Source organism: Aquarana catesbeiana, linkage group LG01 (assembly GCF_042186555.1).
Source record: "Aquarana catesbeiana isolate 2022-GZ linkage group LG01, ASM4218655v1, whole genome shotgun sequence".
Lineage (NCBI taxonomy): Eukaryota > Metazoa > Chordata > Amphibia > Anura > Ranidae > Aquarana > Aquarana catesbeiana.
Genome location: NC_133324.1, coordinates 92,017,163 through 92,089,251, shown reverse-complemented (window position 1 = coordinate 92,089,251; position 72,089 = coordinate 92,017,163). Strand labels below are relative to the sequence as shown.

Here is a 72,089-nt window from a genome sequence, read left to right as displayed (position 1 = left end):
CCAACCTCTGTTCCAGAACAATCTTCCTGAAAGCAGGGGAGGCGCCTCTGAGTCAAAGCACAGGTGGTCACATCCACTACTACACTAAACACTCCCAATCTCAAATCAAAACAAACAGGCCCAACCTAAAGCACAGGCCTGTCTAAATGTGCCTACATTGATATCTTAAACCCAGAAAAATCCTATTCTAGCACCTACCTAAAGGTAGAGGGTGCTACATGTGATATTGGATATGTAGTGGTACCCTCATAGGGGCTGCTGGTAGTTGTAGTCCGTCTTTCACCCTGCACAGCCAGGCACACAATCTTCAGACACTCAGAAGTCAAGAAGCAGTCCTTGTACATTGTTTTATGTTTTATTGAGGGGAATTTGGATGGGGTAAAGGGTAAGTATGAGATGCCCACTTGTTTGAGTAAATAAAGGATTGGGACTTCAACTATATAAACTCATTGCATATACACCTCCTCACTTCAAGCTCCAGCACATCACTTGTGTAGCACCCTCCTAGGTAGGTGCTAGAAGAGAGTATAGTTTTTGGTCTTTCTGCTTACCAGGAAGATTGTCAGGTAAAACTTATGCTGCGTACAGACGATCGGACATTCCGACAACAAAATCCTGGATTTTTTCCGCCAAGAACGCGCTGACGTAAGACACGTACGACGGCACTATAAAAGGGGAGTTCAGTACCAAGTGCGCCACCCTTTGGGCTCCTTCTGTTAATCTTGTATTTATCTTGTATTAGTAGAAGTTTGGTAAGAGACGATTCGCGCTTTTCAGCCTCGTGCTTTTCAGTCCGTTACTTCTCTTCAGTTTTTGCTTGTGGGTTCGTATCTGTTTTTCAGTGCAGTTCGTATCTGGTTCCCAGTGCGTTTTTGTCTGCTCGTTTCTGATTTTCAGCTCGCTCTTCTCAATCCTTTCTGTTTTTCAGTGCGTCCTATTAGTACATTCTGACCAGCCGACCATTTTCTAGCCATGTTGCGGGTACGTACTCATCGTAGAGTTCGTGCTGTGCAGGGGCTTGGTGTTGGGGTTCTTACTATGACCCAAGCCCAGTCCATGAACAGGGCGGGGAGGAGTTCATGGACGAAGAATTGGTTACTCCAGTGTGACCAATTCTCTCATATGCCTTTGTTGCGGGAGATCCGTGAGAATAATCCTGATGATTTCAAGAATTATCTCCGGATGACGGACCCTGTTTTTCACCGTTTGTTGGCTTTGCTGTCCCCTATATTATGAAGCAGGACACCTGCATGCGGCAAGCCATCACTCCTGAATAGAGGCTAGTCACCACATTGCGGTACTTGGCGACGGGGAGAAGTCTGCAGGACATCAAGTTCTCGACAGGCATCTCCCCCCAGGCTCTGGGGATCATTATTCCAGAGACCTGTTCTGCCATTATACAGGTCCTGCAGAAGGACTATATTAAGGTAAGTTTTCTCCTTTAACATCACATTCTATTTTTTAATGTTTGCTAATGTATTGTATTTCTTTCATCATTCCCTAATTACCATGATTGTAATATGCTGTGAATGTTCCCTTTGTCTTCATGCATGCTGGAAGTTTTTAAATTTCCTTTTTTGTCCTTATGCATATTTGCCTTTACTAACCTCCCCAGCATGCTATCCTGGGCCCATACACACCTATCCTAGTCACTTAACAATGAATTTTGTCAACCCCATTGTACCGCTTTACCTTAAACACCCCCTAAAATGTGTACAAATGTTATTTTTGTCCTTAAATTCAGGCAGAGTGCCAGAGGCTTTTTTTGGGGTCCCAAACTCATTTGGAACCCTCCCTCCCCCCAACCGCTAAGTCAACCGATACCAATCCTCTATCTGCTGACTTTGCCAAACCCATACACACTATACCTTCCTCTTTTGTGGTCATATTTATGGATGAATTCACCAAAGCATGTAGTGAAAGGGCCTGCCTGAATACTTTCAAATGGTACTGTTTAAAGTTTTGTTCTCTAATTATGTTGATAGGTAATTGCAGAATGTAAAAATGTGCTTCAGTTTGGACAGTATGTATTTATATTTTTGTATTATGAGACTTCTTACCTGTCTAGTGGTCTGCCAATAGTGTAAGTAAGGAGGGGCTGGCCAAAGTAACATGCATTATGTATGCATTCAGCTCTCAATGAAGTGGAGAGGGTTACTTGTCCAAAACATCCCCCCCCCCCCTAAATTTTTTACAATGGGCCATCAGAGGGGGTGAGGAATCTGAGAAGTGTACCTTATATTTTTGTCTTTAAATACTCCTTAAAATAAATGTTATACTGATTTTGGCCAAGAATGTTTGTGTCTAATCTGCTTGCAATGTTATGTGCAAAAGTACTAATTCGTTTTTTTCTTGTTTGACTCCACAGTTTCCTTCAACGCCACTGGAACGGTAGACTGTGGCTTCCCAATTTGCCCAGCAGTGGGACTTTCCCAACTGTGGAGGGGCAATCAATGGGAAACACGTCCACATCGTCCCGCCCCCCAACTCGGGGTCATACTATTACAACAAGGCGTTTAATAGTATAGTGATGTTGGCGGTGGTCGGCGACATACAAGTTTTTGTATGTGGACGTTTGGAAGAATGGCCGGATGCCGGATGGTGGAGTCATCGCCCAGACCGAGTTCTACTGACGGCTCCAGAGTTGTGGCTTGGGATTGCCACCTGCAGCAGACAATGGTGCTGGTCTACCGTTCGTCTTCGTCACTGATGAAGCGTTTGGGCTTGGTGAACACCTGATGCAGCCATTCCCCATGTGGACCCTCACCCCAGAGCAGAGGGTTTTTAACAACCGGCTGGCCAGAGCCAGAAGTGTGGTGGAGAATGCTTTCAGCATAATGGCCAGCCGGTTCCGCCTATTCCTGACGCCAATTCACATAGCAGTGTATAAACTAAACCATATAGTACTTGCATGCTGCATTATGCACAACTTTTTGAGGAGAAATGCTTCGAACTATGTGGCCTCAGTTGGGCCTGAGGTCGGATTTCCAGATCAGTTAACCCTGACGGCACTTGAAGCTGGCCGTCCTGGCTTGCCCCCCCAAAGCGCCCGCGAAGTCCGTCAAAAATATCTGGAATACTTTACGGGTAGGGGGGCCATTGATATGCCAGCAACTGTTTGAGAAACATTTTTAAAATAATTTTTTATTTTAAACTGAAATAATATTTTATTTGATTTACTGCTTGTGTTTCTTTTAGCTGTCTCTTAGGTTCTCCAATTGGCTTTTCTTTTTGGCCATTTTCTTTAATAGTGCAAACATAATTTATTTGATACATGAGGTGACAATCTCTTCTTCAGCTAACTATTATGTTGTGGGTCTGCTACACACACACATTGTTTTTGTTGTTAATGTATGTAATGCATTAATGATAAAAAACATCCTTTTCAGCACCATGAATTAATTGTTTTGAGTCCCGAAAATGGCCTGATTGGGGCAAATTTTAGAGCACTGTGGAGGTTATTTACAAAAGGCAAACCCACTTTGCACTACAAGTGGATTTGCCTTTTGTAAATAACCCCCATTGTCACTGTAAACACCAACTTGCTCCAACAACTGGTATTGAGCATTGAAAGAAGAAGCCACACATTGTTGAGTATAAAACAGTTTACTCTGTGCTCATTCACATGTGTGTTAGAAAAGGGTTTTTGAACAAACCAGCATATTTGTTGTATAACATTTTTAGGTTTGACAGTAGAAATAGCCTTTTTTGGGTTAAACAGTCATGTTTAAAACCAAAAAACATACACAACTCGGGAACTTACAAAGTTCAACTTTGACAAAGTGAAGGCAATATGAGACATCAGTATGTCCAAACTGTGTTGATCTTGCCTTTATCAGATGGGGTGATGTCACCCCTGTAAAAGCCAAATTTTGAAGATGCACACAAATTGGGAGTCAAAATGGGGATACCATACCTAATGTCAAGATGTGCTATCATGGGGGATCAATGGACATGTTTCGCGGGTGAAACCCCTTCCTCTCATCTACTTTAGTTGCGAGGAAGGGGTTGCACCCACAAAACGCATACATTGATATCCTGTGAAGGCAGATAGCACATGTTGACACACGGGGGGGTTATTTACAAAAGGCAAATGCACTTTGCACTGCAAGTGCACTTGAAAGTGCACTAAAAGTGCACTTGGAAGTGCAGTTGCTCTAAATCTGGGGGGTAGATCTGAAATGAGTGGAAGCTCTGCTGATTTTATTATCCAATCATGTGTGAGCTAAAATGCTGTTTTTTATTTTCCTTGCACGTCCCCCTCGGATCTACAGCGACTTTACTTCCAAGTGCACTTTCAGCGCACTTTCAAGGGCACTTGCAGTGCAAAGTGGATTTTCCTTTAGTAAATAACCCCCACTGTGTGCATCTTCAAAATTTGGCTTTAAAATTACTTTAAAATTGTTTGAAAAATAACAAATATAATGACAAACGTGAATACTTTTGGGGTGTTTTAGATTCTACCTAAAACATCAATGATGTTTTTGAGTCTTTTTTCAACATCATTGATGTCTTCCTTGATCTTCTCTAATTCACGATTGCACACCATTATCTCCCCAATGAGGACTTGTGCACTTGCACTGTTGAAATGAGATTATGAAGAAGGGAAGGCCAAGTTAGCTGGGGACGTCTTACCCCAGCAGGGGACTCCACCAATTTGATGCCCTCTGAGGGTGAGGTGCTTCTTTGCTGTACCACTTCCTGCCCCTGCCCCCCCAATTTTTCTTTCTCTTCCTTTTCCTGTCTTCCCCTTTATTCCCCACTACCACAACTATAACCTCCTCTTCATAATAATTAAAAACAAACACTCAGGGCTTGTACAGTGTCGGATCTGTTATGAATCTTGCTTATCTCACGGATGAATAAAGAGGTTTTTCCCCTTACCTACAGCATGTTGTGACCCTTACGTCTCTTGTGAAATTAAGTTTTTCGATTTTTTTAAATCCTATACTGTGCCTTATCTTTGTAAATGTGACCTTCTCTACTTGTATGTACATGCTCTTGTGTAATTATAAATAAAGAAATAACAAAAAATAAATAAAAACAATCAAATTGTGAAGTACTTTCGAACAACATTAGTCAAGCCATTGAATATACTAAAAATGTTTGCACGGAAGTTCACAAAAACATTTGAAAATTTGCTAGTGTATGGCCAGCTTTTGTCACTACTCTTTGCTTGCTATGACCAATGTTGACCAACATTTTTGGAACTCAGTGACTTTTAAAAAATTGAATAAAAGATTTCCTTAAAAAATTAATTTTCCTATGCAGATTGATCAGCCTTTTGTTATACGTTACCTCCAAAAACATGCTGCATAGTTACATGCAAAAATAAACAGCATAGAACAGCCAACAATAACAAGAAAAAAAAGCCTGAAATGCTCATATAAAATTGAAATAATGTTGTATACCATCCAGTGCTGGTAACCGGATTTAATCAGACAGCAGAAAAGAACATAAATATATGATTTTCGATGTCTGGAGAATGGGCCTTCAAAGTCAACACACATTTTCAAATGCTCACAGCTGTCAAATCACATTTAGACAATTGTTATTTGTGTGTCTTGCTGCATAATTATTAGCAACTTTACAATTAACAAACATGTATAACTGTAATCTTCCACAAGTACAATACCGCCATCTAGTGGCTGCTGATCTGTACTGAGGCACTCTGGAATTTCCACATCCATAGTTGCAAGAGGACTCTATACCAGCAGCATATTGTTATTAGGGACTGCATTTTGTGTATATTTTTTAGCCAGTACTAAAAGCCAGGAGAATAATAAATAATGCATGTTGGTATAACACATGTATTTTTGTGCTTGAGAGACAGGGACCTTTTCAAATATTTACCTGTATGGTTCAAATATGCATTGCTCACCTCTCCTTATGCTATATGTCTGCTTGTTATGCTGATATGGTTACTTTAGTATGTTTCTTCTGCTCTGGCTTTTGACCTGGTTCTGACTTTACTTGCTGCATACTCGCTTCTAGACAAGTGACAAGTTCACTGTTTTTTTTTTTTCTAAATTCCAGCTCCCCTTTGTACAAATAAAGCAGGGGTCTCCAAACATTGTAAACAAAGGAAGAAGGGGTAGCCCCTAGAAGTCGCACATCTATGGTGTCCTGGAGAGGTGAATGGAGTGGCAACTTCAGCCTGGCTTCCGACCAGGCAACGCCCCCAACGTGTTTCACTCCGCCCCCCCCGGAGCTTGTTAATGGCCATGACTAAGCTCTGGGGGGCGGAGTGAAACACGTTGGGGGTGTGGCCTGGTCAGAGTCCAGGCGGAGGTTGTGTCAGGGCTGGACTCAGCCCTTCCTTCTCAAAGCTGGCCGCTCAGCTGTCGGCTAATTGCCAGCTCCTATCTCTCCACAGTTACTCAGCTGTTGATTTCCTGCTCGTCAGTCCTGCCTTCTTAAGCCGTCCAGTCCAGAGGATCTCTGCATTCGCCTTGGAATCAGATTCGATCTCCTGCGTTCCTGTTTAAAGACTTACTTTGCTGACATCCCTTCTGGCTCCAGATCCTGCTTGATGTTTCACTACATTGATCCCTGACTTCTGGCTTGGCTGACTATCCGTTTCTGTTACTGAACTTTGGCTATGTTTTGACTACATTTATTCTTTTTACTTTTATTATTAAACGAATGTGAGTTAACTGTACTTCTGTCTCGGTCTGATTTAATGGTTTCTGACAGGTTGCCACCCTATTCACCTCTCAAGGACACCAAAGATGTGCGACTTCTAGGGGCTACCCCTTCTTCCCTTGAACCTTCGCAGGAGCCAGGATGGGTTCCATCCCTTGTTAGCACTCTAGCAGCAGTTGCGGATGCATTGTCTATATACCCCCTCCCTACCGAGCCTGAGCGGCACACATACACTTCCCAGGTCACATTGTAAACAAAGGGCCAGTTTATTGTCCTTCAGATGTTAGGTGGGCCGGACTGTGGCTAGTGTGAGTGGAAATTGTCCTGGCATAAGTGGGAGTAAACATTGCTACATTTGGTATTAGGAGGAGAAATAGTGCCCCATTGTTGGCAGGGGAATAGTGGCCCATTATTGGTTTCAATGGGAGAAATGGTGCAGCATTGTTGGTGTCAAATGGCAGAACAGTGTCTCGTATCAGTGGGAGGAATAGTGCCCTGGGGCCAGATAAAGGCAAGCAAAGGGCCACATTCGGCCCCAGGGCCGCAGTTTGGGCATCACTGAAATATAGCATTATTGTACTTCTTTTGCAGAAAATAAAAAGCTTTCTTTTAATCCAACACAAAAAAACTTCTCCATTACTTCCTGGACAGACCTTGGGACAACAAAACTATTAAGTGCAAGAAATATTAAAGTGCAAAAGAATTGAATTATGATAATACAGTATGACATTCCACACCACTTTAAATCACCACAGCTAACGTGATGTGATAAAAGTCCATGAATGTCTATAGCTAAAATGTTAGTCTAATCAAGTCCCACAGTGAATGATCCACAATTTTTCCTTTTTCACTTTGTGAATAAAAAATTCCAATGTGTCTCCACTCTCGTGCAAGTGGGATCCCACCCACCACCTTCACTCCAAGGTGGTGGGTGGGATCTTACCTTAGGACATGGACCTAAGAACTTACGTTCTTAGGTCAAATGCCCTTGAACCCCTCAAGGGTAAGAATAATTAGGTATTCCTTCAATGTAGATGTCCTATAGGAGTTGCGATAATATGGTGGTAGTAACAGGCTAGTACCTCTTTAAGAGGCTTTCCGTCCCTTTTTCTTTGCTCACGGTTATTCAAAGAAACACAGATGGGTGCCCATGGTTTAGTATGTAACTCAAACTGGAATTTATTTAAAAGAAATGCACTTACATAAAAAATGAGTAAATGTCTTTAAATTCAATGTAACAGCTGCATTCCTGCACTCTGCAGCATCGGCGTCACCCAGCTCCTCCCATGCGTTACATCACCGTCCACTTGACTTGCTTAGGGAGATGTAGTAAGCGAAAGCCAGACTATAAGGGGTCAAGAAGGTTGTTGTCAGTGATGTAGACTAAGCATTCTAAAAGTTTAGAGGTCAACAGGAGCAAGGAGAGTGGTGTTCCACCCAAAAAAAAAAAAAATGAATGTGCCTAAAAAAAAAAAATAAAAAAAAAATTTGGAAATTTTTTTTTTTTACTCACCTCTAAATGCCTGTTGCTAGGGGGTCCCTCGTAGTCTGCCTCTTTCAGTGCCTGGGCTGGTGACATCACTTCCCCTCGGCACAGGAAGGGCTCAGCTCTGCTCCCTCCCTCTTGTCAATCATCTGGGACCCATTACAGGTCCCAGATGACTGAGCGGCCAATCATGGCGCGCGGCGCTGCTCGCGCATGCACAGTGGATGCCCAGCTGTGAAGCCACAGCCCGGCGCCCACAGTTTCAATGCCGGCTCCGCCGAACAGAGGGGGAGACGAACGGGGCTTCGATCCTCTGCATCTCTGGACCCTGGGACAGGTAAGTGTCCAATTCAAAGTCAACAGCTGCAGTATTTGTAGCTGCTGACTTTTAATTTTTTTTTTTAATTGGGAACTCCTCTTTAAGTTGTTCATGCTGGTGGGGTCCAGTGAGAAATTTTTAAGTATGGGGCTGATCAGCGCATGTTTTAGAGGGGAGAGGAAGGTGCCAATAGAGACGGAGAGATTAAAGATGTGACTGAGGGTGGCTAGACCCTGATGGAACGAACTGCTCTATGGCGCTAGAGGCAGTAGTGGTTGGATCATTAGAGGCGCTTAAATTCCTTCTCTACAGGGGACCTTGTACCCCATATTCTCTGACTCCCTCTATGCACACCACCCTGTGGGCTTGGCAAGCGGGCCTAATAATAGAGAAATACAGAAAGAACAAAGTTTCCCCGAATGCCCCTATTTGGCTAAACCCTAACCTCCCCCATTTATACAAACTGCCAGACCCATATGCCTGGAAAAAATATGGCGTTAAAGTCACATCACAGATAGTGTCACAGAATGCCTTGGTCCCCTTAACGCATTTCACCTCAATAAACAAAATTCCACAACACTATATATTTCGCTATCTACAACTATCTCATGCCTTTGCAGCGCAATTCCCACTTTCCTCCTGCATTGTGGTCCAGTCAGGGTTGGAGAAGACACTCAAATCTAGATGTGCTGAGAAGCCTACCTCACGCTTATATGAACACCTGCTATATGTGTCTCTCCCACTCTTGGAAAAGCTCTGGTCCTGCTGGCTAGGAGACATGCCTACACTGGACAGCGATGATTGGGACGATATCTGGGACTTTCCATTTAGCTCCCTGGTTCTGAGACAGGCTTGTGCAGTTTAAAATGGTACATAGAGCCTACTACACGCCATATAGACTTCACAAGGTGAAACCCGAGCATTCCGCAGAATGCTGGAGATGCAACACCTCACCGAGTGACTTCTCACATATCTTCTGGCACTGCCCCAAGCTCCGGCAATACTGGACAGAAGTACTAGATGTGATTAATCTGGTCGCCTCTGTCACACTGCCATTAAAAATGGATATATGCTTACTATGGCTCATAGAAACAATTATACCGACTCTTGCCAAAAGGACTCTGATTGGGCTGTTACTTTTCTATACCCGGAAAAACACTGCTATGCATGGGAAGAGACCCTCTGCGCCACTCTGCGCCCCTGTGCCGAAGACGCGTAGGGGAGGGGCAGGACGGAGCTACAGACAAGCAGAGGATTACACACCACACCGCACGCCAGACTTTTGTTCCTGTATCCCTGTGTATTACACTATGGATAGGATGGTGCACTGACGCACCCATACCTTGTGAGTACCCTCCTGGAGGGAAGTGGTTTTATAATTTAATAAATCTCTGACGGTATTACACTATGGAGTTTCTTTCTTTCCTACATATGTTACCATTGATGATTATCTGAGAGAGGTGCAGATCATTCCCAACAGATCCTATATGAGCCCAGGAGTGGCTCCACTGCGTGTATAGACACTGTTTAATCACTGTGTCACACGCTCAGAGGTGAGCGCATGAGCTATTGGGGGTCACTGGAGGGCACCAAAGCATGCCGTATTTCGCACACCATATAGGAAGAACACGAGGAATGCCTATATATATTTTTTTGGACACTAATGCCTGCACTCTATATACCATATTTTATTGATTATTTTTATTGAATTTTTGGACACTTCAATAATATTAATTTTTTTTCATCATCACTTGGATTTTTTCACGTTTTGCATGTTGCATGTTGTATTTATATATATTTATTCACTGGTTTTTATAAATGAATAGCACTTATTATTATTGTATATTTTTAACGTGATTTATATATTTTACGCTACGATATTAATTTTTGGTGTTATCCATATTTTTATCACGGTATTTATTTTTACCTAGCGCATACACAATTACTTATTTTGATTTTGTCACATACACGATATGAAACGTGGATAGTGTGTGCAGCTGATTGAAGCATTTGGATTCACTTTATAGGCATCAATCCATTTGTGGCTCACAAGATCTTTATGTAATTATCTATACTAATAGAGGGTGCCCCATGAAGTATGACAAAATATGGCGTAAATGGCTAGCTGAGCCAACGACAGCCTAACAGATCAAAGGGAACAAAAGCTATAATGCATCATTACATCGTAAATACATGTCTAGCCTCACTTGAGTGGTGGGGCAGACTCTGCAACAAGACTGCAAATAATGTTTCCAGATAGCTGAAGGGCGAAACAAATATTCCGGATCTTTTTTTCTCACTCAATATAAATCTGTAATAATTTTATGTAAGACCGCATGGCGGTCCACAAATGTACTGCTATGCACTGAACTGTTTATGTGTTCTTGTTTTGTCTGTTTTAAAATACAATAAAAAGAATTAAAAAAAAAAAAGATGTGACTGAGGGAGAATAGCATAGAAGAAGAGGGTGAACGTAGTAGTTGTGAGGGAACAGGGTGTGACACAGATACAACAGTCATGGATGTGACACAGATACAAAAGTCATTAGCAATGGAAAAATAGGGGTCGATTTACTACAACTTGAGAGTGCAAAATCTGGTGCAACTCTGCATGGTAGCCAATCAGCTTCTAGCGTCAGCTTTGACAAAAATAAACCTGGAAGCTTATTGGTTTCTATGCAGAGCTGCACCAGATTTTGCACTCTTACGTTTTAGGAAATCAACCCTGTAGTCTCCTTTGGACAGCTTCTCTGCTCATTAGACCGATATACTGCATCTTCTCTAACTCTCCTCTTGTGCCCTTGAATAATCCCTGTTCTTTTGATATGCTTGGCATGCACCGCTTTAATGACTTCAGACTAGGGTTGCCACCTTTTATTCAAGCCAAACCCGAACACTTTAGCGGCTGCATTTTTTTTTGGGGGGGGGGGGGGTATACGCAGTGGCGTCTCCAGCTTTCATATATTTCATATTTCATATATAGGTGGGGCACATGGGGGGACAGGGACAAAAGTAGGGGGGGCAACTATAAAAGTGTGTGTATATATATATATATATATATATATATATATATATATATATATATATATACACACACACATATACAGTGCCTTGAAAAAGTATTTCCCACATTTTGTCATGTTACAACCAAAAATGTAAGCCCGTGTTCACACTATAATGGGCTGCGGATCGCACAGGAGCGCTGTGCATCCCTGTTTCAGGGACGAAACAGGGCCGATTCTATGCCTGAATTCGGCCCTGAAACGGAGCCAACGACGCACAGCGGTTTTTGTGCAGTGCTCTCCGCAGCAGCCCCGGAGATATGTGAACCGGCTCCATAGGGAGCCAGTCACATTCTCCTGCTATGCGAATTAGATGTGCGGAAACGCACATCTAATTCGCATAGGTGTGAACCCGGGCTAAATGTATTTTATTGGGATTTTATGTGATAGACTAACACAAAGTGGCACATAATTGTGAAGTGGAAGGAAAATGATAAATGGTTTTCAAAATTGGCACCTGGGGCGGCATCCCTCCCCCCAGGCGGACAGGCAGCGCACCGTACGTCGACGTAAAGTGATGTTAGGGTAGTATACTGGCAGATTGGGGTGATATAGTGCCAGGTTAGGGTGATATAGTGCCAGGTTAGGGTGATATACAATAGTGCCAGGTTAGGTGGTAGTGCCAGGTTAGGTGATATACAATAGTGCCAGGTTAGGTGGTAGTGGCAGGCTAGGTGGTAGTGCCAGGTTAGGTGATATACAATAGTGCCAGGTTAGGTGGTAGTGCCAGTTTAGGTGATATACAATAGTGCCAGGTTAGGTGGTGGTGGCAGGCTAGGTGGCAGTGCCAGGTTAGGTGATAGTGCCAGGTTAAGTGATAGTGCCAGGTAGGGTGGTAGTGCCAGGTTAAGTAATAGTGCCAAGTTAGGGTGGTAGTGTCAGGTTAGGGTGGTAGTGCCAGGTTAGGTAATAGTACCAGGTAGGGTGGTAGTGCCAGGTTAGGTAACAGTGCCAGGTTAGGGTGGTAGTGCCAGGTTAGGTTATAGTGCCAGGTTAGGTAATAGTGCCAGGTTAGGGTGGTAGTGCCAGGTTAGGTTATAGTGCCAGGTTAGGTAATAGTGCCAGGTTAGGGTGGTAGTGCCAGGTTAGGTAATAGTGGCAGGTTAGGATGGTAGTGCCAGGTTAGGCAATAGTGGCAGGTTAGGGTGGTAGTGCCAGAGTGAATACATGACAACATGAATAGATAAGAGTCCTGTTCCCCTCTTCCATCAACTGCACTAAAAGCATGAATCTACGACTGTCCCTGCTGCTGCAGAACCTCCTTCTCCCCCTCCCTGAAGTAAACATAAAGAAAAAAAAACTCACATGGGTGCTGGCAATCTGAGGATTGATTCTGGCTTCTTCTTCCTGGAACTGTAATCAAACTGTGGTGGGTGGGAGGGGAAGAGGAAGGGGCTGCAGCACGGACAAAGCATTGCAGCCTCACCATGCCCATCATTGCCGCCTTACTGTGCCCATCATTTCCGCCTTACTGTGCCCTCATTGCAGCCTCACCGTGCCTATCTCATTGCCACCTTACTGTGCCCTCATTGCAGCCTCACCGTGCCCTTATTGCAGCCTCACCGTGCCCATCTCATTGCCACCTTACTATGCCCTCATTGCAGCCACACCGTGCCCTCATTGCAGCCTTACTGTGCCCTCATTGCAGCCTCACCGTGCCCTCATTGCAGCCTTACTGTGCCCATCATTGCCGCCTTACCGTGCCCTCATTGCAGCTTTACTGTGCCTATCATTGCAGCCTCATCGTGCCCATCATCGCAGCCTCACCGTGCCCATCATTGCAGCCTCACCGTGCCCATCATTACCGCCTTACTGTGCCCATCATTGCCGCCTTACTGTGTCCTTATTGCAGCCTCACCGTGCCCTCATTGCAGGCTTACTGTCTCCATCATTACCACCTTACTTTGCCCTCATTGCAGCCTCACCGTGCCCTCATTGCAGCCTTACTGTGCCCATCATTGCCGCCTTACTGTGCCCTCATTGCAGCCTCACCATCGTTGCAGCCTTACTGTGCCCATCATTGCAGCTTCACATGCCCATCATTTAAAAATAATTATAGTTGCGCTAATATTAACCTTAGATAGTGCATGAGTATGCACTCTTTTTTGGAAGGTTAATATCAGCGCAACTATAATTATTTTTATATGGTATTTTAGGTGTCTGAACACTTATTTAGTTTGCTGCTTTTATTATTTGGTTATCTTCCAAAGATTTTTGCACTTCATATATATTGATTTATTCATTTATTTTCACTACAGCGCTTGAGTATATTTTCACAATTTTACATGCCCATCATTGCAGCCTCACCGTGCCCATCATTGCCGCCTTACTGTGCCCATCATTGCTGCCTTACTGTGCCCATCATTGCAGCCTTACCGTGCCCATCACCGCAGCCTCACCATGCCCATTATTGCAGCCACACCATGCCCATCATTGCCGCCTTATTGTGCCCATCATTGCCACCTTACTGTGCCCTCATTGCAGCCTTACTGTGCCCATCATTGCCGCCTTACTGTGCCCATCATTGCCGCCTTACTGTGCCCTCATTGCAGCCTCACCGTGCCCTCATTGCAGCCTTACTGTGCCCATCATTGCCACCTTACCGTGCCCTCATTGCAGCCTCACCATCGTTGCAGCCTTACTGTGCCCATCATTGCAACTTCACATGCCTATCATTGCAGCCTCACCATGCCCATCATTGCCACCTTACTGTGCCCATCATTGCTGCCTTACTGTGCTCATTATTGCAGCCTCACCATGCCCTCATTGCAGTCTCACCATGCCCATCTCATTACAGCCTTACTGTGCCCTCATTGCAGCCTCACCGTGCCCTCATTGCAGTCTCACCATGCCCATCTCATTGCAGCCTTACTGTGCCCTCATTGTAGCCTCACTGTGCCCTCATGACAGCCTCACCATCGTTGCAGCCTTAGCGCTGTGTCACGGAGCTGAGTGTGAAATCATGTTCTGCCGCGCTATGACAAAGGTCCCGCCCTCCTCCTAGACCATCTCGTGTGATAGACAGAACACTGCGTCTATCACACGAGCTGGTCTAGGAGGAGGGCAAGACCTTTTTCATAGCATGGCAGAACATTTCAAAGCTCCATGACACAGTGGTCTTGGGTCTCCCGCTGTGCGTGAGGAGGGAGGTGAGGGCAGCGCTGCGCTGCAGCCACGCACGACAGAGCCCCAGGGCAGGCAGCCCCGGTAGGCCAGTCCAGCCCAGTTGGGGGGGCACATGGGGGGGCCCAGTATGATGTTGGGGGGGTCAGTGCCCCCTGTGGCCCCAGGCTGGTGACGCCAATGGGTATACGCTATAACAGGAATATGCAATTAGCGGACCTCCAGCTGTTGCAAAACTACAGGTCCCATCATGCCTCTGCCTCTGAGTGTCATGCTTGTGGCTGTCGAAGTCTTGCTATGCATCATGGGACTTGTAGTTCTGCAACAGCTGGAGGTCGGCTAATTGCATATCACTGCGCTAAAAGATTGTAAGAGACCTGGGACACTTTTGGTGGCCTGAAAGAGAGTAGTAATGTGGCACATAGATCGCCGCAGCAAACAGTGCGCATGGCTTAATTGTGAGTGTTCTGCATGGAATGCAGAGGTCAGATATGTCCTGGGGAGAGGGCCAGTTCTAGCAGCGGGGTGGGGAAAGTTAAATATGTGCTGAAGTGCAGTGGCGGCTGGTGCTAAAAAATTTGGGGGGCGAAAACAAAGTGAGGGCCACATGACAAGGCCTGGCAGGCTGGATTCGGCCTGTGGGCCTTGTGTTTGACATATGTGCTCTATATCTTGGCTATTTGCTGTCCTTGTCCACCTAAAACTTTTTTTTGGATAGACATACAAAAAGTAAATAGTTCTGTCAAGATTTTATCTCACATGCTGTCCCTCTGGCAGCCTGTGACAGTAGGACAAAAAATAAGGATAGTGGTTGTCACTGGAAAAGAACATCACAGACAGTAATAACCTGACATAGGTTCTAACCTTTCCCAGCTTCACTGAAAAAATAGTTTTATTGCCGTCTGTGTCCCCACTGTAAAGACTTCCCATCACTTCCTGTCCTGACAGGAAATAACAGAAAATCTTCCCAGTGGGCACACAGTCTGCCCCAACAACCTCACAGGTGTATACATTCCCATCTCCATCCAAAGGATAAAATATAAGTAGAGACATAATGAAAACAGAAGTACATTTTTACTTCCAAATGAGAGCAGTGCACATTGTTGTCATTGTTTTTCATAAACACCTGCTTTGCATTTACTAAGAAAAACTGTTTTATCCCAGAAAGGGTTGTGGTGTAAAATGAAGACATTTAAAGCATCTTTTTTCTAGACATTAGCTTCCTCACTGTTTCCTCATACACCTATATTACAAACACTTGTACATGTTGTTAACAGGAATAAAAAATAACAGGTTTACCTTGGAAAGTATTACAGTGTGAAAAAGATATATTACTAAACTCCAGCTTCTGCCTTTTTATTCTCAGTAAGTTCACAAAACAAGACAGATTTCATAAGCCTAATGCCCCGTACACACGGTCGGATTTTCCGATGGAAAATGTCCGATCGGAGCGTGTTGTCGGAAATTTCGACCGTGTGTAGGATCCATCGGACATTTTCCATCGGATTTTCCGACACACAAAGTTGGAGAGCAGGAGATTAAATTTTCCGACAACAAAATCCGTTGTCGGAAATTCCGATCGTGTGTACACAAATCCGACGGACAAAGTGCCACGCATGCTCAGAATAAATAAAGAGATGAAAGCTATTGGCCACTGCCCCGTTTATAGTCCCAACGTACGTGTTTTACGTCACCGCGTTTAGAACGATCGGATTTTCCGACAACTTTGTGCGACCGTGTGTAGACAAAACAAGTTTGAGCCAACATCCGTCAGAAAAAATCCTAGGATTTTGTTGTCGGAATGTCCGAACAAAGTCCGACCGTGTGTACGCCCTATAAAAGCACTGGAGGACATGTGCTGAATGCTCACACATACTGTGTTTGGCCAGCGGTCCCTGGGACAGCGGGATGGCAGCTGAAGCAGCACCGGTCACATTAGAAGAGGTGGGTCGCGCTGCCTGCACACCACGGCGGCCTACTTGGTGCTGTTCTTGGACAAAAACCCGGGCACAAGTTGCCAAACCCGTACTGTCCGGGTCAATCCCATATGGGTAGCAACCCAACTTCAGACCGTGCAGTTAAACTGAACAAGTTCTTTCACTAAAGTAGTTGAAAGCAGTACAGGAGCAGTTCTCCAAGACATCTTCAACACACATTCTTGATAAAGTTCTCTGAGTTCATTAAAGTCCTTAGTTAGGCAAGAACCCAAAATTGGCAGTAAATCCACATGAGGTAACAATAATTCATAAAAGGCAGTAAGTCCATGACTGACAGCACAAGTCTATACAAGTCGATAGAGTCCATAACCCTTGGAACCCCGACTGGGCTCACGCAAGGGGACGCAGAGTGAAAGAGTAAAGGTTACGTCTTGACTGTGTCCCTTCTCCTTCTCTCCTGGGGTACAGAAAAAACTGGTGCTGTAACTGCTTAAAGTGGAAATAAACCTGGTTTTAAAAATATTTAAAAATGGCCCTTGGAGCTTTATGCTATATTGTAATAGCCTGCTCAGCACATCAGCACACTATGGCAGATTTACCTGCAAAATGATCCCATCTAGCGCTGTCACAGGTGCTTCCATCTTTTCTTGGTCTTCTTTGGCCTTCTTTCCAGGTCTGGACTTTTCAAGAAATTTTTACGACATGGTTCTACTCAGCCAGGAGTGGGAGAAAAGGACATTTCCAGGGACCCTCTAGTGCTGAATATGTATAGACAACTGCTTTGACACTGTCAGAAACCATAAATCAGACCAAGACAGAAGTACAGTTAAATCACACTTGTTTAATAATAAATGTAAATAGAACAAACATAGTCAAAACATAGCCAAAGTTCGGTAACCGGAACGGATAGTCAGACAAGCCAGAAAGTCAGGAGGCCAGAGATCAACGTAGTGGAACAGCAAGCAGGATCTGGAACCAGAAGGAATGTCAGCCAAGCAAGTCTTTAACAGAAATGCAGAAGATGTCTCTGTGATGTTGACCAAGGCGAAGGCAGAGATCATCTGGGCTGGACGGCTTAAGTAGGCAGGACTAACGAGCAGGATATCATCAACAGGTGAGTCACTGTGGAGAGGTAGGAGCTGGCAATTAGCCAACAGCTGAGCGGCCAGCTCAGAAAAGGAAGGGCTGAGCCCAGCCCTGACAGTACCCTCTCCTCAATGACCCCTCCCCCTTGGAGAACCAACAGGCTTGAAGGGAAAATGTCTAGGGAGATCATGGAGGAGGACAGGGGCATGTACGTTCAAGGATGAGACCCAAGAGCGTTCCTCTGGACCATACTCTTTCCAATGCCCAAGGTAACAGGTCTGATCAGTTGTTATGATGGTCAGAAATATAGCATCGTAGGAATTGCTCCAAGGACTGATTGGCTCGTTCTGCGGCCCCATTAGACAGTGGGTGATACGAAGAGGAGAAAGCAAGCTGAATTCCCAACTGTGCACAAAAGGCTCGCCATAACCGGGAAGCACAAACTGTCTACCCCTGTCCAAGACAATCACCTTTGGTAGCCCATGTAAGTGAAAGATCCCCCTAGCAAAAATGGAAGCCAGTTCCTTAGAAGTGGGCATCTTCTTAAGTGGAATACAATGAGACATTTTTGAGAACCGGTCAACCGCCATAGGGATAACTGTGCTGCCCTGGGAGTTGGGTAACTCCACAATGAAATCCATACACAGGTGTGTCCAGGGCCTCTCTCCATTGGGTATGGGTTATAGGAGGCCCACTGGACGGTGTCGTGGAGTCTTACTCTGAGCACACACAGAACAGGCAGCTACTACTGATGAAACCATGAATTAGACCGAGACAGAAGTACAGTTAAATCACACTTGTTTAATAATAAAAGTAAATAGAACAAACGTAGTCAAAACATAGCCAAAGTTCAGTAACCGGAACGGATAGTCAGACAAGCCAGAAAGTCAGGAAGCCAGAGATCAAGGTAGTGGAACAGCAAGCAGGATCTGGAGCCAGAAGGAATGTCAGCCAAGCAAGTCTTTAACAGGAATGCAGGAGATGTCTCTGTGCTGTTGACCAAGACGAAGACAGAGATCACCTGGGCTGGACGGCTTAAGAAGGCAGGTAGGTAGGTAAGTAGGAGAGATAGCAGCTGGCAATTAGCCAACAGCTGAGCGCCCAGCTCAGAGAAGGAAGGGCTGAGCCCAGCCCTGACATACACACATGAACTATTAATTTCTCACAAGGATCCTCTTCCAGTGATGAGACATCCATGATCCCCCTTGTTGCTTGGTCACTGCCAGGCCCGGACTGGCCATAGGGCAGACCGGGCGTTTGCTCGGTGGGCCAAGGGCTGCTGTGCTGCCAGGCAGCATGTCTTAAAAGAAGCTGGCAGGGCTGAAAGCCCCGCAGAAAGCCCCGTACTCGAAGAGTACAGGAAACCCGCCTCCCGCACTTGAAAGCCAGCAAGGTGCTGCGGCCCCATATGGGGAAGGTGGCGGCCTCGGCTACTCTGTCCCTCCTCCTCTCCGTGCGTCCTGGTTGCCAGGTCACCGGTAGCTGCACATGAAAGCCGACGAGGTGCTGCGGCCGCATATGGGGAAAGCAGTACATGCCCACTCCTCTTCCCGCCTGTGAAGGGATTAGATCCAATGCTCCAGGGCAAGAGAGTGGTTATCTTCCAAAGATTTTTGCACTTCATATATATTGATTTATTCATTTATTTTCACTACAGCGCTTAAGTATATTTTCACAATTTTACATGCCCATCATTGCAGCCTCACCATGCCCATCATTTCCGCCTTACTGTGCCCATCATTGCTGCCTTACTGTGCCCATCATTGCAGCCTCACCGTGCCCATCACCGCAGCCTCACTGTGCCCATTATTGCAGCCACACCATGCCCATCATTGCCGCCTTATTGTGCCCATCATTGCCACCTTACTGTGCCCTCATTGCAGCCTTACTGTGCCCATCATTGCCGCCTTACTGTGCCCTCATTGCAGCCTCACCGTGCCCTCATTGCAGCCTTACTGTGCCCATCATTGCCACCTTAACGTGCCCTCATTGCAGCCTCACCATTGTTGCAGCCTTACTGTGCCCATCATTGCAACTTCACATGCCTATCATTGCAGCCTCACTGTGCCCATCATTGCCACCTTACTGTGCCCATCATTGCTGCCTTACTGTGCCCATTATTGCAGCCTCACCGTGCCCTCATTGCAGTCTCACCATGCCCATCTCATTACAGCCTTACTGTGCCCTCATTGCAGCCTCACCTTGCCCTCATTGCAGTCTCACCATGCCCATCTCATTGCAGCCCTACTGTGCCCTCATTGTAGCCTCACTGTGCCCTCATGACAGCCTCACCGTTGTTGCAGCCTTAGCGCTGTGTCACGGAGCTGAGTGTGAAATCATGTTCTGCCGCGCTATGACAAAGGTCCCGCCCTCCTCCTAGACCATCTCGTGTGATAGACAGAACACTGCGTCTATCACACGAGCTGGTCTAGGAGGAGGGCAAGACCTTTTTCATAGCGCGGCAGAACATTTCAAAGCTCCATGACACAGTGGTCTTGGGTCTCCCGCTGTGTGTGAGGAGGGAGATGAGGGCAGCGCTGCGCTGCAGCCACGCACGACAGAGCCCCAGGGCAGGCAGCCCCGGTAGGCCAGTCCGGCCCGGTTGGGGGGGCACATGGGGGGGCCCAGTATGATGTTGGGGGGGTCAGTGCCCCCTGTGGCCCCAGGCTGGTGACGCCAATGGGTATATACGCTATAACAGGGATATGCAATTAGCGGACCTCCAGCTGTTGCAAAACTACAGGTCCCATCATGCCTCTGCCTCTGAGTGTCATGCTTGTGGCTGTCGGAGTCTTGCTATGCATCATGGGACTTGTAGTTCTGCAACAGCTGGAGGTCCGCTAATTGCATATCACTGCGCTATAAGATTGTAAGAGACCTGGGACACTTTTGGTGGCCTGAAAGAGAGTAGTAATGTGGCACATAGATCGCCGCAGCAAACAGTGCGCATGGCTTAATTGTGAGTTTTCTGCATGGAATGCAGAGGTCAGATATGTCCTGGGGAGAGGGCCAGTTCTAGCAGCGGGGTGGGGAAAGTTAAATATGTGCTGGAGTGCAGTGGCGGCTGGTGCTAAAAAAATTTGGGGGGCGAAAACAAAGTGAGGGCCACATGACAAGGCCTGGCAGGCTGGATTCGGCCTGTGGGCCTTGTGTTTGACATATGTGCTCTATATCTTGGCTATTTGCTGTCCTTGTCCACCTAAAACTTTTTTTTGGATAGACATACAAAAAGTAAATAGTTCTGTCAAGATTTTATCTCACATGCTGTCCCTGTGGCAGCCTGTGACAGTAGGACAAAAAATAAGGATAGTGGTTGTCACTGGAAAAGAACATCACAGACAGTAATAACCTGACATAGGTTCTAACCTTTCCCAGCTTCACTGAAAAAATAGTTTTATTGCCGTCTGTGTCCCCACTGTAAAGACTTCCCATCACTTCCTGTCCTGACAGGAAATAACAGAAAATCTTCCCAGTGGGCACACAGTCTGCCCCAACAACCTCACAGGTGTATACATTCCCATCTCTATCCAAAGGATAAAATATAAGTAGAGACATAATGAAAACAGAAGTACATTTTTACTTCCAAATGAGAGCAGTGCACATTGTTGTCATTGTTTTTCATAAATGCTGCTTTGCATTTACTAAGAAAAACTGTTTTATCCCAGAAAGGGTTGTGGTGTAAAATGAAGACATTTAAAGCATCTTTTTTCTAGACATTAGCTTCCTCACTGTTTCCTCATACACCTATATTACAAACACTTGTACATGTTGTTAACAGGAATAAAAAAATAAAAGGTTTACCTTGGAAAGTATTACAGTGTGAAAAAGATATATTACTAAACTCCAGCTTCTGCCTTTTTATTCTCAGTAAGTTCACAAAACAAGACAGATTTCATAAGCCTAAAAGCACTGGAGGACATGTGCTGAATGCTCACACATACTGTGTTTGGCCAGCGGTCCCTGGGACAGCGGGATGGCAGCTGAAGCAGCACCGGTCACATTAGAAGAGGTGGGTCGCGCTGCCTGCACACCACGGCGGCCTACTTGGTGCTGTTCTAGGACATAAACCCGGGCACAAGTTGCCAAACCCGTACTGTCCGGGTCAATCCCATATGGGTAGCAACCCAACTTCAGACCGTGCAGTTAAACTGAACAAGTTCTTTCACTAAAGTAGTTGAAAGCAGTACAGGAGCAGTTCTCCAAGACATCTTCAACACACATTCTTGATAAAGTTCTCTGAATTCATTAAAGTCCTTAGTTAGGCAAGAACCCAAAATTGGCAGTAAATCCACATGAGGTAACAATAATTCATAAAAGGCAGTAAGTCCATGACTGACAGCACAAGTCTATACAAGTCGATAGAGTCCATAACCCTTGGAACCCCGACTGGGCTCACGCAAGGGGACGCAGAGTGAAAGAGTAAAGGCTACGTCTTGACTGTGTCCCTTCTCCTTCTCTCCTGGGGTACAGAAAAAACTGGTGCTGTAACTGCTTAAAGTGGAAATAAACCTGGTTTTAAAAATATTTAAAAATGGCCCTTGGAGCTTTATGCTATATTGTAATAGCCTGCTCAGCACATCGGCACATTATGGCAGATTTACCTGCAAAATGATCCCATCTAGCGCTGTCACAGGTGCTTCCATCTTTTCTTGGTCTTCTTTGGCCTTCTTTCCAGGTCTGGACTTTTCAAGAGATTTTTACGACATGGTTCTACTCAGTCAGGAGTGGGAGAAAAGGACATTTCCAGGGACCCTCTAGTGCTGAATATGTATAGACAACTGCTTTGACACTGTCAGAAACCATAAATCAGACCGAGACAGAAGTACAGTTAAATCACACTTGTTTAATAATAAATGTAAATAGAACAAACGTAGTCAAAACATAGCCAAAGTTCGGTAACCGGAACGGATAGTCAGACAAGCCAGAAAGTCAGGAGGCCAGAGATCAACGTAGTGGAACAGCAAGCAGGATCTGGAACCAGAAGGAATGTCAGCCAAGCAAGTCTTTAACAGAAATGCAGAAGATGTCTCTGTGATGTTGACCAAGGCGAAGGCAGAGATCATCTGGGCTGGACGGCTTAAGTTGGCAGGACTAACGAGCAGGATATCATCAACAGGTGAGTCACTGTGGAGAGATAGGAGCTGGCAATTAGCCAACAGCTGAGCGGCCAGCTCAGAAAAGGAAGGGCTGAGCCCAGCCCTGACAGTACCCTCTCCTCAATGACCCCTCCCCCTTGGAGAACCAACAGGCTTGAAGGGAAAATGTCTAGGGAGATCATGGAGGAGGACAGGGGCATGTACGTTCAAGGATGAGACCCAAGAACGTTCCTCTGGATCATACCCTTTCCAATGCCCACGGTAACAGGTCTGATCAGTTGTTATGATGGTCAGAAATATAGCATTGTAGGAATTGCTCCAAGGACTGATTGGCTCGTTCTGCGGCCCCATTAGACAGCGGGTGATACGAAGAGGAGAAAGCAAGCTGAATTCCCAACTGTGCACAAAAGGCTCGCCATAACCAGGAAGCACAAACTGGCTACCTCTGTCCAAGACAATCACCTTTGGTAGCCCATGTAAGTGAAAGATCCCCCGAGCAAAAATGGAAGCCAGTTCCTTAGAAGTGGGCATCTTCTTAAGTGGAATACAATGAGACATTTTTGAGAACCGGTCAACCGCCATAAGGATAACTGTGCTGCCCTGGGAGTTGGGTAACTCCACAATGAAATCCATACACAGGTGTGTCCAGGGCCTCTCTCCATTGGGTATGGGTTGTAGGAGGCCCACTGGACGGTGTCATGGAGTCTTACTCTGAGCACACACGGAACAGGCAGCTACTACTGATGAAACCATGAATCAGACCGAGACAGAAGTACAGTTAAATCACACTTGTTTAATAATAAAAGTAAATAGAACAAACGTAGTCAAAACATAGCCAAAGTTCAGTAACTGGAACGGATAGTCAGACAAGCCAGAAAGTCAGGAAGCCAGAGATCAAGGTAGTTGAACAGCAAGCAGGATCTGGAGCCAGAAGGAATGTCAGCCAAGCAAGTCTTTAACAGGAATGCAGGAGATGTCTCTGTGATGTTGACCAAGACGAAGACAGAGATCACCTGGGCTGGACGGCTTAAGAAGGCAGGTAGGTAGGTAAGTAGGAGAGATAGCAGCTGGCGATTAGCCAACAGCTGAGCGCCCAGCTCAGAGAAGGAAGGGCTGAGCCCAGCCCTGACATACACACATGAACTATTAATTTCTCACAAGGATCCTCTTCCAGTGATGAGACATCCATGATCCCCCTTGTTGCTTGGTCACTGCCAGGCCCGGACTGGCCATAGGGCAGACCGGGCGTTTGCTCGGTGGGCCAAGGGCTGCTGGGCTGCCAGGCAGCATGTCTTAAAAGAAGCTGGCAGGGCCGGCCACGGGACGATATGCATGGCTGAAAGCCCCGCAGAAAGCCCCGTACTCGAAGAGTACAGGAGACCCGCCTCCCGCACTTGAAAGCCAGCAAGGTGCTGCGGCCCCATATGGGGAAGGTGGCGGCCTCGGCTACTCTGTCCCTCCTCCTCTCCGTGCGTCCTGGTTTCCAGGTGACCGGTAGCTGCACATGAAAGCCGATGAGGTGCTGCGGCCGCATATGGGGAAAGCAGTACATGCCCACTCCTCTTCCCGCCTGTGAAGGGATTAGATCCAATGCTCCAGGGCAAGAGAGTGCTCTTTTCCTTAATGGTAACTATGATCTTTTTTATACCTGGCTCTGTGAGAAATAATTTATTACTGGCTCTGTGAGTAATAATTTGTACCTGGCTCTGTGAGTAATAATTTATTACTGGCTCTGTGAGTAATAATTTGTACTAGACATGTGCGCCGTCAATAAATTTGTTTTGTTTATTTCCGTTCCATTTTGTATTAGCCGTTAATTCGTATTTCGTGATTCGTGTCCGAAATTCAATTTGGATTCGTACGAAATATGAATTTTCTTTAGGTTTGTTAACTTTTCGTAACAATTACGAATGTTCATTATGATAAATGTATCATTATGAGGGGCTCCCACCATTCCTGTGCTGTGCTCATTATGAGGGGCTCCCACCATCCCTGTGCTGTGCTGACTTCATGGGTTTTTAATTTCATCATAACGAATAATCGTAATTAACGAACATTCTTATTTTGTCAGATTCTGAATCTCCCATTGACTACCAGTACCAGTCTCCCACTCCCACATTAAAAAAGGTCATTTTCCCAACCCTCACTCAGCAGCAGAAGAAAACCTCTGATTGTTCAACAAAACACCAGTCACGTTTCCGTTGTAACGGAATTTGGATCTGAAATTCGTTAACGAAATTTCGTATTTCGTACAAAATTCGGAAGCATAGCAATTCGTATTTTGGATCCTCCCGAATGTACGAATTTATGTAAATTCATACGAATTTTCGATTTGTATGAAACTAATAACACATGTCTAATTTGTACCTGGCTTTGTGAGTAATAATTTGTACCTGGCTCTGTAAGTAATAATTTGTACCTGGCTCCGTGAGTAATAATTTGTACCTGGCTCTGTGAGTAGTAATTTATTACTGGCTCTGTGAGTAATAATTTGTACCTGGCTCTGTGAGTAATAATTTATACCTGGCTCTGTGAGTAATAATTTATACCTGGCTCTGTGAGTAATAATTTATTACTGGCTCTGTGAGTAATAATTTGTACCTGGCCCTGTGAGTAATAATTTATACCTGGCTCTGTGAGTAATAGTTTATACTGAAACCCAAAATCACCAACCGCCCAGACACCCCCCCGCCACGAACGCCTCCAGTGAGGAGTGTGAAAATAGTCTGTACAGAAGAGGCTGTCCCTGTAGAGTTCTGCTAAAGTCAAGTGGGCATCCCATAATACCCTTAACCCTATCTGAGTTTATTTGACTAAATAAAATTAACTTCTAAGTGCCGCAAAACTTCTGTGTGCCTGGCTGTGCAGGGTGTGGGATCCCTTATTCACCAGCGCAATTATATGAGACACATCAGCTGTCAAGATGAGCCACTGATGACCAGTGGATTTGTCAGGGGCAATAATGGCAAGCTGCAAATGTAATCAAGTTCATATGATGTTGGATCAATATGGATATGTAGCATCCTGGTAGTAGGTAGGGTTGCTAACAAATTTAGCTTGCTAGGTGGTAACTAGCCTGGCTGATTGATAGTGGATTCACTGGCTTTTCCTTAACTCTGGATTTGATGCACTTCTCTCTTCTGTCACTAGGTGGCATTGTTGCCTGTGGCATTAGAATGACCAGGGCATAGTGAATTCAGACTAGGAGTGGATGGGATGTCTCAGCCAATTGGCAGGGGTTTCTTTAGTCCCTTGGTCTGCTGGGAGAGCCTATTTATTCGGGAGGAGACAGGTGATCAGGGTTCTGCGCCACTCAGACAGCTGTCTGGGTGGACATGTGTTACAAGGCTCCTGGATTGCTAGGCCAGAAGCCTGAGGCCTATCCTGGCTGCTAGGCTGTCCTAGGCCTATCCAGGTTTGAGAGAAGCAGCGCAGGGTTGGGGCTTTCGGCCGGAAGCCCAACCAAGTTGCAGAGGTTCCGCCAAACAGGGAGCCGCATCGTTGCCAGTGGTGAGGGAGAAGCAGTTGCCACATGGGATGACCACTCCTGTTACCAGGCAAGTGAGGATCAAGGTCAGAGATAAAGGAGATAGTTGCCATTAAGGGACAACCACTCCTGTTATCAGAGGCCAGTTATGGAAGTCTGAAGAAGTACCAGAGCAGCCTTATTCACTAGCTAGGGACGGTGAACAAGGGGGAAAGCTTCAGAAGAGTGCCAAGCCAGGGACCCAGCAGGTTAACCGGGGTAACGCTTGAGGAGAGAATACAGCGGGTTAGCTGTGGAAGAGCTCAAGGGATCCAGTGATGTCTGGGATCTCGAAGTCTAGTGAGAGACAAGGAGCTCAGAGAGTGAAGATCTACAGTAGGATACTGTGAGATGTGAGAGAAGATCTATAACGGGTTACTGTGAGTTACGTGTATGGATCTCTATTGACTGTTGAAAGTTACGTTGCCATAGGAGACAGCAGTTCTACAAATACAGTAGCTGCATGCAGCTTAAAGGCCCTCTACCTGTATAGCTGTCTGCCTTTTATTTTTGTCTCGGTGTTTGCCGATTAATATTGCATCTGCCTAAGTCCTGGCCCTAACCCTCTCTCCCCCAGTTCTGTTAAGAGATACATCTCTTTTTCTTGCATTCCAAAAAGTGACTGGCGCCCATGTTTTCAACTTGCAATACACCCACCATGCCTAATAACCCACACTACAAGGAATGATGTCAGCTCTCCGTGACTCTGGAGGTCACCATCAGGCCTTTGGAGGTCGGGGATGCTGCTACAGATATGACAGCACTAGAGTGACCAGATGCTGATAATGAAGCAGTCATAAATGGATCAATGGCAAACAATATGCAGCAAGGGTAGCCATGGGGGGAGAAGGTAAGAAGAGCAAGTAGGTGATCACACAGGGGGAGACATGTCAGTGCCACTATATAAGCTCAATCACTGAGTATACATCCGGGAACAGTGTCCCATGAATGGTCTCACCCGCAATGCAAACCGGTCTTGGATTCCCATGGAGTATGCTTCTCCTTAATAAATATGAACCATACTTCACTCCCCAGTAATGAGGCTCCAAAAAGCTGCAGGTGCCAGTGCCGAGGACAAGCTGATGCCAGCTATTGGATCCTTACTAGCGCTATATAATCCAAGAGGGACGAAACGAAGCAGCATTTTCTACTTTCACCCAACGCACACCAATACAATGAGCTGGTGTGAACTGAGCCTTTTGGAGGCAATGACGTTTGCCTTATTATTGCAATGAGCCCATGCTGAGCAAGCACAAAAGGCACAAAAGGGCACTGAGGCAAAAAAATAAAGGCTGGATTCACACCCTGGAGTTTTCCCCCTGATGAATTCTCCATTGAAGTGTAGCGCCCTGGGGTTTAGTCAGGGAGTTCCTCCAAATTCCTTGTCAGGAGTAGCTACTGCAGTTAGTTGTTAGAAATCCATTGATTTTCTCCCTAAGTTTGGCCTTGTACTTTTCTCTTCTGCCACTGGGTGGCCGGGCACTTGGTGGCATTAGGTATGAGAAGGACAGCTCAAGGTCAGCTTATGGGTATATGGGGTATCTCAGCCAATGGACAGGGGTTTTCTTGAATCCCTTGGCCTACTGGGAGAACCTATATATTTAGGTGGAGTCAAGTGATCTATGTTCTGTGCCACATGGACGGCTGTCTGGGTGGACGTGTGTCATATGCCCCGGGCTGCTAGGCCAGAGATTGGGCCTAATCCGGGGGCATCTAGCTGCCAGGCTGTGTGAGGGCCTATCCAAAAGTAAGAGAGCAGCATATGGTTGGGGCTGCGGCTTGCAGTCCAACCAAAAGTGACGGTTCTGCCAGCGGGAGAACCCGTCGTGGTCGGAGGTAGAAGGGAAGCTGTCGCCACTAAGGAACCAACCACCTTTACCAGGGACCATAGTGAGTAACTGAAGCAAGTACCGGAGCAACATTCTCACCGAACAGGCACGGTGGAGGATCGGGAAATTTCAGGCAGTGATCAAGTTAGGGACCCAACCAGCGGAGGTGATGCTTGCAGAGCAGCCTTGTGTGTCAAGCCAGGGACCGAGCCGGTCAGCAGGGGTGAAGCTTGAAAAGTATCTGGAGTGCCAAGCTAGGGACCCAGCAGGGAAGCGTGGGTGACGCTTGAGGGAGATACCAACGCAAAAGCCTTGAGGAGCTCACGGGATTCAGAGTCAGTGAATCAGAGAGTCTAGTGAGAGACTAGGAGCTCACGGGGCTGAAGAACTACAAGTAGACATTGTAGGGAAGCTGAGAGAACTGTTGAAATTTGTGTTAGGAACTGTTAAGCACTGTTGCCATAGGAGACAGCAATGCTGCACGTGCAGAAGTGGCGCCTAGCTGGGGCCTTTCCCTGTACGGCTGTCATCCTATTTAAGTCTCGGAGTCTGCCAATTGAAATTGCAACTACCTAAGGGTGTCCTGGCCCTAACCCTCTTTCCCTTCAAAATATAAAAAGGACTGTTAAAAGAAATAAAACCTCTTTTGTATCCAAGAAGTGTCTGGCGCCCAATAACTTTCACCATCTTTGCTCCCACTATGCCTCACAACCCACTACATATTGAAGGATGTCAGCTGTCTTTGGCCTTGAAGGTCCTTATTAGACTGGAAGAGGTTACTACAGAGTGGGGGGAAAAGCAATGTAGGTTGCTACAGAAATACATAAAAAACGCAATGTCAATGCATGTTAAGACACATTAATGCACGTTCTCAATGTTCACAACACTTAGGTATTCTTCAACAGTCCAATGTCCCTTGCCTGAATCTTCTGCCTGACTTCTCCTGGGTGACAGGCTGTGGTCACCTTCATTGGCTGGAGTGGGATAATATCACTCCTGCTCAGAATGTAAACTGAGCTGCGCATGCTCAGCTCAATGTACACTCTAAAGAAGACTACAAACAGGCAGGTAAGTTTATTTTATTGCAGAAGAGCTTGCAATTCATGAAAGCGGGAATCTAGCTCTGCTTTAACCACTTACCAACCAGCCGCCGTCGTTATACATCGATAATTTGATATGGAATACCGTTGTTATGGCAGCAGATAGCTGCCATAACCCCGGTATCCTCTTAAACGGCAGGCTGGCTTTCAGATAAAAGTGGCCTCTGCGGCGGATTCACCAAGGGATCCAAGAGGGCCCCCTCCCGCCACGCTCTGGTCATCTCTGCCGCTTACTGGAGCCGTCGGTAGCAGCAGAGACGATCTGGTCCTCTCCTCTATGAGACTGGATGCAGAGTAAGGGAAATATGGCCCCCACTAGGCTCCATAACATTGGATGATGGAAGCAAGGTCAAACGTCACTTCCGCCCAATGCTCCTAAAGGAGAAGTCCAGCCTGACCTTTTTAGGCCGGGCTTCTCCTAAGGGTCACAAGAGTGCAATTCGTTTTGCACTCCTGTGACCAGTTTTCAGCGGAGAGCGAACTGAAATCCGCTCTCCGCTGATGTCACTGCCATAAGTCGAGGCAGCACGTCATCCTGACTTCCCAAGTCTGGATTCGCCAGCTGCCTTGACTGATGGCCGCTCCCCGCCCCTCTACAGCTCAGTGCTCCAATGAACGTGGAGAAGTAGAGCAGGAGCAATGCTGACTGACAGTCAGCATTGCTCTGTTTGGGGAGCTGAGAGAACCGAGCCATCGGTGATGGTTGTGGCTCAGTTCTCAGTGCAGAGACGCTGGGGGACAGCTGCAGCATCGGTCTGATGCTGCATCCACCTAGGTAAGTATGATTAGTTAAAAAAAAAAAAAAAAAAAAACTTCTCTTTTAAAGAGGAAAATTTATTTTTTTATTTTTTTCAAAAGGCATTTTATTTTTTTTTATTTTTTTTTATTGCATTTAAGTCTAAATGTGAGATTTGAGCGGGACAAGTTGGAACAGAACAGAGGACTGTTCTCTGAGGGGTAAAAGAAACATGTATCCCGCTGTGCCTTCCTATTAAAATAATACATCAGCTAGAAGAACATCAGGAGCTGGAACCTGCTGGTGTCAGAGGACCGTTTATAGGCTAACTGCCATTAATTTAAACCAATCTCAGAGAGCTTTAGAAAATTCCCACAATGCAGCTGTTAAATCAGAGGGAATGGTATATATCATAGCCTGGAGGGGAGAAAAGAAGAGGAACATCAGAGCTGTGTGTTGACATCAGTAACCCAGCACCTCCTGAAGATACAGAAAGTCAACTCACCAGATACACTAAAGATGTTGATGCTGATGTGCAGGAAGTACTGTGTGAAGTTCACAATATATATGAATTCTTAGCATTGATTTTGCACATTATATATACAGTATAGTATAGCGATACTGTTCACTTGGAGTAATTTTCCTTCATGATCTTATATATGAACATTGATATAATGAGATATGTCATTTAATGCAAGCACACATTTTTTTATATAATTTTGGTCTACACCTCACTGATATTTGTGGTATTTGTTGCAGCTGCAGTTATTATATATAATTTTTTTTCTTTGCTTAGTAGCGCAGGTTTCTCCCTCTCCCTTTTTGTCAGAGTTCAAGTATCTGGGCATACGCATATCACCCAGGGTGGGGGACTTTATGCCTCTAAATTTACTCCCCTTGCTGGCTAAGGTCAAACTGCAGCTAGATGCGTGGAAACATCTGCCATTGTCCTTGATCGGAAGGGTTAATCTACTTAAAATGAAGATTCTGACAGTCTTCTTATACTTCTTGCGGAACTCACCAATATGGATCCCCTGTTCCGTTTTTAGATGGGTAAATAGCTTTTTTAGCTCCTTCCTATGGTCCATGGCACACCCTAGAATTAGCCTTGGGACCCTGCAGGAGCCCTGGGGTCAGGGTGGACTGGCGCTATCGGACTTGTTTAAATATTTTATAGCCGGACAAATGGTATTTGCTAGACGCTGGCTGACAAGAGACGACGGGGATGCAGCAAGGGTATTGGAGGCGGCCCTCATGGAATTGTATGAAAGTCTGTACATAGGGGACCCCAGGCCTCCCGGTCTTTGACTGGCTCGATGCGTGGTACCATATGCGCATGGGACAGGGCACAGAGGTTAATGAAATTTGCAGATGGGGGATGGTCGCAGGACACACCTCTTTGGTTTAACCCTATATTGTCCCATTTTGATGCGATTTCTGACCCAATAATATGGGCCAGGGTTGGCATTAAACAACTGAAACACATAGTGGGTGGGAAAAAGTTACTTACCTTTGATCAACTCAAAGACAAATACAATCTGCCCAATTGGTATCTATTTTGATATATCCAGCTTCGGCACGTGTTCCTGACTCAGTTCAGTTCAGATACGCTGGAGCTGGGAGCATCCCCATTAGAGAATATGCTGGGTAAGGAAGACTTACAAAAAACATTATCGGCAGTTTATAAGGAATAATTTGTGGAAAGGCCAAAAATGCTCATCAATTGCAGAGATACATGGAGTGCACTAGTGACAGATTTTGGAGGGGAGGACTGGGATGATATGTGGGTTCACCCGTTCCATACTCTGGTGTTGGCCAGAGATAGGCTCATCCAATATAAAATACTACATAGGGTTTATTATACCCCAGCAAGGATAGCCGGTATCTATGGTACCGGTGCAGCAGAGTGCTGGCGCTGCACTACTAGCCCTGCTGACTTTGACCACATATTCTGGCAGTGCCAGCCGATACGGGAGTTCTGGACGGGGGTATCACGCACTATACAGAAATTGCTCTCGGTGCCGATTCCTGTAACAGTCTCAGTCTGTCTGTTGGGCCTGGTGAGGACTTGGTGCCAAGGAGGGCACAGAGAACCATGATCTCCCTTTCCCTCTTTTACGCACGTAAAGCTATTTTATTATGTTGGAAAAAACCTGAACCACCCACAGTGTCCTACTGGAAAGACATAATCAATAAAGCACTACCATTCTACAAAGCAACATACCTAAGTAGGGGCTGTCCGAAAAAATTTGAGAAAGTATGGCAATGCTGGCTTGATGCCAAAGATACTTTGATTTGACTTGCTACGGTAAGGGAATGTTTTAAAAACAGCACTCTCCGAACATGGGTAAAATGACCTTGTTAACCGGACTAAATACTTGTCCGACTGTGTGATGATTGGGTGCACTACCGACTCCTGAGTTTTAAAAATTGCTTTTTTGAAAAGTTATAAGCATAAACTGACCCTGTGATTGTTGAAAGGCTGCACAAGGGATAGGGAGGGGAGGGGGGAGGGAGAGCGTGGTTGAGGGGGGGAATTTTGGTACATGTTGTACTGTATGTGTTGTAAAAAATTGTTAATTAACAAAAATTTTCAAAAAAAAGAACAGTGTAAAAATAAAAAATAAAAAGTAAAATAAATAAGAAAAAAAAACATAAAGCGCCCAGTCCCGCCGAGCGCGCTCGCAGAAGCGAATGCATGCGTAAGTCGCGCCCGCATATGAAAACAGTTTTTAAACCAAACATGTGAGGTATCGCCATGATAGTTTAATTCTGGCACTAGACCCCCTCTGTGACTCAAAACTGGTAACCTGTAGAAATTTTTAAATGTCGCCAATGGAGATTTTTAAGTGCCAACATTTGTCGCCGTTCCACGAGTGGGCTTGCGGCTTCTCTTCCTGGTTTCCTACTGCACATGTGCGACTCGTGCTGCGCTATCCCACTGGTCCCTGCTGTTTTCTGGGACCCATGTGTCTCCCGAAGACAGCGGGGGGGGGGACGTGAAATGGCGTAGATACCCGCGGGTGGCTCGGGTATCTATGCCCGGAAGTGGGAGCAGAAACCTAAATTAGACAGGTATCTGCTCCCCCCCCCACACACACACTGAAAGGTACCAAATGTGACACCGGGGGGGGGGGGGGGGGGACCGGAAAAGCGGAAGTTCCATTTTTGGGTGGAACTCTGCTTTAACTTATTGAGATGTATTCTCATTGATGAAGCAAAAACACAAAGTTCTGAAATGGCATCTTAACATTCTGGGATATCACATTAGAATTCTGTGTTATTTAAAAATTCTGACAAGTCACCTCAGAATTCTGGATACCTTGTAATTGTGACAAACTAATCTAATAATTCTGATATATAGTGATTTATACAAGGGGAGGTGAAAGTTTTCTATTTCCCCCTGGCCTCAGGGCTCTTTCTTACTAAAGTAAGAATTCGAATCCATGGGAAAATGGCCAGAAAACAGCATCTTCAGTGAGCCTATACTGGCAACAATCCAGCACTTGCCATCACTTAAAATGGCGCAGAGAAGCACGACGGGACCTCGGATGCGGAAGCGCTGCTCTTAATAATAGCGGAAGTGATTGCCTAGTTCCGGTCTCTATCGTCTGGGCCGCTGGGGAAGATGGTGAGTGTCATGGTTTCTCGCCAAGTACAATCGGTGTAAATCCTTCTCCATCCTCCCAGCAGCGGGTCAGTCCCGCCGGCCAGGAGGTAGAAGGGACCCCCCGGTGACGTGGAGCCCGATATTACCCGGGCGGGTGAGGTGGTGGAGGGAGGATTCCGGGGCTGATTAGAGCGGAGGCCTGGGAGAGGAGATATGGAGTCCGGATCCCATAGAGGGAGATAGGCGGGAGGCCTGTACTCTGCACACACCTGTTTGATATGGGAGTGCTGGGTCTTGTAGTTCTACCAATACCTGGCAGACCATTGTATGAAGACGAATTCCACCACACTCTGTATGGGGCTCATCCATCCCTCTGTGCCCACAGAGCTTCTAATCTACTCATCACTGATCTACAGGAACAGAGCTCGTCCCTTTACATGTATGATTTAGGCCTTAGATTATTAAAACTGATACTTGCAAACTCCATGCAGCCCCTGTCCTGGGGGTGGAAGGGAGGCCCGCAGCCCCTGTCCCCTGGGGGTGGAAGGGAGGCCCGCAGCCCCTGTCCCCTGGGGGTGGAAGGGAGGCCCGCAGCCCCTGTCCCCTGGGGGTGGAAGGGAGGCCCGCAGCCCCTGTCCCCTGGGGGGGTGGAAGGGAGGCCCGCAGCCCCTGTCCCCGCAGTCGGTGGAAGGGAGGCCCGCAGTCGGTGGAAGGGAGGCCCGCAGCCCCTGTCCCCGCAGTCGGTGGAAGGGAGGCCCGCAGCCCCTGTCCCCGCAGTCGGTGGAAGGGAGGCCTGCAAACTCCATGCAGACCAAGTGGAAGGATCTGCATATGTATTGCAGTGTGTTGGCAGCCCGTTTAAAATGAAAAGTGGCCTAATGCAGAGCAACGTATCAGATCAGTCTGATCAGGTCCTTTGTGAGGAGCAAACACCATCCCAATGAGAATTTGCCTCCTTCCCCTTTACCTCTGTTATGTTGTATTAAAGCAAATCTTTACCCATAACTCATTAAAAAAAGGAAAAATGTAATTATGCTATCAAAATGTGTGCGCTGTGAATTGCCTCCAGCATTGCTCCTGTTTATTGCCGGAGGCTTCTATTTTGCTGAAGCCCTGAGCAGCAGTAAATCTTTAGGCTGTCAGTAGATCAGCCTCTACTACTACCGTGGTTCTCAACTCCTGTCCTCAGGGCCCACTAACAGGCCAGGTTTTATGTATTACCTTGGGGAGATGCAGACTAGAATACTGCAATCACTGAGCAGCAAATGATATCACCTGTGATGTATTTCAGTTATCTTACAAACCTGGCCTGTTAGTGGGTCCTGAGGACAGAGTTGAAGACCACTGCTCTACTGGCTCTGATTTTCGGCACACTGCCAAAAATGGAGAGCAACTGAGCATGTGCAGAGCGATTTGAGACCGTGTATTGCTAGATTTTACAGTATAGACACTTATTTTTAATGTTTTACATAGCTATGTCTGCAAAAGGGGGCCAGCCTGAACTTAATTTTCTGACTAAAGTTCCACTTTAATACCAACGACAAGTCCAGCTTCTCTCACACTACGCTGCCATCTTCTTTACTTCATCAGGAGTCGGCTGTCTCTCCTGGGTTCTTGCAGCCAACCCATGATATGAAAACAGAGATCTGACACCATGAAAGTGATGCCACCTGGGATATCACCACATATCCAAGGAGGTGTTATTTTCCTCCATTCATAGAACATCATAGAAACAGAGCAAGATGTGCGTTTGTAGGATCTGGCGCTGCCTCGCTTTACATATTTTAGAAATGTGGGATGATATCTCAGGAGGCAGGGAGAGGAGACAAAGCCTTGCCTAGGCAGGAATAGAGACAAGGGGCCAACAGAAAATAGAGAAAAAAAGTCAAATAATTTACTAAAAGGTCAGCTTCTTGGGAGGCTTAAACAGAGCGAAATGCTTTTTGGATGAAGGTCTGCTTTGTCACCCTAATCTTTAAAATTCTTGATTCAACTTGCACTCTAAAGCCAGCCATGGACTGTTCGATTCCTGGCCAGCTTTGTGAATAGTCTGTCGTCTTGCATTTATCAGTGATGTGTTTAAAATAAATGTCTGAACATATGACACTCTGTGATTTCATTTTCTTGCTGAGATAAATGCAACACACACACAATGACGAGGGCGCTTGGAGATGTTTTGTATTTTTAAGTCACTTTCTTTTTCTTTTCTTTCTTTTTTGTTTTAGACGAAGGGAACATCGTCATTCGGAAAGCGCCGCAATAAGACGCACACTTTGTGCCGTCGCTGTGGCTCTAAAGCCTTCCATTTACAGAAGTCTACCTGTGGCAAGTGTGCCTACCCAGCTAAGCGCAAGAGAAAGTGTAAGTACCATCATGTATATTCCTATCCAGTGTTATTACTGCATGATATTATTTTATTTAGAACTTAAATGTCATACATTTAGACCCCTTTCACACCAAGGCGCTTCAAAAACACCCTAAAACGCCTTAGCGTTATTAACGCGTTTTTACAGCGTTTTAGGGGCGTTATCGGTAAAATTAACGCAACGCTGCAGGCATTTTAACAGTGTTTTTCAAGCGTTTATTGAAGCATGTGTTATTGATGCTATCTTTCTGCTTGCATGTTTATCCTTTGTGATATCATGTAAAACAAGCAGTGTCTTGTTTTACTTCAAATCTTCATTTTTCTGGGATAAATTCTTTTTTTTTGGCACTTTGATGGTCTGTTTAATCATTCTGACCTTCCCACAAGTTCAGTCCTGATGTAGATGCTCTTTTCTGCTTGCATGTTTACCTTTTTGTGAGATCGTGTGAATTTTCTACAGCTCAGGGCAGATTATAGGCTCTATTCAGGCGTTTTTTACAGCGTTTTCTTTTCAATGGAGAGGGGCGTTTTTGAAGAGCTTTTTTCAATGCCAGCTGCTCCAAAGATGCTGCTTTCAGGACTTTTCTCAACGCCCCGCCAGCGCAACGCCTCAGTGTGAAAGGGTCCATTGGGAGCGTTGTATGAGCGTCTTAATAGCGTCATTTTTAGCGCTAAAACGCTGCAAAAACACCTTGGTGTGAAAGGGGTCTAAAAACTAAATTTTTTTTCCTTGGTTATGAAAAGTAATTTAAATAACAACAAGTTCACCTTCGGGGACATGTTCTACCCGTTTTTTTTAGGATTGTAACCTTCCCACTGGTGCAGCCGCTCGGGAAACCGCTGCCTCTGACAACTGTACGGGGGCCAGGCCCCCTTTCCAACTGTCCCTTTTTGGAAAGAGCATAGCTGTGCGGGGCTCGCCCCACAGGGCCACATCATTCATTTACAGTGTTCTGTGAATAAATGAACTAAAAGTACCAACATCCTTTACAGCTGATGGCTTGTTCTAAATGAACAGCACTGTGGTAGTTCATTGATTCTTCCTATCAATGTGAACCTGCCTCTCTGTATAATGTATGGGGCAGACAAATTACAATGACAGTCTGCAGGAGACCTGCATGACACCAGTGATTTGGCAGGCTCCAAAAAAAAAATGTTAATTAAATGTTGTTTTTTTTTTAATTATTTTTTTTCTATCCTTAATCGCAGCACTTAAACCGTCACCACATTTTACCAAACACTGGCTTCACTAGGATTGCACCAATACCAAGCATTTACACGAGTACTTGTACTCGTGCAAATGCGCCGATGCTTGACCCGATACCTGGCAGGAGGCCAGTACATCGGGCATCCTCAGTGTAGCAGGGGGGGCCGGGCAGCTTCACAGAGCGGCGGTGGGGGCAGTTACAAGCACCGATCTCGCTGTATAGCTTTTTTGACAGCTGCTTCTCATCCTCCCTCCTGCGGCTGTCAGGGAGATCGGTGCTTGTACCTGCCCCCACCGATTGATCGCTGTGTCCTCCTCTGGTCCCCCCTCATCCGGGGATCTCAGGATGTAGAGCGAAGGAAGGAGCCAGTAAATCTGCCTATTTACCAGCTCCTTCCTTTTCTGATTGCACATTCAGTGATCACTGGCTCTGTCCATTCATAACTGTATTTATGATTCAGTTTTTGAATGGAGAGGAGCCTCTGTCTCCTGTCCATTCATCCTCAGTGCAGCTGAGGCTGCTGGAGAATCTGTCCTCAGTCCCTTTCCCTATCTCAAAGGGGAGATGTCAGGGGGTCTAGACAGACAAATGTATATAGTAAAATAAAAAAAACTGACAGTCCTCGCCTCATCAGTACCACCTATTAGTGCCACTGTTACATGACCTTAAAAAAAAAAAAAAAAAACAATACTTGTACTTAGTGGTATCGGTGCAACCCTAGGCTTCACTATAACAAGCACAAGCCCTGTTTGTAGCTCTGATCACTCAGGCCTCTCACCACCTGCAAAAAGTGCATTTATTTCTTTTGTTTGTTTTTTATATATAAAAAAAAAAAAAAAAAATTGTAATTGACTTTTCAGTGTTTTTGTTGGGTGCCTTTTGACCAATTATCTAGTTTTACTTTTTAATTAATAGACCTTGCAGCATCTTTGTTTATATAGTTTGAATATCTTGTGTAGTAGCTATGAGTGGCTTCAGTTTTCCCTAAATCATGAACTGTCTGTTCTTTAGACAACTGGAGTGCCAAGGCCAAGAGACGTAACACCACCGGAACCGGCCGCATGAGACATCTGAAGGTTGTGTACCGCAGGTTCAGGTAAGTGTGGAAATATGACACTCCCTCTCTATGGGAGATAATTGTGTGACTTAACGGAAACCACAGACCAGGTGATCACAGGTTTGGCACTTTGGAATTGCGCCGAAGACGAGTGCATTTTTGACTACGCAAGTGCCAGCTGAAGAATTTGGAATGATTAAGGCAATGTTCACTGCACTGTATATGTATACATTTTGCTGAAGACTGCATTGAAATTGCAGCACGTTCTGCATTTCAAAGGCTGGAAGGGCCCATTCACACCACAACGTAGTGCAGAAAACTTGCGTTCCTTGACGATTTCCCGCGCTGCATTTCAATCGTACTACCCTTGCGATCTGCAGTGGTTGTGACTGCAAATTTAACGACGCCCCAAATGCAGTGTGCCACGCAATTCGGTTGCAGTGCTTTTCCAAAGGTCATGCATACACTACTTTTTTTTTTTTTTTTTTGTTTAAACTTTCTTTATTGTTGTCCATCACATCTCGACAAATACAGTTCAGTACAAATACGTTAGTGACAGACTTTTTCTATATCAACATTAGCAGTAGTCTGCATATTTGTGTTTAACAAAAGTAAATTAAAATAAAATAAAGTAAAAATAAATAAGTAAAGAGAGAAGAAAAAAAGGGGGGGGGAAACTGCATAGAAAAGGGAGAAAAAAAAGGGGGGGGGGATAGTCTCGGGCTGTGTTAAAATTTCTGTTGAGACCGTGAGAACTGATCTCGTGGGTAGTACCAGTATATGCTACATTGAGGTTTACAGGTCCCCGGGGGCGGCGACCAGCAGTAGCCCTCGCCCACCGTAGACCCTCCGACCTGAGCAATAATGATCTTCCGGACCGGGGAGAGGTAAGCCGCGGCCCGTCCGAACCGCCACCACCGGGTGCCCCACCGGAGGAGGGGGGCACAAGGCCTCCATCTGTCCTACCCCGGCGCGCCCCCGGGGCCGCGGGTCCGTCTCCGCCCACACGGCCTCCCCGGCCAGGAAAGCAGCTTTTCCTCAATTTTAACCAGTAAGTTATGTTTAGGTGCCCATACTCTGAGCAATCAACCAACAGTGCCATAAATAATATCACTTGATAGGGTAAGGGAAGTAGGGGTAAGAAGAAAAAAGAGTAGAAAAAAGGGTGGAGGAGTGGCAGGGAGAGTGGGCGGGGTAAGGAGGGGTAGATGGGGTCAAACCTTGTTCACTCGTGCTTCTCCGATCATCCACCTCGGACTATCCGCCCCCAGGCAGCCCCTTGGTTCTGGCAAAGGCATCGGAGTCCATGTGCGATCTATATTTCAGTCTTAAGGAGAAACCGTGGTGGGAGCTATTTAGGGTGGGCTCTGTGGCCCAATGGCATACACTACTTTTGATGCAGTGCGATTTCAACACCTTTAAAATGAATGGGCTGAAATTGCACTGCACACGAACCAGTGTTCCTGTGCGATTCTCATATAGTTCCTAGTGCAAATGGTCCTGGAACCTTGGGCTGTTTTGATTACCAATGAAGACTCTGCAGGGACTCCAGATTGTTGCTGGTGGAGAAATGTCCCTTTCATTCAGTGTATGTGGAAAGTATATAAGTTGCAAAATTTATGTCAATACAAGAGAAACTGCTTTGTTGATGTAACATATCCGCTGCAGAAATTGTTTATAATGAGATGATGATAAAATGCTGCCTCAGTGGCTACTTAAAGCCATTCATGCCATTTGAAAGTGATTGTGCCAATTTTATCTTCAGTGATTGAATATGGTTTTGTCCATGTTCTTAGTACAGTGAGGCTTTTCAATCTGTTCAGTGTAATGGAGCTGCTGGTAAGGTGAGTATAATTCAGTGGAGTGCAGAAGTTATTGTATAGAAAATTGTAGCAGACTCTTGAATCATTGGGAAGAATAGAATTTTCATTATTAAGGTCTTGTTCTATGCACGCAGTTCCCATTTAGAATGTAATTCATTTTGAAAGAATTCTTTACTTTGCAGTGTATGCAGAAATGAATATTGCATGACACCATTTACCTGGATGGACATCCTTTGTCTCCTCGCACTACATTGTGGTGTATTAATGCATTGCCCTAAGGCAGCCCTTTCATATAAATTGGTTGCCAACGCACCAGAATACACAAACTTTTATCCAACACGGCATACCACAGTGCATTGTAGTGCATTACCCTGTGGTGCGCTGCAATGCAGGTTCATCGCCTTAGTTCTTTAGGGTATTACATTAATGCACATGTGATTGCAGGCATAGGTGTAGGGCTTAAGTTTAATTTTTTTTTTTTTGTTTTGGACTGTAGACCGATCCAGTCCACTTGCAATATATGCAGCTTAAGGCAATTTTCAGTTTACCCATACTGGACTGCCATAATGCCCCTTTCTGGGAGAAATTGAAGAACTATGCAGGCTTCTCCCCAACCTAATGTGATAAGGACGACAGTGGCTGGGCCTCAAACTTTGCCACTTGCACAGAGCACTAAATTGTGATGAGACTGGGGGTATGTAACATTTCCCCCCATAACTGGATATTTTCCAGGTTTTGGTACAGGGGATGAAGGATAGGGATGTATAAGCCGCTGACCCTTTTACCTGTTAAAGAAACCGGTTACTTTGCCATCTAAGAGAAGGAGTACAAGGTCTTTTTTTTTTTTTTTGATTTTTTTTTTTTTTTTTTTTGGCAAATGCCACCTAGTTGGAGCGGTGTCTGACGTGAGCGCTGGATTCCTTGACCACTTGCCAACTGTGTCACGCAGATATATTACGGCACAATGGCTCTCCTGGGCCAAAATCCCGTACGGGTATGTCCTACCCTTTTTCAGCCACCAGAGGGCCCGCGCGGGCTGCTGGAGGTGCGCACCTGCTGCATGACGGGGGACCTGATGCTCATGGCCGGCGGGCATGATCGCCGCCGGCCACGTGCGATTGTGTGTATGTGTGCGCTTGCAAATTACTGTGCTGTCAGGAGCCGTATCATTTCTTCATACACAGTAGAAAAAACGATATGGCTCCTCTCCTAGTCGCTCACATCCCCACACAGTACATGCTGAGGGAACACTTTTAACCCCTTGATCGCCCCCTAGTGTTAACCCCTTTTCTGTCAGTGACATTTACACAGTAATCAGTGCATTTTTATAGCACTGATCGCTGTATAAATGCCAATGGTCCCAAAAAAGTGTCAAGTCTCTGATCTGTCCATTGCAATGTTGCAACACTGCTAAAAATCGCAGATCATCGCCATTATTAGTAAAAAAAAAAAATGATAAAAATGCCATAAATCTTTTTTCATAGTCTGCAGACGCTATAACTTTTGCACAAACCAATCAGTATACGCTTATTGCGTGTTTATTTTTTTTTAAAAAAAGTAGAATTATAAATTGGCCTAAACTGATGAGAATTTTTTTTTTAACTTTTGGTTATTTATTATAGCAAAATGTAAGAAATGTTGTTTGTTTTTTGTTTTTTATTTAAAACTGGCGCTTTTTTTGTTTTATAGCGCAATAAAAACCAAAGAGGTGATAAAATACCAAAAAAATAAAGCTCTATTTGTGGGGACTGTATGGCAGTCTAAACAAATCCCACATCAATTTACTATCTGATGCAAAAGCCTCTTTCAGTAAACCTAAAATCTTACCTGACTGAGCCAAATCTCCATTTGTGGGTCACACGCTCCCCTTTCCCAGACACTGCAGCTTCAAGCTTTTCAGCAACAGAAGCAGTGATGCCAATCCAGAAAGCGGTGGGGCTGACAAGTTTTAAAGACTTGTGAATCAGCAGTGACAATGCTAATATCCAGGCCCCTGCAACATTTTTCATCCCACTGTAGTGGAAGCAGACTCGGCCTGCATGAAAATGGCAACTGCTCTGAATTCTGGAGCAATGTGGCAATTCCACACAATCACTGGCAGGATCAACAGGCATTTGTGGGGACTTTGCTGGGGCTGAGAGAGCATGGTTCTACTTTTAATTCCAACTCCAGCTATACCTTCTTCCTGTGTATTTGAGAGATCACTATTGTATGTAAAACGCAGCTCCTGGTGCAGTAGGAGAGGGTGTATGGAAAGGGGTTTGTTTGGGATTATGGGATTTCGGTTTGCATTTTGGAGATATGTATAATATTAGGGAGAGCATTGAGGTACATCCTGTAGTTGTCAGTTTAAAGGTCTGTTAGGGCATGGGACAAATGTTGGGGGTCACTTAACCACTTGCCGCCCGCTATATAGCAGAATGACAGCGGCAAAGTGGTTTCAATATCCTGACCGGACGTCATGACATGATCAGGATATGCGGCGATCGTTGTTTAAGTCTGACACACCACAACTCCGATCTAGGTAAAGAGTCTGACGGAGACTCTTTACCATGTGATCAGTCGTGTCCAATCACGGCTGATCGCGATGTAAATAGGAAGAGCCGGTGATCGGCTTTTCCTCACTCGCGACTGCTCTAATGACGGGGGGGGGGGGGTGTCTGTGCTGATTGTTTATTTATTTTTTTTTGTTTGTTTTTTTTTTTTTTCCCCAGAAGTCTGCACTAAGATACAGGTGATACTCGAAAAATTAGAATATCGTGCAAAAGTTCATTTATTTCACTAATGCAACTTAAAAGGTGAAACTAATGAGACTCATTACATGCAAAGCAAGATAGTTTAAGCCGTGATTTGTCATAATTGTAGTGATTATGGCTCACAGCTCATGAAAACCCCAAATCCACAATCTCAGAAAATTAGAATATTACATGCAATCAATAAAACAAGGATTGAACATAGAACAATATCGGACCTCTGAAAAGTATAAGCGTGCATATGTACTCAGTACTTGGTTTGAGCCCCTTTTGCACCAATTACTGCCTCAATGCGGTGTGGCATGGAAGCTATCAGCCTGTGGCACTGTTGAGGTGTTATGGAAGACCAGGATGCTTCAATAGCGGCCTTCAGCACTTCTGCATTGTTCGGCCTCACGTCTCTCATCTTTCTCTTGGCAATGCCCCATAGATTCTCTATGGGGTTCAAGTCAGGCGAGTTTGCCGGCCAATCAAGCACAGTAATCCCACGGTCATTGAACCAGGTTTTGGTGCTTTTGGCAGTGTGGGCAGGTGCCAAGTCCTGCTGGAAAATGAAGTCCGCATCCCCATAGAGCTCGTCTGCAGAGGGAAGCATGAAGTGCTCCAAAATCTCCTGGTAGAAGGCTGCGTTGACCCTGGACTTAGTGAAGCACAGTGGACCAACACCAGCAGATGACATGGCTCCCCAAATCAACACAGACTGTGGAAACTTCACACTGGACTTCAAGCATCTTGCAGTGTGTGCCTCTCCATTCTTCCTCCATACTCTGGGTCCTTGGTTTCCAAATGAGATGCAAAATTTGCTCTCATCAGAAAAGAGGACTTTGGACCACTGAGCAACAGACCAGGTCTGTTTTTCTTTATCCCAGGTAAGACGCTTCTGACGTTTGTTGTTCAGGAGTGGCTTGACAAGAGGAATACGACATTTGAAGCCCATGTCTAGGATCCGTCTGTGTGTGGTGGATCTTGATGCACTGACTCCAGCCTCAGTCCACTCCTTGTGAAAGTCCCCAACACTTTTGAATGGCCTTTTCCTGACAATCCTCTCCAGGCTGCGGTTATCCCTGCTGCTTGTGCACCTTTTTCTTCCACACTTTTCCCTTCCACATAACTTTCTCCTCATAGAGGGTGTCAATGATGGATTTTCTGCACAACTGTCAGGTCAGCAGTCTTTCCCATGATTGTGATTCCTACTGAACCAGACTGAGACCATTTAAAGGCTCAGGAACCCTTTGCAGGTGTTATGACTTAATTAGCTGATTAGAGTGGGACACTTTGAGCCTAGAATATTGCACCTTTTCACAATATTCTAATTTTCTGAGATTGTGGATTTGGGGTTTTCATGAGCTGTAAGCCATAATTATCACAATTTTGACAATTTACGGGTTGAAGTATCTTGCTTTGCATGTAATGAGTCCATCTCCTATATTTCACCTTTTTTTTTTTCAGTTGCTTTAGTGAAATGAATGAACTTTTTTGCAAGATATTCTAATTTTTCGAGTATTACTTGTACAGGTCAGAATTATGGCTTCCCCTGCAACAAAATGTTTTTGGTGAGATACTCCCAAAGGGTATTTGCATGTCAAGGGATGCAGACCCTGCCACTTTCCTCATTAGAACCCTGCAAGTGCCACTGCCAATTGATACATTTTAAAATCAACCCCATACACCTTCACTTTCCACATTGATACAAACTGCTACACTGTGTATTTTATTCATAACAAAAGGTAGGAATCTGCAACAAAGTCTGTTAAAGCGGAGTTCCACACAAAAATGGAACTTCCGCTTTTCGGAACCCTCCCCCCCCCCCCCCCCCTTCCGGTGTCACATTTGGCACCTTTCAGGGGGGAGGGGGGTGTAGATACCTGTCTAAGACAGGTATTTGCACCTACGTCCGGCATAGACTCCCATGCGCAGTAGGGAACCGGGAAGTGAAGCCGCAACGCTTCACTTCCTGATTCCCTCACCTAGGATGACGGCGGCAGCTGCCGAGAACCGAGCGGGTTCTCGGCGTCGCCTGCCGACATCGCTGGACCCTGGGACAGGTGAGTGGGCATGTATTAAAAGTCAGCAGCTGCAGTATTTGTAGCTGCTGGCTTTTAATATATTTTTTTTTTTTTTTTTTTTTTTTTTTGCGGTGTGGGTGGACCCCCGCTTTAAAATCCCTGCAGTGTGCATAGATCACCCAGTGGGTAATGTTGTGGGGTTTTTTCTTTCCTCAACAAACGTGGAGTTACTCTTTAAGGGGCATGTTTTTAAATGGTGGACAACTTTGACAGTTTTGAAATGTCCACAATGACTTTTTGCCACCCAGAGCATCAGCACAGTTTTTCATGGGATATGAAGTAGTGCAGGGACTGGGAGCTTTGCTGGGCAGCAGAGACATTTAACGGCTTAATGCCTATGGGAGAAAAATACAAGTTACACTTCTATTTACTTCTAAGTGCTATTTTTTTCCTGGTTTAGTTATTGAATGTTGCTTGTTTTATAGTAGTTTATGCTGAGCTTTAAAAGAAAACTTATAAAATTTTCATTGATTAAACCTGACACGAAATGAAGCTTATCAGTGATGTTTCAAAATAAATGTCTGAACATATGAGATTTCTAGTGATTTCAGATTCTAACTGAGATAAGCTAATAGAAGCAGGAATACTTTTGTTGTATGATTTGCACTCTATTAATGACTGTCTTTCTCTCCACACAGGAATGGATTCCGTGAAGGTACAACTCCTAAACCCAAGAGAGCCGCAGTTGCAGCTTCCAGCTCCTCTTAAGAACTAATATTTGTACAAAAAAAATAAAGTGGTTAAAAGTATATTCTTGTCTGTTTTCTACACCACATCTCTTGTATGATCTGTATTCAGGCTGACAAGCTGAATGCCTAAACATTACATCAGACTATTACATAATATTGTAGAACTAAGAACTTAGTTATATGTTGGCCTAGCATGTGGACAACAATACTGGCTTCAGTGGGTTGGACACTTTTATACAAATGGTATCTCTTTAAAATGTGGTTTTGGTTGGTTATATTTAACCGCTTGCCATCCGGAGGACGTCATATGACGTCCTCGACTTTCAGGGCTTATATCTGAATGATGTCTGAGGCTACAGACATCATTCAGATACCGGCATTTTCAGCCGGCGATTCCGTACACCATAAGAACGATCATAGCGGCTGTTCTGCCGCTTGATCGTTCTTACGGGCGGCGGGAGGGGACGTCCTCCCGCCGCCCTCCGGTGCTACTACCGACTCACCTCAGCGATCGGTGAGTCGGACAGCGGATCCGCCGGCGCCGGATGTTCACTATAGAGATTTCCGGCGGACCAGATGGTCGCCGGAGTCTCTATGATCGTTCGGAGGCCGGGCGCGATGTTATGACGTCACGCCCGGCCTCTGCATTCAAAAAAAGGCGCCGCTTCGGCTGTGAAGCGGCGATCGTTTTATTTTTTTTTTTTTTTTGATTTTAGGCTTCCCAGCCTAGAGGTGAGATGTGGGGTCTTATTGACCCCATATCTCACTGTAAAGAGGACTGATCGTGTCATATTCCTATTACAAGGGATGTTTACATTCCTTGTAATAGGAATAAAAGTGATCAAAAAAAAAAAATTTTTTTTAAAGTGTAAAAATAAAAATTTTTAAGTAAAATTAACAATAAAAAAAAAAAAAAAAAAAAAAAAAATTTTTTAAAGCGCCCCTGTCCCCGTGAGCTCGCACGCAGAAGCGAACGCATACGTAAGTCCCGCCCACATATGAAAGCGGTGTTCAAACCACCCATGTGAGGTATCACCGCGAACGTTAGAGCGAGAGCAATAATTTTGGCCCTAGACTTCCTCTGTAACTCAAAACATGTAACCAGTAAAAAATTTTAAAGCGTCGCCTATGGGGATTTTTAAGTACCAAAGTTTGGCGCCATTCCACGAGCGTGTGCAATTTTGAAGCGTAACATGTTAGGTATCTATTTACTCGGCGTAACTTCATCTTTCACACAACGCAAAAAAATTTGGCTAACTTTGCTGTTTTGTTTTTTTTTTAAAACATGAAACTGTATTTTTAAAAAAAAAAAAAAGCGTTTGAAAAATTGCTGCGCAAATACCGTGCAAGATAAAATATTGCAATGACTGCCATTGTATTCTCTAGGGTCTCTGATAAAAAAAGATATATAATGTTTGGGGGTTCTATGTAATTTTATAGCAAAGAAATGATGATTTTTGACATGTAGGAGCGAAGTGTCAGACATGGCCTGGATGCGAAGTGGTTAAAATAGATCACTATATGGAAACCATGACTTTCAATGCTGAATAGGCAGCCCCGCCTGGGACCCACAAAGATATGCCCACCCTGTGCTCTTTTCTGCGCAGCAGCCAACACCACTCTGAAAATACTCTCCACCTGTATTGGGCTCTTTGCTGACAAACATTCTGGCCAACTGTATCTGATAGGACCAGCTTAAGCCGTTCCAAACAAGAGCACAGCTTCACTACTGGTGGGAGGAGCAACATGGAACACATCCAGAATGGTGTCTATGTGGTAAGGGTGCGCCGGAATAAAACTTCTATGGGAGGTTTATGACTGTGGCCACATGAACAGGTGGTAGAATGTTGAGCACACCGCTGGGGTGTAGATTATGAGAGTATGTAATTGGATATTGTAGTGAGAAGGAAATGTTCTATCTGCCAAAATCAGAGATGGCAATCTTCCCTTCTTATTCCTATCTCAAGACCTGACACAGCCATATTGCCTGCACTGGTGGTTGGGGGCTGGTGTTTAGACAGCACTGAAATCAAAGTTTAACAGGGGCTGGGAGAGTTGTATTGAGAGAGGGCAATTTTTCTTAGGATACATTCTGTGCATTACTTGCTCCTGAACCCCTGCACTGACCCAGAGTAGGCTCAGGTTTTATTTAACATACCCCTTTAAACTCTTCTCACTGATGCAATTTGGCAACACCCACTATTTAATGTGTGCTTCTATTATTCCCATCCCTATTGTGGGGTACTCAAATAAAAAGTTGGAGTCCACCACTGCCTTATGATACTGAATCATTGATCTGCAACAAGCTCTAAAGTCAGATGAACATCAGAATTTCTGCTCTGCATGCTTCTTCCAGGGTAGTGACCAAAGGTTTTATTAAAGACTTTTGGTCGGTGTGGCAATTGGTTTATTTAAATGGAGAGTTCACCAATAGCAGTTCTTTCCCTCGCTGCCGGGCTATTCACAAAGCACAGCGCGCTTGTGCAATAGGGAACCGAATGTGAAGCCGGAAGGCTTCTCTGCTGGTTTCCCTTACCCAGCAGCACCCGAGAACTGAAAAATTGGCTCGGGTGAAAACACCACTGGATTTGTGAACAGGTAAGTGGACTAATAAGTCAGCAGCTACAGTATTTGTAGCTGCTTACTTTTAAATTTTTATTTTTCTTTGGAAGGGCCCTGGAGCTCTGCTTTAAATTTAAAAGCACACCTAAGCCTCACCCCTGTATTTTTGCTTGGCACAGCTTTTGGTGAAGCTGTGTTCTTCAATGAACTGTAGAGAAACAGATGTGTACTCAGTATAAAATCCTTTTCCTGGTGCCAACATGGCAGCATACATGTGATAGTATGCTGCCATGGATTGGTGCCAAGAAAGAAAATTACAGTAAGTAATACAATTTTTTGTTTTTTCTGAGTTCGTTGAAGGACACCGCACCTGCCTGCCCAATCTTTTGGCTGTCTCAGTGTAATCATCCTGGTACTATTGGCCATTACCTGAATTCTGTCTTGCAGATGAGGGGTTTGATCACCAGAGAGCCGTCCCTTAGGCATGCTTTTAATTTAATTTAGGTTGTGCCTAGCATCCTGAAGGTGGTGGCATCATGCCCATTTATGAATGAGTGAAACTGGGGTTGATTTACTGAAACTGGAGCGTGCAGAATCTGGTGCAGCTGTGCAAAGAAACCAATCTGCTTCCAGTGGTGGGTTTTGTGTGGTGTGTTTTTTTTTTTTTGTTTGTGTCAAAGGTTAGCTGAAGTTGGCTGATTGCAAACTCTGATGCAGCTCTGCATGGTAGCCAATCTCCAGTTTTAGTAAATCTCCCCGTGTCCTTCAATGAGAGCAGGAAAAAGGATTTTATGCCAAGTTTAAAAATCCAATTATCTGAATCGCTGGGTGTACCCGTCTTTCACCTGCCATATTTTAGATGCGGTAGGGTAAATGTTCATATGCTATATATTTGCCTGACTAAGGCTTTATGTACACACTGCCTACTTTTGTCCACCGGCGGTGGCAAAATCACGTCTCGATTTTGCCGCAGTTTGCCTTTTCCTGTGGCTGGTGGTCAAAACGTTCCTATCTGCAGCAGCTCCTAAACTCTGTTAAAAGCCTATGTGTACATGGACACACAGGCTTTTATGGAGTTGAGTTTAGGAGCTTTAGCAAAAAAACACCAGTAGCTCCTAAACTTAAGATTAGAAGCTACTAGTGTACACAAAGCCTAAAAGACTTTTTAAAAGTTCTTTGTTATAGAATTAAAAAAAAAAAATACACAAAACATTCCCTTTACTTCTTTAGCAACCACATAAACCAGACCCCTTTTTTTTTTTTTTTTTTTTTTTTTTTTTTTTGTGGTTAAAAACTGGAAAATTTCGAGGGCTATGAATACTTTTTCAAGGCACTGTACAAGATACCCGGTGAAGTGATGGCTCTTGTGATGCATAGAGATTAAATAAATCCTCCTACATAAACTGTACCCATTTATCTGCAGTCTTAGCTACATTTGGTCAAAGTCCAGAATTTATAAAGCTTGTCTGAGCTTCCAGAAAGCAGGGGATGGGAGCAGAAATGATACGCTGCAGATGATTGGTTGTATGCTCCCCCCACAATTCCCCCCCCCCGCTCTTAAACAGGATCAGATCTAAGGCTCGATTCACACCTATGCATGTTGCTTTTGAGCGTTTTTGGAGGTTTTTTTTTCATGCTTGCCACGTTTTTGAGCAGCGTTTTTGCCGCGATTTGCGTTTTTTTTTTTTTTTTTTTTTTTTTTTACAGTCTAAAAAAAAATTAAAAAAAAATAAAAAAAAAATAAAAAAAAAAAAAAAAAAAAGGCAAAAATGCATCAAAAACGGTGCACTTGCGTTTTTGATGCTTGTCCATTGAAATCCATTACATGCAAAACGCTGCTTTTTGCATGAAAAAAAAGTCCCCTCAATGACACTTTCCAAAAATGCAGAGAAACAAAAAAGCATTGATGTGAACATGTTCCATAGGAACCCATGTTAAAAAATTCCCGTGCATTTCTGCAAAATGCATCAAAAAACGCGCTAGTGTGAATGGAGCCTAAGGCTGCCAATAACAGGTTGTGTGCTTGAGCTCCCTCTTGCTGTCACCTTTTTATCGCTTGGTGTCAGGAAAGCTTGTCTTATGCAGTGAATCATGCAAATAACAGAGGAACATGGCAGCGGACAGAAATGGCACTGCTCAAGATTGAGACAAGTACGCACTATAGGGATATGCTTCTTTTTCATAGTTCATGTCTGAGGTTTACAACCACTTTATGTGTATCTGAGGGAAAAACACTGGTTTATCTTACCAGAATTGCAGTGACACATTTTTTTTTACATGGAAATCTACTTACTAAATGTAATGCACTTTCCAAAAGCAGAAAACCTATACATTAAAATGTTGGCATTTGCCCCCTTTTTTTTTTTTTTTTTTTTTAAATGAGCACCTGCTAGTCCAATTTAATATTTCAGAAAAAAAGTCCAAATTCCTTCTTGTGTACAAGCAAAAAAAAAAAAAAAAATCTACAAAAATTCTCAGAATCAGCCTGTGCTGGGTAAATAGATACCAAATATATTAAGCCTCTAAATTGTGTGCCTGTCAAACAGAACGATACCCAAAACTGTCCACAGTGGTGGATGGTCCAAACATCTGCAACGATCGACCGATCCAGATCATTTCTAAAGAAAAGCCGGTAGCCTGCTAAGGATGGTAAAAACAACATGCCTGCTAATGCAGCAACTCTTTTTTTTTTTTTTTTTTTTGTGTAATAGTATAAAGCTGTAGGCTTGTACTATAGCAACTAGAGGGAGCTGCCGCCATATAATTACTGTCACTCTACATCCACAACTGTTGGGAGAAGACAGCCAGATGGAGTCCTACAATGATCTGTCAGCAGTATGTAATGAGAATATGGCTGTTCTCAGGAAATTACAAATTATTCATAAACAAGAGTTTTACATCAAACTGATCTTTTACATATATAAAAAAAATTATAGAAACTTTCCCTTTAAAGCATGTAAAATTTTATACTGTATATGTTCTTTATTCAGGTCAGAACTTCAGGTCATTGAAAGACTCCTTTTAACCTATAAACAAACATTTGGAGGAAAACATTTTTTTTTATATGTAGTCTATTTTTTTCTTTATATGTAGCTATGTAGTCCTTGTAATCTGCCACTTCCTGTTCCGCAGAGCTCTTCGTGACTTCCTCCCTCGCCTATGCTCCTGGGATATGATGACACATCATTTCCCAGGAGTCTGTGGGCAGTACTGCGATTAAAAATCACTACGGCCACCGGTGAATCGCGCATGCGCAAGATCAAGAGGTGCATGCTGGGTAACCAGCATGCACCTCTACAAAGCTAATCCAGGAAGCGATCTGGATTGGGCTTCACATGCCCTCAATCATGATGGCAAGGGCCACAGAGGGAGAGAATATTACAGTAAGAAATGTATATTTTATCGAAATTGATCACGGTCATTGTAGACTCCTTTTTTATTAAATTAGTAATAATGCTAGGATCAAAAAAAAAATAAAAAATACATATATATATATATTCGTCAGAACTCCGCTTTAAAGAACTATGGGCAACATTTTTATTTTCCCATACAGTGGGTCTGTGTTCATTTTGTTCAGGGGCGCAAGAATAACCTATACTGATACCCAGAAAATAGCGCTCCCCCACGAACAGTGGACTGTTCCTGTCATCCTCACGTCCAGAGCTAGTCTATGGGGGTGATGACATCAGGAACGGTCCATGTACAAGACTGGTAGCGCGTGGGGGGGGGGGGGGGCAGGAGCAGCAGGGACTGGTCTTGTGCTTGGATTGGCGTATTAGGTAAGTATATCTCCGCTCTCCTCAACCCTAGACAAAAACGAGCAGTTAACCCATGGGCATGGACAAAGCCCCACTGCATGAGGAAAAAAAAAATGCCCACAGTTCTTCTTTAAAATAATTTAAAAATATCTATTTTCCTTTATTTAGCTAGGTAAATCTGAAGTGTTGTGTAAAAATATACACCATTCAGCCAGTAGGTGAGGGTTTAAAGCAATTGTAGAGGAAAAAGTTGTTTTAAAAATAACAAACATTACTATACTTACCTGCCCTGTGCAAAGGAATTGCATAAAGCAGCCCCGAACCTCCTCTTCTTGAGTCCCCCCCGCTGGCACTTCTTGCCCCTCCTCTCTGTCCAGTGCCCCCACTGGAAGCCGCTTCCCATAGGGGCACTTGTGCGTGCTTGTTGCCGAGCCCCGCTGCTGCGTCCATTGACAGACAGTGAGACTCTGCCCCGCCCCCTCATCACTGGCTTTGATTGACAGCACTGTGGCCAGTCAATGGCTCCCGATGCCCCAGCAAAGCTAGTGAGACACGGAAGTGAGGGGAGAGAAGAGCAGCAGATGGGCACAGCACTGGATCTAATGAGGGCTCAGGTAAGTATAAGGAGGGTAAGGGGCCAATACCAATGCCTAAGCAACTTTTATCATAATACAAGGAATGCATTAAGGTAAAAATGTTTAGCCTTTAGAACCACTTTAAGCCCATTTTGTATGTTTTTTTTTTTTTTCACATCCTTACCACTCGCCTGAAAAAGCTGCTTTGGGGTATATGAAAAAACAAACACCTCTATTGCTGCAGCTGTCCCATGCTGAAAAGTGAGCAATCACATGACCGCTGATGATCTCTTTGCTATGAAATAAATACATTCAAAAAATGATGGCCACTGGGGAGAAGAGCCACATGATCCTGCCAGGTGGGGGCGAGGGGGACACTTGGCACAATGTTACACCCTAAATATGAGTGTTAAAACCAGGACCCTGAATTTCCTATATCTGGTCTCCCACAATACATAGGACATGGAAATGCAATTATTTCAGTAAATATAAACTGCTATACACCTTTTCTCTTCAGCAGTATATAGCAGTCTCGTGACTTCTATCAGTGTCTGGTTAAAGCTTGTAGGAGGATTTTTCATTCTCCTCTGACTGTCCTATGAGGTTGCCCATTGTCTGGACAGTGCTGATTGGCCCTGTGCTGATCACATGCACCCTCCTAAGAATAAAAAAAAACTCTCTAGCAATACACACCAAACTGAGCATGTGCGGAGTGCCTCCAAAGGCTCTGTCTTATCAGGAGATGAATTGGGGACAGTGGAAGAAGGGGAGGATCAGAGAAGACAGGATCAAACAGCCTTTTTACACAATGCAAGGGATTAACCCCTTAGGTTCCATAGTGAGTATAACAAGCATGCTTTACTGCATATACAGACTGATTTTATTGTGGGTTTAGTAACACTTTAACATAGTAGGAAAGATGGAGTTAGTCTTTAACTTACTTTCCTCTTGCTCACCACCATACTAGTTCATTGACAGAGCCCCCTGAATTTTTGTGTAAGTTTTGCCTTAGTCAGATCCTAGCCTTGGGCACGGAACTTGTATTCCCATGGTAACTGGGCCAGGCACCCAACGTGTTAAAACCAAAGGCATTGCACCCACATAGCAGTGTACCACAATGTGCATGCCTTGCACTGTATTCTGCTTTTTAATAAAGGGTAAGGTATGTTTATGCTTATGTTGGGGTGCTGTGACAGCCGATTCATTTTGTATAATCTCCCTCGTTCACATTGAACACGGCTTTGAAATCGTGCAACTTCATTTGAAGCCAAACTCGAGCCGTCTCAAAGCAGCATGTCCATGGGACTTCGGGTGCGACTTGAAAGACATCTGTGCGGCTTCATGCACAGATGTCCATTGAAGTCACACCCGAAATCGGCAAAAGTAGTGCGGAAACTACTTTTGTAAATTGGTGCAGGGCCGCAAAGTTCCGATTGGAAAGGTGCCATACCTGGCAATAGGCTGTGACTTGTCATGCGATTTGACCTGTTCAGTGTGAATGAGGGCTTAAAGTGGATGTAAACCCAATGTCATCCTTTCTAAACTACTGCCATAGGAGTTATCTATAAGGATATACATCCCTCCTGCATGTATCTTTACCTGTCAAATGTCTCCCCTCTGTCTGTTATGAGAACCCCCAGATTCTGTGGGTGGGTCTGTTGTCTGGAGCTCGGTGGGTGGAGTCGTGATGTCAGTAGACTCCCCGCCCACCTCTACACTCCCCTTGTCAATATGCATTTTCTCTGTGTATTTCTAACACTGAACTTCTGCTATGATCTCTAACATCCAGTGAAAAGACAGGAAAGTAACCACATGACTTCAGCATGTCAAATCATGCTGAGGTGTGGAACAGCCAATCCTTGCAGAGCTGCTGAAGAAAGGAGTGGGGGAGGGAATTAAAAAATAATGCATGTGTCTTAGGCTAGTGCACGAGATATGTAAATCACCTGTCACTCACAGCAAGGGGGAGGATTTGACAAAGTTTTTCTCAGTTTGTCAAGATTTCTCTCACTGAACAATAAGAGGATTGCTCAGAGATGGATTAACTCTGTGTGGCAAGACTGGGCTCAAATGATAGGAAATCTTATACTCTACAGTATGATAAAAAAAAAAAAAAAAAAATTTCGGGTTTACATCCACTTTAAAGCCCAAATCTAGTTAAAGCATGAACCCTCTCCAACCCATCCTGCATGTTTTGTTTTTTTTTTCCTACCTTTTGAAGCAAGGTTCTGTATACACGCCTAAGTCTGCTGTACAGATCCCTCTACCGCTAATTCAGTGCTGCAGATGGGCCTGCCCCATCTGGTCCCCAACAACCTCCCTGCGATGATGTCACGCCTGCTTTAGATCCTGGGAGAACCTCACTGCTGGACAGAAAAATGCTGATGTGCCAATGACTTGGACACCCAAAGAAGGATCCCGTCTGGTGTAAACAGAAGAGGAGCGTTATGTGAATATAGCTTTACATAAGTAATAATGGCATTTACATATATATTTGTGTGTGTGTATATATATATATATATAGTGGGGACGGAAAGTATTCAGACCCCCTTAAATTTTTCACTCTTTGTTATATTGCAGCCATTTGCTAAAATCATTTAAGTTCATTTTTTTCCTCATTAATGTACACACAGCACCCCATATTGACAGAAAAACACAGAATTGTTGACATTTTTGCAGATTTATTAAAAAAGAAAAACTGAAATATCACATGGTCCTAAGTATTCAGACCCTTTGCTCAGTATTTAGTAGAAGCACCCTTTTGATCTAATACAGCCATGAGTCTTTTTGGGAAAGATGCAACAAGTTTTTCACACCTGGATTTGGGGACCCTCTGCCATTCCTCCTTGCAGATCCTCTCCAGTTCTGTCAGGTTGGATGGTAAACGTTGGTGGACAGCTATTTTTAGGTCTCTCCAGAGATGCTCAATTGGGTTTAAGTCAGGGCTCTGGCTGGGCCATTCAAGAGCAGTCACGGAGTTGTTGTGAAGCCACTCCTTCATTATTTTAGCTGTGTGCTTAGGGTCATTGTCTTGTTGGGAGGTAAACCTTCGGCCCAGTCTGAGGTCCTGAGCACTCTGGAGAAGGTTTTCATCCAGGATATCCCTGTACTTGGCCGCATTCATCTTTCCCTCGATTGCAACCAGTCGTCCTGTCCCTGCAACTGAAAAACACCCCCACAGTATGATGCTGCCACCATCATGCTTCACTGTTGGGACTGTATTGGACAGGTGATGAGCAGTGCCTGGTTTTCTCCACACATACTGCTTACAGTTTAGGCCAAAAAGTTCTATCTTGGTCTCATCAGACCAGAGAATCTTATTTCTCACCATCTTGGAGTCCTTCAAGTGTTTTTTAGCAAATTCCATGAGGGCTTTAATGTGTCTTGCACTGAGGAGAGGCTTCCGTCGGGCCACTCTGCCATAAAGCCCCGACTGGTGGAGGGCTGCAGTGATGGTTGACTTTCTACAACTTTCTCCCATCTCCCGACTGCATCTCTGGAGCTCAGCCACAGTGATCTTTGGGTTCTTCTTTACCTCTTTCACCAAGGCTCTTCTCCCCCGATAGCTCAGTTTGGCCAGATGGCCAGCTCTAGGAAGGGTTCTGGTCATCCCAAACGTTTTCCATTTAAGGATTATGGAGGCCACTGTGCTTTTAGGAACCTTAAGTGCGGCAGAAATTTTTTTGTAACCTTGGCCAGATCTGTGCCTTGCCACAATTCTGTCTCTGAGCTCTTCAGGCAGTTCCTTTCACCTCATGATTCTCATTTGCTCTGACATGCACTGTGAGCTGTAAGGTCTTATATAGACAGGTGTGTGACTTTCCTAATCAAGTCCAATCAGTATAATCAAACACAGCTGGACTCAAATGAAGGTGTAGAACCATCTCAAGGATGATCAGAAGAAATGGACAGCACCTGAGTTAAATATATAAGTGTCACAGCAAAGGGTCTGAATACTTAGGACCATGTGATATTTCAGTTTTTCTTTTTTAATAAATATGCAAAAATGTCAACAATTCTGTGTTTTTCTGTCAATATGGGGAACATTAATGAGGAAAAAAAAATGAACTTAAATGATTTTAGCAAATGGTTGCAATATAACAAAGAGTGAAAAATTTAAGGGGGTCTGAATACTTTCCGTCCCCACAGTATATATATATATATATATATATATATATATATATATATATATTTTTTTTTATGCCAGCAATCGGTAGGAAAGGGATTCTTTCCCAGAGTTGAACTTTAAAGAGGAACTGCAGTCTGCTCACATAATTTGTAATAAAAACATCTTTGCCATTCTGAAGCTTCCCTCCAACCACTTTGCATATTATTGTATATATACTGTGATTCTGTACTTGCCTAATATGCTGCAGAAATCTCCCTCCACTAAGTCTGGCTGCAGCCATTTTAACTGTGGGAAGCTGAAGCTGCTGCCTGTTCACTTCTTGGATTTACACAGAGACACACCTCCAGCTCTGCATCCCTGCAGCTCTCATTGGCCCTCCGATGACTCATCCCCTCTCCCTTCCTGGCAAACTCTCAGGAGAGTGAGAGAGAGAGCTGTGCATGATGTAATGAGCCTAGGCTAATGACCTCACAAGAAACAGGAAGTGGGCTGTATAAGGTATTTACTGGCAGAAAAAAATGTTTTACTATTCAAAGTTAAAACAACAAGGGCAGAAGATTTAATAGATGGAAAGTTGAAAAAATGACTGAAGGTCCACTTTAATGCATTGCTTGTTAATACACATTGGGCTACATTGTTGCAATGCACATTAATATGAATACATTAACACAGAGCAAGTGTAAATCAAGCCTATATTATATGTTCTGGGTCAGATCCTAAAACATCACCAGTCTGATGGATAGCAATGTTTTATACCCATACTTCTACCTTATACCTTTGCTTCCAACAGCCAGATATTAACCTCTTGCCACCCACGTAATATGTGTGGCGACAAAGAGGGTGGGCTTTAATGCTCACCTGCTACACATACTGTATGTGTCCATGAGTAGCCAAGTTTTCTGTGCTAAGAGCCAGTGGCGGGCAGTGGTAATTTTTTTTGAAGGGGCAGGAAACATTACCACCCCCCTCAGTCGGTCGGGTCTGGTGCACTTACTCCATCTATGGTGGGCTGTGCTTCTCCCAGGCTTCACCGGCGGCTCCCCTTGCTCGGCGGCGGCAACAGCTTCCCCTGCTTTCTACGAACATTGTGGCGGCTTCCGTATCCTCCCTCCTCCTCGGTGGCCAATTGGGTCTCAGACCTGCTTCTGATTGATCAAATTGAGGATCAGTGTTTGAATAGCGAATATTCATTCGCTGTTGTAACACCTGGGTGGGCTCCTGGCGCAATGCTCTGCGCCATGAACCCACCCTATTTTGAAGCCTATTAGAGCCTCTGGCTCTAATCAGGTGCTTAAGAAAAAAACACCCCGCCGCTGTAATTCATGCGCCTGGCATCCTGAAAGGGGCCGGATGCATGAATAGGGGGGTGGTGGTGTCCTGTGAAAATAGCGGCCAAGGATAGAGCATGGGGGTAGCGGCTGTGAATAGAGGGGGCAGCGCTCCAGTGCCCCTAATGGAGGGGCCGCCACTGCTAAGAGCGCAGTCGTTGCACACTCCAAACACAGTGACCGAATTGTCATAGAGAGGTCTCGGTCTCTAGTAATGATTGAGAGCCAACGGGACCGGCTCCTGATCATGTGACCACTGTGACAACCAATCACAGTGATCACATAATTGGGCGGTCCCTCCCACCCCCAGGATGTAAAAACCCTGGTAAAGGGAAACCAGGGCTGGGCAGGAAGAGGTTAATAAATAGCCAATAAAGAAAAATGTATGAATGGTTTGCATGCTTTTTGGAAGTTCTAACAAAATGAAAGCATTCTCTTCAAATGACACATTGTATATTTCAACATTTGGGGCCAGTGTTAATTTTGACGCCAGTTTTCGATTTAGTGTTAGTCATAGTCTTTTGACTAAAAATGCCATTTTAGTTTTAGTCATATTTTAGTTGTATTGTCCTAACTGAAATAGTGTTAATTTCGGCGAAGAAAACATTTGGGATGCAGTGATAAAAACATCTCTGGCAGTGTTGGTCTCGGTGAATTAGGCACTCGCATTGACATTTGCCTACAATAATAAAGATGTTGGGGACGATAATAAAAGTGGCACAACCACCAAAAAAGTGCTGCACTTCCCAGACTTATCGCAAAGCAGCAAAAGTCCAATTCATTTCTGTCAAGCAGCTGACATTGCCGAACGGATATCTCATTGATCTTGTTCACAGCTGCAGCAGGATGAAGAATCTAACATTGACTTTGTGCCACTTAACCCTCCTCCTTGCTAGCACATTTTTATTTTCATCTCCATCTCCATTGGTCCCTAAAAGCACCTGACTGATATCTGATGTAGGTGGAACAGCGTCAAGGAAGGAAGAGCAGTTATTAATGAAACAACAAGAGTTGAAAGCGTCATGGTGCTCTCTCAAGATGCTATGGTGCACGCCCCCTTCCCCTTCTACAAGTTTTAGTCATCCATCCTGGAATGCTGGAACAGGAAACAAAAGTGTACTCCCAGCCATTGCTTTGTCTACCACTAAGATACTGGCCATACACTTACAGGTGATACTCGAAAAATTAGAATATCGTGCAAAAGTTCATTTATTTCACTAATGCAACTTAAAAGGTGAAACCAATATATGAGATAGACTCATTACATGCAAAGAAAGATAGTTTAAGATGTGATTTGTCATAATTGTGATGATTATGGCTTACAGCTCATGAAAACCCCAAATCCACAATCTCAGAAAATTAGAATATTGTGAAAAGGTGCAATATTCTAGGCTCAAAGTGTCCCACTCTAATCAGCTAATTAAGCCATAACACCTGCAAAGGGTTCCTGAGCCTTTATGGTCTCTCAGTCTGGTTCAGTAGGATTCACAATCATGGGAAAGACTGCTGACCTGACAGTTGTGCAGAAAACCATCATTGACACCCTCCATAAGGAGGGAAAGCCTCAAAAAGTAATTGCAAAAGAAGTTGGAAGTTCCCAAAGTGCTGTATCAAAGCACATTAATAGAAAGCTATGTGGAAGGGAAAAGTAGGGATGACCGCAGCCTGGAGAGGATTGTCAGGAAAAGGCCATTCAAAAGTGTTGGGGACTTTCACAAGGAGTGGACTGAGGCTGGAGTCAGTGCATCAAGAGCCACCACACACAGACGGATCCTGGACATGGGCTTCAAATGTCGTATTGCTCTTGTCAAGCCACTCCTGAACAACAAACAACGTCAGAAGCGTCTTACCTGGGCTAAAGGAAAACAGACCTGGTCTGTTGCTCAGTGGTCCAAAGTCCTCTTTTCTGATGAGAGCAAATTTTGCATCTCATTTGGAAACCAAGGACCCAGAGTATGGAGGAAGAATGGAGAGGCACACACTGCAAGATGCTTGAAGTCCAGTGTGAAGTTTCCACAGTCTGTGTTGATTTGGGGAGCCATGTCATCTGCTGGTGTTGGTCCACTGTGCTTCATTAAGTCCAGGGTCAACGCAGCCTTCTACCAGGAGATTTTGGAGCACTTCATGCTTCCTTCCGCAGACGAGCTCTATGGGGATGCTGACTTCATTTTCCAGCAGGACTTGACACCCGCCCACACTGCCCAAAGCACCAAAACCTGGTTCAATGACCATGGGATTACTGTGCTTGATTGGTCAGCAAACTCACCTGACCTGAACCCCATAGAGAATCTATGGGGCATTGCCAAGAGAAAGATGAGAGACATGAGACCGGACAATGCAGAAGAACTGAAGGCCGCTATTGAAGCATCCTGGTCTTCCATAACACCTCAGCAGTGCCACAGGCTGATAGCTTCCATGCCACACCGCATTGAGGCAGTAATTGGTGCAAAAGGGGCTCAAACCAAGTACTGAGTACATATGCATGCTTATACTTTTCAGAGGTCCGATATTGTTCTATGTACAATCCTTGTTTTATTGATTGCATGTAATATTCTAATTTTCTGAGATTGTGGATTTGGGGTTTTCATGAGCTGTAAGCCATAATCATTAAAATTATGACAAATCACGGCTTGAACTATTTTGCTTTGCATGTAATGAGTCTATCTCATATATTAGTTTCACCTTTTAAGTTGAATTAGTGAAATAAATGAACTTTTGCACAATATTCAAATTTTTTCAAGTATCACCTGTATTTGATTAAAGCTCTTTTTGGAAAATGATGGAGTGTGCTTGCTCCTCCCCATGAAGGATCCCTATGTCCCACCTTTTCCCCAACAGTTATCCCTGTGCTATGCACATGGCGTGCTCCATGAAACGTATGCTGTGTATCTAAGTGCACAACTCTATGTAACTCGCAGCACAACATACAAAGTGTTTGACATACTGCTATATCATTGAGTGTTACTACAGGGTTCCTCAACCAGGCTTCAATGGAACTCTAGGGTTCCTCCACAGGTTGCTAGGGGTTCCTTGAGCAATGAATAATTTCTATATCTCTGATAAGTTCCCACTGACACCATTGATCTTTTTTAGCTATCTGTAAGGAAAGAATTCTTCCCAATGACCACAAGTGTAAAGAGCATTCTTCCCACTGACCATTACATTAATGTATCATGAGTTGTAGATATAGTAATTTTTAGCAGGGGCTCCCTGAGATTGTAACATTATTTCAAGGGTTCCTCTGTGTTGAAAAGACTGAGAAAGGCTGCTTTAGAATGTCAAAGACATTCCCTCATCGTCCTACCACTGTCCATTTTTTCCCCCTAGTTCCCATTTAGGGTTGCCACCTGTCCGGGATTTACAAGGACAGTCCGGGTTTTGAATCATGTGTCACACATGATTCAAACCGGACTGTGGCTCCCCAAGTAACCTAAATAGTCACACACAAATCTGTTGCCGTCTGGGAACTGCGTGCGGCTGGGGGCAGGTTCGACATCACTGGGGGGCAGGGCAATGATGTCATCAAGAGCAATTTGACCACACCCACTGTTCGCTCCGGCACGCTATGTGCACCGCATTACTACTCTCCTTGGGGCACCCAAAGGTGTCCCAGGCCACTAAAGTGTTCGGGTTTGGCTTGAAGAAAAGGTGGCAACCCTATTCCCATTCCTTTAATGTCTTGTCACTTTGAGATTACTGTTTAACTATTTTCTATGCACTGTTTGAACCTAGGGCACATTCCAGGTTCATGGGCACGCTGTGCCAGCATGGGGCATGATACTAATTATACATTCTCTTTCCCTGAGAAACATTGGCTGGACATTGATGACTCCATAAAAGGAGCCTGTCACCATCAATCTTTACCAGCTATGCTCAACCAGAGTTCTGTGGAATCCTAGGGACCTCCAGAGTTTGCTATTGGTTCATTGAGCTTTGGTTGATTGATCTCCCACTGTGACTATATAGTTTAGCCACTTCCTGACCGCCCACCACACATATACGGTGGCAGGGCAGCCCAGCTGTATGAAACAACGTACCCGTACGTTGTTTCATGCATGAGATATTGTGGGTGCGTGCGCGCTGGCTGCACATTGGGGGATCGCGCGTGCGGGTCCAATGTCCACCAGCCACCCGTGATTGCTCCACAGAGAGGCAGAACGGGGATCTGCCTATGTAAACAAGGCAGATCCCTGTTCTGACAGGGACAACACTGAGATCAACAGTTCCTAGTAATCAGGAACAGTGATCTCTGTGCTGTCCCAGTGAGCCCATCCCCCACACAGTTAGAACACACACACATAGAGAACACAGTTAACCCATTGATTGCCCCTAGTATTAACTCCTTCCCTGCCAGTGTCATAGGTGTCACTGGTCCCCAAAAAGTGTCACTTAGGGTCAGATTTGTCTGCTGCAATATCGCAGTCCCGCTAAAAATCACAGATCGCTGCCATTACCAGTAAAAACAATTAAAAAAAATTGAAAGTCCCTAAATCTATCCCCTATTTTGTAGGCGCTATAACTTTTGCGCAAACCAATCAATATACACTTATTGAGATTTTTTTTTACCAAAAATATGTAGAAGAATACATATTGGCCTAAACTGATGAATACATTTGTTTTTTTACATTTTTTTTTGGGGGGGGGGGGGTATGTATTATAGCAGAAAGTAAACAATTTTGTTTTTTTTTTCAAAATTGTCGCTCTTTTTTTGTTTATAACGCAAAAAAAAAAAAAAACCACAGAGGTGATCAAATACTACCAAAAGAAAGCTCCTATTTGTGGGAAAAAGGGACATCAATTTTGTTTGGGTACAGCGTCGCACAACCGCGCAATTGTCAGTTAAAGCGACGCAGTGCCTGGTCATTAAGGAGGTAAATCCTTCCAGACTAAAGTGGTTAAGGGCCAATGACACTTGGCAAAGCCAATGGCATTACACCAGTGATCTTTCTAACTGACTGTAAGATAGGCAGTATTCCCACTGACCACCAATGTAAGGGGACAGTATTCCCACTGACCACCAATGTAAGGGGGCAGTATTCCCACTGACCACCAATGTAAGGGGGATTATTCCCACACACCACCAATGTAAGTGGGATTATTCCCACTGATGCCCAATGTAAGGGGACAGTATTCCCACTGACCACCAATGTAAGGGGACAGTATTCCCACTGACCACCAATGTAAGGGGACAGTATTCCCACTGACCACCAATGTAAGGGGGATTATTGCCACTCACCACCAATGTAAGTGGGATTATTCCTACTGATGCCCAATGTAAGGGGATTCGTCAAGTATCTGAGAGGAGACTGAAATGACGAGGTCAGCCTCTCTTGTATCTCCATCCCAGACCCCCCTGGAAGTGGAACAGAGGGTACCGAGGGACAGGAGGAACACGAGTGCCAGCAGATGTTGATAGGAGGACCTGCAGCAGAAGATGCGATCCCAAGGAGACTGGCGAACCAATGGGTCAGGAACAGTAGCAATGTTCAGCAGTCTAGCCCAGGTTAAAGGGATACTCCTCTTGTGCTGCTGGTTCAGGATGTGTGGCTTGTCAGAGCTCTCAGCAGACTTGAGGCAGGAACACTCAGTGGTGCACAGGGCTGGTACAGCAGACAGTCAGGCACTTGAACAGAACAGGAAGTCAGGATCAGAGACAGAAGCATAATCATCAACAAGCGGGCAGCAAGGTACCTAATCATGAGCAAAGCTAAAGTCAGGAACAGAGCCGGTCATTAATTAGTGACAGGTCAGAAGCTGAATCCAAGATCAGGTCAGCAGCAAGGGAATCATACAAGATAAACATAGGACACAGTGAACAGCAGTCAGCACAGAACATGAGCATGAGCATTCTTTAAATAACCCGTCTGGCACCAACAGGTATTGTATATGTGCTAGTGAGTAAGTGCACATTTTTGCGTGCATGCACGCACCTGGTAGCTTTTTTTTGGGAAATACCATGCGCATGTGCATATCTGCATACCAGATGTCTCACAGGAATTCCCTGATAGCAATTATTCACATTGACCACCAATGTAAGGTGCATTAATATCATTGAAAACCAATGTAAATTACATTGTTACAACTGACCACCAATGTAAGGTGCATTAATACCATTGACCACCAATGTAAATTACATTGTTACAACTGACCACCAATTTAAGGGGCATTATTCTCATTGGCCACCAATGTAAGGGGCATTATTGCCATTGACCACCAATGTAAGGGGGCATTATTCCCACTGAACCCCAATGTAAGGGGCATTATTACCACTGATCCCCAATGTAAAGGGCATTAATCCCATTGACCACCAATGTAAGGAACATTCTTCCAACTGACCACAATATAAATATAAAGGATAAAAGTTTTCTGACCTATATACCCACATCCTCAAATACATGTAAAGCAGAACAATTCTTGAAGCAATGGACTTTTTCTGGGCATATAGAGAATGACATTACAAAGTAAATTAATAGAATTATAAAGTTTATTATACAAATATTAAAAATGTATATAGCACTAGTGTTTGCAAAGTGAAGTTCACAAATATTTCAATTCAACATCCACATGTTATCTCAACGCATTTCGAATGCTTCAAACATTTTCATCAGGAGCACCTTCGAACAGTATCCATATAGGAAAACCCAGTGATATAAAATCAAAAGTTGCCATACAGTTTATTGGGGTGGAAATTCTCAAATTCAGAAGGTGACAGCTGAGGGACAGCAGATAGATAGTAGTCAAAAAAAGTGTAGTAAATCTACAATATAATCATCCACTTTTTACATCAAAAGCAAAGAGCTTCAAAGATAAGGAATCCAAATCAGTTCTGGTCTGGAGTTCAATGCTGCCATTCATAGAGGGGATGCAACAGCATGTCCAGATCCTTGACCACAATAGCAATATATGTATTCCAGGAAGTTTAATAATCAGCAGATCAAGATACTCCAAACACCATCCCCCAGGCAGATCCCATCAAACTGACCCACTGACCACCACTGGGAAGGACATTCTTTCCACCGATAACCAGTAAGGAGCATTCTCCCCACTGACCTCCAATGTAAGGTGCATTCTTCCCACTGACTTCCAATGTAAGAAGCATTCTCTGCACTGACCTTCAATGTACGGAGCATTATTCCCACTGACTTCCAATGTAAGGGGCATTCTTCCCACTGACCTCAAATATAAGGAGCATTCTCCCCACTGACCTTCAATGTAAAGAGCATTCTTCCCACTGACCTCCAATGTAAGTGATATTCTTTCCACTAACCTCCAAAGTAAGGAGCATTTTCCCCACTGAACACCAATGTAAGATGCATTCTTCCCACTGACTTCCAATGTAAGGAGCATTCCCCCCACTGACCTCCAATGTAAAGAGCATTCTTCCTACTGACCCCCAATGTAAGTGATATTCTTTTCACTAACCTCCAAAGTAAGGAGCATTTTCCCCACTGACCACCAATGTAAAGAGCATTCTTCCCACTGACTTCCAATGTAAGGAGCATTGACCTCCAATGTAAGGGGCATTCTTCCCACTGACTTCCAATGTAAGGGGCATTCTTCCTACTGACCACCAATGTAAGGGGCATTCTTCCCACTGACCTCCAATGTAAGGGACATTCTTTCCACTGACCTCCAAAGTAAGGAGCAATTTCCCCACTGACTACCAATGTAAAGAGCCTTCTTCCCACTGACCTCCAATGTAAGGAACATTCTTCCCACTGACCTCCAATGTAAGGGTCCTTTCACACTGGGGCGGGGGCGTTGTCGGCGGTAAAGCGCTGCTATTGTAAGCGGCGCTTTACCGCCGGTATTCGCCCGCTAGCAGGGGCGGTTTTACCCCCCTGCTAGCGGCCGAGAAAGGGTTAAAACCACCGCAAAGCGCCTCTGCAGAGGCGCTTTGCCGGCGGTATAGCCGCGCCGTCCCATTGATTTCAATAGGCAGGAGCGGTGAAGGAGCGGTATACACTCCGCTCCTTCACCGCTCCGAAGATGCTGCTAGCAGGACTTTTTTTCCCGTCCTGCTAGCGCACCGCTCCAGTGTGAAGGCCCTCGGGGCTTTCACACTGAAATTAAAGCAGCGGCACTTTCGGGTCGGTTTGCAGGCGCTATTATTACCGCAATAGCGCCTGCAAACCGCCCCAGTGTGAAAGGACCTTAAGCGACATTCTTTCCACTGACCTCCAAAGTAAGGAGCATTTTCCCCACTGACCACCAATGTAAGGAGCATTCTTCCCACTAACTTCCAATGTAAGGAGCATTCTTCCCACTGACCTCCAATGTAAGGGGCATTCTTCCCACTGACCTCCAATGTAAAGGACATTCTTCCCACTGACCATGAATGTAAGGGACTTTCTTCCCACTGATCTCCAATGTAAAGAGCATTCCTCCCACTGATCTCCAATGTAAAGAGCATTCTTCCCACTGATCTCCAATGTAAATAGCATTCCTCCCACTGATCTCCAATGTAAAGAGCATTCTTCCCACTGACCTCCAATGTAAGGGACATTCCTTCCACTGACCTCCAAAGTAAGGAGCATTTCCCCCACTGACCACCAATGTAAAGGACATTCCTTCCACTGACTTCCAAGGTAAGGAGCATTCTTCCCACTGACCTCCAATGTAAAGGACATTCTTCCCACTGACCATGAATGTAAGGGACCTTCTTCCCACTGATCTCCAATGTAAAGAGCATTCTTCCCACTGATCTCCAATGTAAAGAGCATTCTTCCCACTGACCTCCAATGTAAGGGGCATTCTTCCCACTGACTTCCAATGTAAGGAGCATTCTCCCCACTGACTTCCAATGTAAGGGGCATTCTTCCCACTGACCCTCAATGAAGGAAGCTTTATTCCCACTGACTTCCAATGTAAAGAGCATTCTTCCCCCTGACCTCCAATGTAAGGGACATTGTTTCCACTGACCTCCAAAGTAAGGAGCATTTTCCCCACTGACCACCAATGTAAGCAGCATTCTTCCCACTGACTTCCAATGTAAGGGGCATTCTTCCCACTGACCTCCAATATAAGGAGCATTCTTCCCACTGACCTCCAATGTAAGGGGCATTCTTCCCACTGACCACGAATGTAAGGGACATTCTTCCCACTGATCTCCAATGTAAGGGACATTCTTCCCACTGATCTCCAATGTAAGGAGCATTCTTCCCACTGACCACCAATGTAAGGTAAGGAGCATTCTTCCCACTGACCTCCAATGTAAGGTCAATGTAAAGTGGCGAAGAATTAAAGTGGTTGTAAACCCTTGCAACACACTTTTTGCTACAAGTAAGGCTATAATTAGGCTTACCTGTAGCTACCCTGGATATCTCCTAAACCTGAATGGTTTAGGAGATATCCCCTGTATTTGCATGTACCGACATCATCGGCACATGCGCACTGAAGCAAACTGAAGCAATGGCACATACCTGCCGTTGTTTCAGTAAGTGCGCCGCTACCGGCCGCTGCCGCGCGCATGCGCGGGAGTGACATCATCGTGGCTCTAGCCAATCACAGCTCCGGAGCCCGCGATACCCGGAAGTAATTACGGGAGCGATGTCGGCCGCCGGGGCAGTGTACGAGGACGGCTGCAGGGGCTTCGATCTCTGGTAAGTAATTCATAATGAGCTAGTATGCTATCCATACTAGCTCATTATGCCTTTGTCTTGCAGGTTTTTTTTTTTGTCCTAGTGGTTAACCACTTTAAAACTGCCCCGTGAGGACGTTTATCGACAAAACGTACATAGGGTGAGCTGCTGGAGGCATCGTTACCACGTCACATTTGATGTCTACTCGTGGGATCGTGAGATCCGAATAGACACATATTATCTATGCTTGTTTTACCAGTGTCGGGTGACACTTTTAAATGAGTGCTAAAGGTCTCCCCCAACTTATAGAATCCAGGCTAGAGCAAGTAGTTAGAACAAAATCAATAAAAAAAAAAAACATATTAGCTCCATATACCTACACCATATAGACTACATAAAATAAGCCCATCAAATTCTCAGAACTGCTGGAGATGTAGACAGGTCCCAGGAGATTTTATACATGTATTCTGGACCTGCCCGGCTATCATCATGTTCTGGGCATTGACGTGATTGTGGCCGTTACATCTGTCGCTCTAGAACAGAGTGTGGATTTGTCTCTTAGGATTAGTGGAAAAAAAATAGTTATGCAGTGGCAAAGAGAACACAAATAAGCGTATTACTTTTCTATGCGAGAAAGGCAATTGTATTACACTGGAAAAAAAACTGCTCCACCGTCACTAGCCTTTTAGAATTATATATCTAATAATAATTTACCTCTATATAAAAATACATGGTGTAACAGAGGAAATCAAAAAAATTATGAGAAAGTTTGGTCTAGTTGGATAGCAGATCCTACAACTGCATCAGAACAGTCTATGGACTAAATATAAAGAAATAGGAAGTTGGTATGGAAGATAGACGAAAGTGAACGTGTGGAAAGTCTACAGAAGAATAACATGAAGCAATTTAAGATAAGAAAGCGAGGGGGTATACAAACTACACCAAGGTATGAGTTGATTGGGGGAGAATGAGACTCTTGTTGTAATGCAAATGTGGAAATATCAAAGTATATGTAGAAGCTCCTATGTGCGCTCAAAATAGAGTCTGGATGTATGTGTTTAAATATGTATTTTTAAAAAAGCAATAAAGAAATGTATTTAAAAAAAAATATGTGAGTGCTATGTGGTTTAAATAAATAAGTAAACTTTTTTTTAAAGAATTTTATGCTATGCTGTGCTTTCTTTATTTTCCAATCACACCTCTCTGGAGAGATTGATCATACACTTTAGGAGTGGATATCTTTTGGGCTCTTGCAGACCAATACACTTTGAAAAGGAAAAGAAAGTGCCCACTGGAGATTCGGGTTGACTGCTACTGAGAAGATCTGATATCAATATCCACCACAGATCTGCAGAGTATTGCATCCTGTTAAAGGGTTTGTTAACCCATATACAGTATCTCACAGAAGTGAGTACACCCCTCACATTTTTGTAAATATTTCATTATATCTTTTCATGTGACAACACTGAAGAAATGACACTTTGCTACAATATAAAGTAGTGAGTGTACAGCTTGTATAACAGTGTAAATTTGCTGTCCCCTCAAATTAACTCAACACAAATCCATTAAAGTCTAAACCGCTGGCAACAAAAGTGAGTACACCCCTAAGTGAAATTTTGTCCAAATTGGGCCCAAAGTGTCAATATGTTGTGTGGCCACCATTATTTTCCAGCACTGCCTTAACCCTGTTGGGCATGGAGTTCACCAGAGCTTCACAGGTTGCCACTGGAGTCCTCTTCCACTCCTCCATGACGTCATCACAGAGCTGGTGGATGTTAGAGACCTTGTACTCCTCCACCTTCCATTTGAGGATGCCCCACGGATGCTCAATAGGGTTTAGGTCTGGAGATATGCTTGGCCAGTCCATCCCCTTTACCCTCAGCTTCTTTAGTAAGGCAGTGGTCGACTTGGAGGTGTGTTTGGGGTCATTATGTTGGAACCCTGCCCAGTCTCGGAAGGGAGGGGATCATGCTCTGCTTCAGTATGTCACAGTACATGTTGGCATTCACGGTTCCCTCAATGAACTGTAGCTCCCCAGTGCCGGCAGCACTCATGCAGCCCCAGACCATGACACTCCCACCACCATGCTTGACTGTAGGCAAGACACACTTGTCTTTGTACTCCTCACCTGTTTGCCGCCACACATGCTTGACACCATCTGAACTAAATAGGTTTATCTTGGTCTCATCAGACCTTAGGACATGGTTCCAGTAATCCATGTCCTTAGTCTGCTTGTCTTCAGAAAACTGTTTGCGGGCTTTCTTGTGCATCATCTTTAGAAGAGGCTACCTTCTTGGATGACAGCCATGCAGACCAATTTGATGCAGTGTGTGACATATGGTCTGAGCACTGACAGGCTGACCCCCACCCCTTCAACCTCTGCAGCAATGCTGGCAGCACTCCTACATCTATTTCCCAAAGACATCTTCTAGATATGACGCTGAGCACGTGCACTCGTCCTCTTTTGTCGACCATGGTGAGGCCTATTCTGAGTGGAACCTGTCCTGTTAAACCACTGTATGGTCTTGGCCACCATGCTTCAGCTCAGTTTCAGGGTCTTGGCAATCATCTTATAGCCTAGGCCATCTTTATGTAGAGCAACAATTCTTTTTTTCAGATCCTCAGAGAGTTCTTTACCATGAGGTGCCATGTTGAACTTCCAGTGATCAGTATGAGTGAGAGTGATAACACCAAATTTAACACAGCTGCTCCCCATTCACACCTGAGACCTTGCAACACTAACGAGTCACTGGGGAGGGAAAATGGCTAATTGGGCCCAATTTGGACATTTTCACTTAGGGGTGTACTCACTTTTGTTGCCAGTGGTTTAGACATTAATAGCTGTGTGTTGAGTTATTTTGAGGGGACAGCAAATTTACACTGTTATACAAGCTGTACACTCACTACTTTACATTGTAGCAAAGTGTCATTTCTTCAGTGTTGTCACATGAAAAGATATAATAAAATATTTACAAAAATGTGAGGGGTGTACTCACTTTTGTAAGATACTGTATATAAGACTATGCCAGCCCCTCTATTAGAGGCTGGCATAGCACACTATGTAAATAGTTTTCAAAAACAAGCCTTCTAAATACTGAATTTGAGCTGTCTTCAGGCCGGTCACATGACTCACGGCCGCTTTACAGCTCCGATGGATATCTTCTGTGGGAGGAGCCGTGATCTCCCTCTGACATCACGTGGCCGCTTGTCTCCTCTGCAGAAGCTCTCTATCGTAGCTGTAAAGCCGCCACGTGTTAAGTGACCGGCCTCAAGACAGCTCAAATTCGGTATTTAGAATGCTCGTTTTTGAAAACTACTTACATAGTGTTCTATGCCAGCCGCTGACAATTTTAGGTTTTTATTTTACAATAATAGTGGCGGGGGTCGGGCCGGAGACAGATACAGAGAGGGAGATGACAGGCAGGAAGGAGGGGGTGAGAGGGAGAGAAGAGAGCAGAGGGGACAGCAGCGTATGATGCAGGGACGCACTCTGACCTCGGTGGTCAGGGCTGAGCAGCCCTGATTTTTGTGGTCAGCACAGAGAGGAGATACAGGAAGTGCCTGGTTCAGGAAGGTTTTTTTACAGTTTAGAGGGGGGCAGATTACACAGCACAAGCACAGTGCTGTGTAATCTGCTTTAAGGGACCAGGATCGGGGGCGTGTCCAAGATGGCGCTGAGTGCAGTCGCTTGTTAACTGCGCTCCTCTCACCGGCTTCTTATCCTGCATGAATCCTGGTGTAACAGACCCGATCCACATCCATCTTCCAGCGGGGACGTGCAGGGAAGCTCGGGCGATGCCCGTGGGCAGAAAAGGTGGGATTAAATCGAACACTGCGACCCCGGTGAGCACCCTACAAACGCCGCGGCCTACTTCCCACGAGGCCCTGAACATGGAGACCCAGACAGATCCGCCGCCTAATGGAGCCATAGAAGCGGGCTCGGCGGCATTTGAGGCCCTTATGACGGCGATCTCTACATGTCAGGCCACGCTGACTACAAAAATTGAACGTGTGCAAACCGAAACAGCACTGATCCGCAGAGACATGGACAAGTTCCGTGAGCGAGTGACGGAGGTGGAGAGAAGAGTTTCAGACACGGAGGACACCCTGAGGGAACACCATACAGACATCTGGGCCCTACAGGTAAAAGTAAAAACCCTGGAGACTAGAGCCGAGGACGCCGAGAACCGTAACAGGCGTAACAACCTGCGGGTCCTTGGCCTCCCGGAGGGAGCGGAGGGGGAAGACCCGGTAGGCTTTATGGAGGGCCTGCTGCCAGCACTACTCCCCAGGGCTAAATTCTCCCAACACTTCTCTATAGAGAGAGCCCACCGTATCCCAGCAACCAGAGGCCCCCAGGGAGCTCCGCCACGCACCTTTATATTCAAGTTGTTACATTACCGGGATCGGGATACAGTCCTGCGGGCGGCCCGACTGCAAGGAGAACTCAAATTTGAAAACACGAAAATCCTCATATTTCCAGATTACACTGTGGAGACCCAGCGCCAAAGGAAGGCATTTGACCACGTTAGAGGAATGCTACGTCAGAAAGGACTAAAATATAGCATGCTTTTCCCGGCCAAGCTGCGGGTCCAGGATGGGGAATGTGCCCAGTTCTTTACTTCACCAAGAGATGCTGTG

The 72,089-nt window shown here is 44.8% G+C and overlaps 1 protein-coding gene and 2 non-coding genes across 3 annotated transcripts; all 3 read left to right on the top strand.

Annotated features, from left to right (window-relative positions):
• The first annotated feature begins 33,440 nt into the window (after nt 1-33,440).
• Nucleotides 33,441-45,575, top strand: RPL37 (ribosomal protein L37). The gene is made up of 4 exons (XM_073621714.1): nt 33,441-33,575; nt 35,780-35,915; nt 38,139-38,223; nt 45,465-45,575. Exons 1-4 carry the CDS (start codon nt 33,573-33,575, stop codon nt 45,532-45,534), a joined length of 294 nt encoding a protein of 97 aa, XP_073477815.1. The 5' UTR covers nt 33,441-33,572; the 3' UTR covers nt 45,535-45,575.
• On the top strand, nt 35,616-35,693 carry LOC141125058 (small nucleolar RNA SNORD72). Its single transcript, XR_012241356.1, has one exon. It is a non-coding gene; the product is annotated as a small nucleolar RNA SNORD72 (small nucleolar RNA).
• On the top strand, nt 45,318-45,396 carry LOC141125057 (small nucleolar RNA SNORD72). Its single transcript, XR_012241355.1, has one exon. It is a non-coding gene; the product is annotated as a small nucleolar RNA SNORD72 (small nucleolar RNA).
• Nucleotides 45,576-72,089: the final 26,514 nt, after the last annotated feature.

Excerpts from the sequence above, each read along its gene's own strand:
- RPL37 (XM_073621714.1), top strand. Across the intron at positions 35,916-38,138 it reads AGCTAAGCGCAAGAGAAAGT|ACAACTGGAGTGCCAAGGCC; the intron begins GTAAGTACCATC and ends TCTGTTCTTTAG. Across the intron at positions 38,224-45,464 it reads GTTGTGTACCGCAGGTTCAG|GAATGGATTCCGTGAAGGTA; the intron begins GTAAGTGTGGAA and ends CTCTCCACACAG.